Source organism: Bubalus kerabau, chromosome 8 (assembly GCF_029407905.1).
Source record: "Bubalus kerabau isolate K-KA32 ecotype Philippines breed swamp buffalo chromosome 8, PCC_UOA_SB_1v2, whole genome shotgun sequence".
NCBI lineage: Eukaryota > Metazoa > Chordata > Mammalia > Artiodactyla > Bovidae > Bubalus > Bubalus kerabau.
Genome location: NC_073631.1, coordinates 109,308,350 through 109,380,438, shown reverse-complemented (window position 1 = coordinate 109,380,438; position 72,089 = coordinate 109,308,350). Strand labels below are relative to the sequence as shown.

Below are 72,089 nucleotides of genomic sequence, written 5' to 3'. Positions count from 1 at the left end.
CTGTAGCTTGTCTTTCACTCTTTGTAATGCCTTTTTTTTTTTAGTTGATATTCCTAATTTAGATGAGTCTACATTCTCTTTGGGGAGGGTATACATTTAATTCTTTATAATTATGTTCTTGTACTCCAAGATCATAAAGATATACTTACAAGTTATTTACCAGACAGCTAACACTTTAAAGTTGTGTGTAAGCATTTGATTTTTTAATAATAATTATTTTTGCTTAGGCTGTGAAAATGAATTTAAATCCATCATTATTTCTGTGGATAACAGCTTGTCCCAGAAGAACATTGCCTTATTCCCCTGCATACCTCCAGTGATGGCTCTATCATATATAAAATGCCTACTTAAACACCAGTTCAGTTCAGTTCAGTAGCTCAGTCATGTCCAACTCTTTGTGACCCCATGAACTGCAGCACGCCAGGCCTCGCTGTCCATCACCAACTCCTAGAGTCCACCCAAACCCATGTCAATCAAGTCGGTGATGCCATCCAACCATCTCATTCTCTGTCATCCCCTTCTCCTCCTGCCTCCAATATTTCCCAGCATCAGGGTCTTTTCCAATGAGTGAGGGAGTCATATCAGGTGGCCAAAGTATTGGAGTTTCAGCTTCAGCATCAATCCTTCCAATGAATATTCGGGACTGATCTCCTTTACAATGGACTGGTTGGATCTCCTTGCAGTCCAAGGGACTCTCAAGAGTCTTCTCCAACACCACCATTCAAAGCATCAATTCTTTGGCACTCAGCTTTCTTCACAGTCCAACTCTCACATCCATACACGACCACTGGAAAAACCATAGCTTTGACTAGACGGACCTTTGTTGGCAAAGTAATGTCTCTGCTTTTTAATATGCTGTCTAGTTTGCTTATAACTTTCCTTCCAAGGAGTAAGCGTGTTTTAATTTCATGGCTGCAATCACCATCTGCAGTGATTTTGGAGCCCAGAAAATAAGGTCTGTCACTGTTTCCACTGTTTCCCCATCGATTTGCCAGGAAGTGATGGGACCAGATGCCATGATCTTTGTTTTATGAATGTTGAGGTTTAAGACAACTTTTTCACTCTCCTCTTTCACTTTCATCAAGAGGCTCTTTAGTTCCTCTGCACTTTCTGCTATAAGGGTGGTGTCATCTGCATATCTGAGGTTATTGATATTTCTCCTGGCAATCTTGATTCCAGCTTGGGCTTCTTCCTGCCCAGTGTTTCTCATGCTGTATTCTGCATATAAGTTAAATAAGCAGGGTGACAATATACAGCCTTGACGTACTCCTTTTCCCATTTGGAACCAGTCTGTTGTTCCATGTCCAGTTCTGTTGCTTCCTGACCTGCATATAGGTTTCTCAAGAGGCAGGTCAGGTGGTCTTGTATACCCATCTCTTTCAGAATTTTCCATAGTTTATTGTGATCCACACAGTCAAAGGCTTTGCAATAGTCAATAAAGCAGAAACAGATGTTTTTCTGGAACTGTCTTGCTTTTTCTATGATCCAGCTTAAACTTCTCCCCTTTTAAATCCATGATTTTCATTTGTCTGTTTATTTATGCCTTTTTCATTATCCTAAATTAAGAAATGATTTGATAGTTCAAGGAGAAATCACATTACTTTGTCCCTGTTCAACATTCCTTTCCCTTTTCTCTGTGTTGACCACTTAAGTTTCAGATGACTTTCATCAAATTTCATGAAAATATCTTTCGTGATTTTGTACAGCCCTGAGCAAACGGTTGGTAGTGCAGAATTAGGAACACTCTTACAATTGGTTTTACTGATTCATGATCATGGTATACATTTTCACTTATTTCAGTTTTTTAGAATGTTTTCCTTTAAAATTTAATCCTTTTCTGAATTACAGTCTCATTTACCAAAAGATTTGTTTTTCTGTATTTTATATGTTACATTAGAATTTTTAAATCATCTCTCTTTAAAAAATATTTTAACTGTTGATAACATATGGAATAAACTTTTTATATTTAAGTTCAATAAGCTTATTAAATCTGTTATTATTAATAATGAATTGCATCTTTAGATTCCTTTGGTTCTTCTTCTAAACTTGTCATCTGTGTTTTAAAACTTTTCTTCCCCTCCTTTTCTCATTCTCAGCCTTTTTTTCTTGTTCTACTGGCTGGAATTTGGCAAAATCTTCACTAGAAATACTAGTGCCATTCATTTACTTATTTATCAATTATAGTTGACTCGGAGAACTACAGGTACTAAATATGTGGTAGATGCTATGAGGGTTACAAGGTATGAGATTATATCCTGCTATTAAAGGAGTTATCCACATGCCAAGTGAAAGTGAAAGTGATCATCGGTCGTGTCTGACTCTTTGCCACCCATGGACTGTAGTGTGCCAGGTTCCTCTGCCCATGGAATTCTCGAGACAAGAATACCAGAGTGGGTTGCCTTGCCCTCCTCCAGGGGATCTTCCCTACCCAGAGATCAGACGAATGTCTCTTACATCTCCTGCATTGGCAGGCAGGTTGTTGACCACTAGTGCCACCAGGGAAGCACATCACTCTTCCAACTGTTATTGGCCCAGGTTCATCTTGGCTGACCCACATGAAGCCAAAACACGAGATGCCCAGGTTTGCTGCAGAAAGTGAAAGCGAAAGTCCCTCAGTCATGTCCAACTCTTTGCGACCCCATGGACTATACAGTCCGTGGAATTCTCCAGGCCAGAATACTGGAGTGGGTCGTTCCCTTCTCTAGGGGATCTTCCCAAACTAGGGATCAAACCCAGGTCTCCCACATTGCAGGTGAATTCTTTACCAGTTGAGCCACCAGGGAAGCCCAAGAAGACTTGAGTGAGTAGCCTATGCCTTCTCCAGCAGATCTTCCCTACCCAGGACTTGAACTGGGGTCTCCTGCATTGCAAGCGGATTCTTTACCAGCTGAGCCACAAGGGAAGCCCGTTTGCGTCAGGGAAGGGGTTTATTTGCAAAGCAATCAGGCAAAGAGATGAAAGATCTTCTGCCCATTTTAAAAATTGTGTTGTTTGTGTTTTTCATATTGAGTTGCCTGACTGTTTATATATTTTGAATATTAATGGTTTACTGATTATTTTGTTTGCATATATTTTCTTCCATTCAGCAGTTCTTTTTCTTTTTCTTTTATCAGTGGTTCTCTTTGTTTGTTTTTGCTGTAAGAAGATTTTAAGGTTAATTCAATTGCATTTGTTTATTTTTGCTTTTGTTTCCTTCCCCAATGAGACAGATCTGAATATGCGTTGCTACAATAGATGTCAAGAGTGTTCTGATGGTGCTTTCTTCTAGGAGTTTTGTTGTTCCTGGCCTGCATGTCAGTCTTTAATCCATTTTGAGTTTATATAACTGTGTGGGTGTGAAAACATTCTAATTTCATTCTTTTATGGAGCTGTCCAGTTTTACCAGTACTACTTATTGAAGACAATCTTTTCTAAACTGTAATTCTTGCATTATTTGTCATAGTTTAACTGACCGTGTTTTCATGGGTTTATTTTTGTTGCTGCTGCTGTTGCTGCTAAGTTGCTTCAGTCATGTCCGACTCTGTGTGATCCCATAGACGGCAGCCTACTAGGCTCCCCCGTCCCTGGGATTCTCCAGGCAAGAACACTGGAGTAGGTTGCCATTTTCTTCTCCAATGCATGAAAGTGAGAAGTGAAAGTGAAATCGCCCAGTCGTGTCCGACTCTTAGCGACCCCATGGACTGCTTCTAGACTCAATTGTATGTCCATTTTTGTGGCAATACCATTCTGTTTTGATTATTATAGCTCTGTATTAATAATATTAACTGAAGTCAGAGAGTATGACACCTTTTGCTTTGTGGGCATTTTTTTATTCTCTTGAATGCTCTTTACTATCTGGGGTCTTCTGTGTCTTTCGCATAAATTTTAGAACTATTTGTTCTAGTTCTGTGAAAATTGTTGTAGGCATTTCGATAGGGACTGCATTAAATCTGTAGTACAGACCTTTTAGCAATATTAATTTTAGAAATGGCCCGTGAGAGGAACAAGAAATAAAATCACAGACTTGACCAGTGGAGATGCAAGAACTGAAATTCTTTGCAAGTCATGTGCTTTGCAGAACTCCTTAAATATAGTTAACTCACTGGTTTATTTTCATAAGCAAAATGTATCTCTTCTTAAGTCTTCCAGTATGGTTGAATTAGTTTCTTTTACTTTAAAGCAAAACAATACTAACAGGCACACAGAAAATGAGGCTGCTCTTATGATGTCAGGTATGGTTGCTGGTGAACACTAGTTTCTGGAGAAGGTGTTTTTCTATAATATATTGCAGTTGAAACATCAATTTTACAAATGATTGTAAAAATCATTTACAATCAAATGTAAAGACCTAATCAAAGTGGGATAATGCAAAGTGTTGGAAGAAATATTTTAATAAATAAATTCCATATGAGTATTAAAAAGTAAATTCATAATACATGTCTTAAAAAATTTAGAGAAAAGTAAAAAAAAAATAAATTCAACAAAATATGTGCTGGACATAGTCAATAAAAAATATACAAAGCAATGGTAAAAGAATTTAAAAAGACCTTAATAAAATAGCATGGAGGGATTTTGGGGGAGGGGGAAATATTCTGTGTCTTGATTCTCATGCTGGATGCATGGGTTAAAAACTTGTCACAAAAAAATTGAAATCATTCCAAGCATCTTTTCTAACCACAATGCAGTAAGATTAGACCTCAATTACAGGAGAAAAAACTATTAAAAATTCCAACATATGGAGGTTGAACAACACGCTGCTGAATAATCAACAAATCACAGAAGAAATCAAAAAAGAAATGAAAATTTGCATAGAAACAAATGAAAATGAAAACACAACAACCCAAAACCTGTGGGACACTGTAAAATCAGTCCTAAGGGGAAAGTTCATAGCAATACAGGCATACCTCAAGAAATAAGAAAAAAGTCAAATAAATAACCTAACTCTACACCTAAAGCAACTAGAAAAGGAAGAAATGAAGAACCCCAGGGTTAGTAGAAGGAAAGAAATCTTAAAAGTTAGGGCAGAAATAAATGCAAAAGAAACAAAAGAGACCATAGCAAAAATCAACAAAGCCAAAAGCTGGTTCTTTGAAAGGATAAATAAAATTGACAAACCATTAGCCAGACTCATCAAGAAACAAAGGGAGAAAAATCAAATCAATAAAATTAGAAATGAAAATGGAGAGATCACAACAGACAACACAGAAATACAAAGGATCAAAAGAGACTACTATCAGCAATTATATGCCAATAAAATGGACAACGTGGAAGAAATGGACAAATTCTTAGAAAAGTACAACTTTCCAAAACTGGACCAGGAAGAAATAGAAAATCTTAACAGACCCATCACAAGCATGGAAATTGAAACTGTAATCAGAAATCTTCCAGCAAACAAAAGCCCAGGTCCAGATGGCTTCACAGCTGAATTCTACCAAAAATTTAGAGAAGAGCTAACACCTATCCTACTCAAACTCTTCCAGAAAATTGCAGAGGAAGGTAAACTTCCAAACTCATTCTATGAGGCCACCATCACCCTAATACCAAAACCTGATAAAGATGCCAGAAAAAAAGCAAACTACAGGCCAATATCACTGATGAACATAGATGCAGAAGTCCTTAACAAAATTCTAGCAATCAGAATCCAACAACACATTAAAAAGATCATACACCATGACCAAATGGGCTTTATCCCAGGGATGCAAGGATTCTTCAATATCCACAAATCAATCAATGTAATACACCACATTAACAAGTTGAAAAATAAAAACCATATGATTATCTCAATAGATGCAGAGAAAGCCTTTGACAAATTTCAACATCCATTTATGATCAAAACTCTCCAGAAAGCAGGAATAGAAGGAACATACCTCAACATAATAAAAGCTATATATGACAAACCCACAGCAAACATTATCCTCAATGGTGAAAAATTGAACGCATTTCCCCTAGTCAGGAACAAGACAAGGGTGCCCACTTTCACCATTACTATTCAACATAGTTTTGGAAGTTTTGGCACAGCAATCAGAGCAGAAAAGAAATAAAAGGAATCCAAATTGGAAAAGAAGAAGTAAAACTCTCACTGTTTGCAGATGACATGATCCTCTACATAGAAAACCCTAAAGACTCCACCAGAAAATTACTAGAACTAATCAATGAATATAGTAAAGTTGCAGGATACAAAATCAACGCACAGAAGTCCCTTGCATTCCTATACACTAATAATGAGAAAATAGAAAGAGAAAATAAGGAAACAATTCCATTCACCATTGCAATGAAAAGAATAAAATACTTAGGAATATATCTACCTAAAGAAACTAAAGACCTATATATAGAAAACTATAAGACACTGGTGAAAGAAATCAAAGAGGACACTAATAGATGGAGAAATATACCATGTTCATGGATTGGAAGAATCAATATAGTGAAAATGAGTATACTACCCAAAACAATTTATAGATTCAATGCAATCCCTATCAAGTTACCAATGGTATTCTTCACAGAGCTAGAACAAATAATTTCACAATTTGTATGGAAATACAAAAAAACTCGAATAGCCAAAGCAATCTTGAGAAAGAAGAATGGAACTGGAGGAATCAACCTGCCTGACTTCAGGCTCTACTACAAAGCCACAGTCATCAAGACAGTATGGTACTGGCACAAAGACAGAAATATAGATCAATGGAACAAAATAGAAAGCCCAGAGATAAATCCACGCACATATGGACACCTTATCTTTGACAAAGGAGGCAAGAATATACAATGGATTAAAGACAATCTCTTTAACAAGTGGTGCTGGGAAAACTGGTCCACCACTTGTAAAAGAATGAAACTAGAACACTTTCTAACACCATACACAAAAATAAACTCAAAATGGATTAAAGATCTAAACGTAAGATCAGAAAGTATAAAACTCCTCGAGGAGAACATAGGCAAAACACTCTCCGACATACATCACAGCAGGATCCTCTATGACCCACCTCCCAGAATATTCGAAATAAAAGCAAAAATAAACAAATGGGACCTAATTAAACTTAAAAGCTTCTGCACAACAAAGGAAACTATAAGCAAGGTGAAAAGACAGCCTTCAGAATGGGAGAAAATAATAGCAAATGAAGCAACTGACAAACAACTAATCTCAAAAATATACAAGCAACTCCTACAGCTCAACTCCAGAAAAATAAATGACCCAATCAAAAAATGGGCCAAAGAACTAAATAGACATTTCTCCAAAGAAGACATACAGATGGCTAACAAACACATGAAAAGATGCTCAACATCACTCGTTATCAGAGAAATGCAAATCAAAACCACAATTAGGTACCATTTCACGCCAGTCAGAATGGCTGTGATCCAAAAGTCTACAAGCAATAAATGCTGGAGACGGTGTGGAGAAAAGGGAACCCTCTTCCACTGTTGGTGGGGATGCAAACTAGTACAGCCACTATGGAGAACAGTGTGGAGATTCCTTAAAAACTGGAAATAGAACCACCTTATGATCCAGCAATCCCACTGCTGGGCATACACACTGAGGAAACCAGAATTGAGACACGTGTACCCCAATGTTCATTGCAGCACTGTTTATAATAGCCAGGACATGGAAGCAACCTAGATGTCCATCAGCAGATGAATGGATAAGAAAGCAGTGGTACATATACACAATGGAGTATTACTCAGCCATTAAAAAGAATACATTTGAATCAGTTCTAATGAGGTGGATGAAACTGGAGCCTATTATACAGAGTGAAGTAAGCCAGAAAGAAAAACACCAATACAGTATACTAATGCATATATATGGAATTTAGAAAGATGGTAACAATAACCCTGTATACGAGACAGCAAAAGAGACATTGATGTATAACAGTCTTTTGGACTCTGTGGGAGAGGGAGAAGGTGGGATGATTTGGGAGAATGGCATTGAAACATGTATAATATCATGTATGAAACGAGTCACCAGTCCAGGTTCAATGAACGATACTGGATGCTTGGGGCTGGTGCACTGGGATGACCCAGAGGGATGGTACGGGGAGGGAGGAGGGAGGAGGGTTCGGGATGGGAACACATGTATACCTGTGGTGGGTTCATGTTGATATATGGCAAAACCAATGCAATATTGTAAAGTTAAAAAATAAAATTAAATTAAAGTAAAAAAAAAAAAAAACTTGTCACAATGTACTGAAATACGTACCTAAACTGGTGCATTTTGTTTTGGTATGTTATGCCTTAAAGTTGCTTTTAAAAGTTGCACGATTGCAGGAATCTGGTTGAAGGGAGATGCTGATTTTTCTGCTCAGTTGCTCTGTCAGGGACAGATGAGAAGCAGCCATGAACCCTGAGGAGTCTCTGGGTCTGATCAATGAGTGTACTGAGCCAGATGATCAGGGTCCCCACGGAAGACAGGTGACCTGCTGATTATCCCTATGTCTGAAGCCACAGCTTTGCCAGATGAAAAGCACAGAACTGCATGTTTTAATAAAGATGGTTAGAAACCCATCAAGGTCACATCCTGTGTCCCCGTTGCCAGATACTCTGCAAACTGGGGAATCTGAGACCACTTACAACTTCCTTCCTCTTCCTTGGGTTTGTGTTCCCACCAGCTATTTTCCACCTCCCCTTCTGCTCATCCTGTGTTGCCATTTACAGGTTTTTCCTTCTGCTTTATGCTCTTTCAAGGTGGGCTTCTGTTAATTCCTACCCTCCTACGACACCACTGATTTCCTGAGCTGGGTCCATGGTGAATTTGTGTTCTAAGAAGAGCTGACATGCAGCACTGTGGACTGGCTGCTGGCACAGAAATACAGAGCTGAGTCCGCTGGCTCGGTGGAGTTGATTTCCAGGCTGCAGGGTGAGTTTTGGGGGCACTCAGCTGAAAATCGCTGTTTGAACATGGCTGTATCTTCTGTAATTTTTCCATTCCACAAATAAACCAAAAACTCAAATGCTCCTTCTGGCTTCTTGTGATACCAGTATACATGAACATGTCCTTTTATGGGGACACAATCCATCTTTGCTTTCTGGTCTTTTCCTTTGACCAGATGACTGGGACTCTGGGTGACCTCAGTGTCCATGGAGCCTGTAAGGAAAGAAAAAGTTCACAAAGAGCCCTAGAGGGTGCCTGATTTGGCAGCCATAGGAGAAAGTCCTGAAACTTAAATCCAATACATTTGCCTCACCTGCTCCCCAGAGAAAAAGAGCCACCCAGCACAGGAGGCTGAGGCTCATGGCTGCCTCCAGGAGAAAGCAGGGCCGCGGCGTTTCCTCTCAGGCGCCTCCTCCCCCTTCAGCACCTCCTTGTGACGTGGTCACTTCCTGTGGTCCTCACAGTTCCCGGGTACCTGAGACTATAATATTTCATAGGCTGACAGGACAAGGAAGGCTGTGAAATAATCAGTATGCATTTGAAACTGCTCTATCTTTCTGTTTCCTGATTCTGCTCTTCCGTCACTTCTTTAAATATAAAGTCATTTCTCATGAATAATTTCTTTGCTTTTTAAATGTGTCCGTTTGCCCCCTCTCCTCCTCCCTTCCCTCTCAGACAATGAACCATGTAACTTGTGGTGTGTCAATCATAACTTCTGCTGCACTTACAAAGTGGGATAGCAGCTACTTTACGTTAGCAAACCAAATTTTGAACTATACAAAAGAAATATTTGTGATGAACCTGCAATAGATCTAGTCAAGTAATAAAATGAATGATCTTGCCTGAAGCAATCAGTTTGGAAGCTAGATTTTCCCAGAGAATTTTTAAGTCCTTGTTGTTTTTCTAGATTCTATCATTCTTTTCTACCAGGTCTAGGTAACCATAATCCCGAAGTTCAAATTTTTACTCACTTTCTATTATCACTTTTAGATTTATGTAAGAATCTGTAAATTATTTATTCATCAGTCTTTTATGTCTTTGAAAATTATCTAAGGGGTTCATTCTGTTTATCCTTTGTTCCGGTAATGTTCTTTTTTATTCAGTAGTGTGTCTGTGCCAATAATTCATGTTTTGCACATAATTTTAGATAATTTAATTTCATTAATAAGTAGAATTCCATTTATTAGTTTGTCAGAATTTATTGTCCATTCTCGAATTTATTCACAGTAGTTTTTTTCTCTAGATTTTGGTACTAGTACAAACGGGACTACATTCTCATACCTTTCTTTATAAACCAAGTTGTAAGATTTCTCTATACCTGGGAATATAAAAATTGAGCCTTAGGGTCACCACATTAACTTTACATACTAAGACAAAATGCTTTCCAAGTTAATTAAGTCAAATGATCTCAAGAACATTTTATTGTGTGTTTTCTAGTGTTACACATCTAGAACTCAACTGGCACAATTCTTTTTCCAGTCCATTAGGGTAAAATGGAACCTGACTGTAGTCTTAGTTTGCACTTTTATGATTGTTAAGGAGGTTGAATATATTTTTTTCTGTTTACAGGCCACTAGTGTTTTCTGTCGGAGAAAGCAATGGCACCCCACTCCAGTACTCTTGCCTGGAAAATCCCATGGATGGAGGAGCCTGGAAGGCTACAGTCCATGGGGTCGCTAAGAGTCAGACGCGACTGAGCGACTTCACTTTCACTTTTCACTTTCATGCATTGGAGAAGGAAATGGCACCCCACTGCAGTGTTCTTCCCTGGAGAATCCCAGGGATGGGGCAGCCTGGTGGGCTGCTGTCTATGGGGTCACACAGAGTTGGACAAGACTGAAGCGACTTAGCAGCAGCAGTAGCAGTGTTTTCTGTACACTGCTATGCACGTATTTCTTTTTGGTTTGGTAGCTATTACTTATTTGTAACAGTTCCTTACATATTCTGGTTACAAATTTTGTCAGTTATATTTGTTACTAATACCTTTTGGTTTTGTGGCTTTTGTTTCACTCTTTGTAATTTTTAAAAAATATGTTTATGTATTTCTTTGGCTTCTCAGGGTCTTAGCTGTGGCACACAGGCTCACTGTTGCAGCCTGTGGGGTCTAGTTCACTGGCCAGGGATGGAACCTGGGCCCCCTGCACTGAGAACACGGAGTTTTTGCCAATGGACCCCAGGAAAGTGCCTGGAGTGTTTTTTCTTGATATTTCTAATTTAGTTGGGTCTACATTCTTTTTATGGAGTGTACACATTTAATTCTTTATAAGTAACGCTTTCATACTCCAAGGTCATAAAGATAAATTCACAAGTTATTTATCAAACGGCTGACATTTTGAATGTTGCACTAAAGCATTTAATTGTTTTATAATGTATGGAATTTTAATGTTAAAGATCTTTTATAACAACTTGTCCCAGAAGAGCATTTTGTGTGTGCCTTATTCCTCTGCATACACGCAGTGGTGGCTCTATCATATGTAATATGCCTACATAAGCATGCTGCCCTTTCAAGTCTATGATTTTCCGTTTGTAAATTCGTACGCCTTTTTCATTGTCCTAAATTAGGAAATGGTTTGCTGATACAAAGAGGAACCACCTCATTTTCTACTTGTTCAATATTATCTTCCCTATTCTCTCTATTCCACCTAAATTTCAGTTTACTTTCATCAAATTTCATGAAAATACCTATTGTGATTTTGTTTTGTGCTGCATTGAATTCATAGATAATAGTGTAGAAACACTACTGCTTTAATTTTTTCATGATCATGGTATAAATCTTCACTTATTTCAGATTTTTAAAATGTTTTCCTTTAAGATTTAATATTTTTCTGTATTAAAGTCTCATTTACCTAATCAATTTGTTTTTATGTATTTTATGTTATTTTAAAATTTGTAAATGGTCTCTCCCTAAAAATATTTTTAACTGTTTGTTGCTGGAATATAGAAATAAACTGACTTTCTATATTCATGTTAAATTCAGTACTTATTAAATTTGTTGCTGTTGATACTGCAATACTTCTCTAGATTCCTTTGGTTCTTCTAAATTTGCCATCTGTCTTTAATCAATTTTTTTCCTCCTTTTCTCATTCTTTTCTCTTGTTCTGCTGGTTTGAAATTCAACACAATCTTGACTAGAAATTGTGGTCACATTCATTTACTTATTCATCAGCTATGTTTGACTTAGACAACTACAGATACTGGATATGTGGTAGATGCTAAGGGGGTTACAAAGCGTAACATTAAATCTTACTATTAAAGGAGTTACTGGCATGCCAGGATAACTGCAAATCATTATCCCCAGTGCTGCTGGACCAGATTCATCTTGGCTGACCCACAGGAAGACAAAACACTAGATGCCTATGTTTGGAGCAAGAAGAGGCTTGTTTGCAAGGCACCCAAGCAAGGAGATGAGAGATCTTATGCCCAATTTGTAATTGGGTTGTTTTGTGGTTTTTAAATTGAATTGCCTGAACTGTTTAGATATTTTGGATATTAATGCTTTACTGGTGTTATTTTTTGCAAATATTTTCTTCCATTCATCAGGTTGGATTTTTGTTTCAACAACTTTTTTTGTCTCTTCTTTTTTTCTGTGAGAAGATTTTAATCTTGATTAGGTCCTGTTTGTTTATTTTTGCTTTTGTTTCTTTTCTTTGTAGAGACAGATCAAAAGATACATTGCTACAACAGATGTCAAAGAATGTTCTGCCTGTGTTTTCTTCTGGGAGTTTTATGGTTTCCGGCTTTACACGTTGGTCTTTAATCCATTTTGAGTTTATATTTGTGTGTGGGGTGAGGAAATGTCCTAACTTCATTCTGTTATGTAGTTGTTCAGTTTCACTAGTACTGCTTATTGAGGAGGAAGTTGTTTCCAAATTGTATATTCCTGCATTCTTTGCCATAGTTGAACTGACCATACAAGCCTGGGTCTTGCATTCTTTGCTGTAGTTGAACTGACCATACACGCCTGGGTTTATTTCTGGGCTCTCCGTTCTGTGTCCCTTTTTGCACCCGTTCCATTCTGTTTTGATTATTACAGCTTTGAGCATTCACTGACATCACAGATTGTAGTAACTCTAGCTTTGTTCTTTTTTCTCTTGATTGTTTTCACTATCTGGGGTCTCATGTGGTGTCATACCAATTTTACAACTATTTGTTTTAGTTCTGGTCATAGGCACTTTGACAGAGACTGCAGTAAATCTGTAGTACAGACCTTTTAACAACATTAATTGCGGAACTGGCCGATGGGAAAAATAAGAAATGTATTCACAGATTGACCAGCAGAGAGGCAGCATCCACATTTATCTTTGCAAATCATGTGCTTTGTCAAATATTCTCCTTAATTATTCTTAACTCACTAGCTTATTTTCATAAGCAAAATATATTTTTTCTTAACTTTAACAATATGTTTGATTTAGTCTCTTTTACTTTAAAGCAGAGCATCCTAACAGTTGGGCACACAGAAAATGAGGCTATTTTTGTGATCTCAGTTTTGGTTGTCAGTAAACACTAACTTCTGGAAAAGGTCCTTTTCTATAAACCTCTATACTGAGATTGAGACATCAACTGAGAAATGTAAAGACTAAATCAAAGTATTAAAATATAAAGTCTTTGCAAAAAATATTTTAATAAATAAATTCCTTATGAGTATTAAAAAGTGCATTCATAATATATCTCTTAAAATAATTTCAGGAAAAACTAAGAAAAATTCAACAAAATATGTGAAGAACATGATTGATAAAGAAAAATATACAAAGCAATAGTGAGAGAAGTTAAAAGGACCTCAGTAAAATGCCACGGGGGATGTTTTGGGAAAGGGGAAATATTTTGTGTCTTGATTGTCATGCTGGTTACATGGGTGTAAAACCTTGTCAAAATACATCAATATGTGCCTAAAATGGGTGTATTTTGTTGTGGGTATGTTATGCCTCAAAGATGCTTTTAAAAAGTTGCACGATTGCAGGAATCTGGACGAAGGGAGTTGCTGAGTTTCTTGCTCAATTTCTCTGGCAGGGACAGCTGAGAGAAGCGGTGATGAACCCTGAGGAGTCTCTGGGTCTGGATCAATGAATGTGCAGAGCCAGGTGATTAGGGTGCCCGGGGAATACAGATGACCTGCCGATTGTCCTTATTCCTGAAGGTACAGCTTTGCCAGATGAAAAGCTCAGAACTGCATATTTTAATAAAGATTGTTAGGAACCCATCAAGGTCACATCCTGTGTCTCTTTGCCAGATACCCTGCCAACTGGGGATTCTGAGACCCCTTACAGCTTTCTTTCCCGTCCTTGGGTTTGTGTTCCCACCAGCTGTTTTCCACCTCCCCTTCTGCTCATCCTGTGTGGCCATTTACAGATTTTTCCTTCTTCTTTATGCTCTTTCAAGGTGGGCTTCTGTTAGTTCCTACCCTCCTACGACACCACTGATTTCCTGAGCTGGGTCCATGGTGAGTTTGTGCTCTAAGAAGAGCTGACGTGCAGCACTGTGGACTGGCTGCTGGCACAGAAATACAGAGCCAAGTCCACTGCCTTGGTGGAGCTGATTTCCAGGCTGCAGGGTGAGTTTTGGGGGCACTCAGCTGAAAATCGCTGTTTTAACATGGCTGTATCTTCCACAATGTCTTGCTTCTGAAAGTAAACCAAAAATTCTAATGCTTCTTCCAGGTTCTTGCGATACCAGTAAACGTAAGAGTGTCCTTTTATGGGGACACAATCCATCTTTGCTTTCTGGTCTTTTCCTTTGACCAGATGACTGGGACTCTGGGTGACCTCAGTGTCCATGGAGCCTGTAAGGAAAGAGAGAGAAAGTGCAGTGAAAGCCCAGGAGAAAGCCTCATTTTGCAGCCACAGGAGAAAGTCCTGAAACTGGAATCCAATAAATTCACCTCACCTGCTCCCCAGAAGAAAAAAAAAGCCGCACAGCACAGAAGGCTGAAGCACATGGCTGGCTCAGGGAGAAAGCAGGGCAGGGACTTTTTCTCTAAGGCTCCTCATCCCGCTTCAGCACCTGCTTGTGACGTGATTACTTTCCGTGTTCAGCATATGGAAAATGAGACTAACGTTGCACAGCCTGGGAGGGCAGAGCAAGCTGGTTAAACAACTAGTGTGGATTTCAAACTGCTTTAATTTTCTTTCTCCTGATTCTGCTTTTTCATTATTTCTTTAAAAATAAAAGTGATTTGCATATTAACAATTTATTTCCTTTTTTACCTTGTAGATTTGCCTCCTCCCTTCCCTCTCAGGCAATGAACAGCTTGCTGTTATCAATCATAGTTTCCACTGCACTTAAAAAATCATATATCTGCCTCTTTAAATTAAAAAGTTAAATGTTGCACTTATGCAGAATAATATTTATGATGAATATGCAATGCAGTTAGGGAAAAAATAAAGCGAATCCTCTTGTTTGAATCAATCAGCTTAGGAGTTAGATTAGCACTAAGAATTTTTAAGCCCCTGTGTTATTTTTATAGACTTTATTGTTGTTTTTCTACCATGTCCATGTAACTACACTCCTGAAGTTCATATTTTTATTCACTTGCTTTTCATTACAGTTTTTCTCATTTATGTAAAAATCTGCAAATTTTGTATTAATCAGTGTTGTATGGCTTTTAAATGTTTTTGAGGGAGTTCTTTTTCTTGGCCATGCTCTTTTTTCATTCAACATATGCCTATGATATTAAATCATGTTGTCTCATGTAGTTTCAGATAAATCAGCTTCACTAATATGTAGAATTCCATTTACTAGTTTGTCAGAATCTATTATCCATTTAACCTCATGCACCCTAGTTGTTGTCTTTTTTTTACCCAGATTTTAATGCTACAACAAATAGGAGTGTATTCTTACACAGTTCTTTACATACATAGGGGTAAAGTTTCTCTATACCTGGGATTGTAAAAATTGAGCCTTAGGGTCACCATGTCTATTATATATAGCAAAACAAAATGGTTTCCAAATTAGTTAAGCAAATAAATGGTCCCACAACAGTCTATGAACTACATTCAAATGTTCCTCGTCTAGCATCTAGTACACTGGCATGTACTGTTCTTTTAATTTATCAGTCTGTTAGGTTAAAGTGGTATCTCACTACAGCTTTAGGTTGCATTTTTATGACTGCTAAGGAGATTGATATTCTGAATTAATACATTTATAGGCCACTGGTTTTTCTGAACATTGCTCTTTTCTCATACTTTTGGTAGTTTAACTAGCATTTATATGTAACCATTCTTCATATATCTCAGTTACTAAACTTTGTCATTTACATGTATGCTAATATCTTTTCAATTTGTGACTTGTGTTTTAACTCTTTGTAAATTTTTTGTTGATATTTCTTATTTAGTAAAGTCTATCATTCTTTTTTTTTGGGGAAGGTGTGAATTCTTTAATTCTTTATAATCAATGTTTCCATAGCTCAAGTTCATAAAAATATATTCCTATAATATTTACCATATAGATAATAATTTAAATGTTGCATTTAAGGATTTAATCCTTTTAGAATTTTTTTTTTTTTGCTTATGTTGTGAGAAAGAGTTTAGATTAATTTTTCTTCTTGTGGAGAATTACTTGTCCCAGAAGAGCTAGTATATTGCATTACTCCCCTACATACCTGCAGTGGTGGCTTTACCACATATTAAGTGCCTATATATGCACAGCTAAAATGCATAGCTATTTTAAATTTATGATTTTCCATTTGTCCACTTAGTTCTACAAAATTATAAAATAATTTGATGATTAGATTTCAAACTCACATCACTTTGTAGTTCTTTAATATTATCTTGAGTATTCTCTCCTCTTTTTTCCACTTAAATTTTGACTACTTTTGTCAAATTTCATGAAATTCCTCTTGTGACTTTGTTTAGTGCTGTAGTGAATACATAGATGATAGTGCTGAAATTGGAATACTTTTAGTACGGGTTTAACTTATTCATGGACTTCCCTGGTGGCTCAGACGGTAAAGCGTCTGTCTACAATGCAGAAGATGTGGGTTCGATTCCTGGGTCGGGAAGATTCCCTGGAGAAGGAAATGGCAACCCACTCCAGTACTCTTGCCTGGAAAATCCCATGGACGAAGAAGCTGGTGCAGGCTACAGTCCATGGGGTCCCAAACAGTCAGGCATGACTAAGAGACCTCACTCACTTTAACTTATTCATGATCATGGCATGTAACTTCAGTTATTTCAGATTTTAAAATGCCTTCCTCTAAAATTTAATCAATTTCTGAATTGTTTATCTTTGTATAGATTTAGGTGTATTATCTTTTATATTTTCTGTTACTAAACAATCTCTCTTTAAAAATCTATTGCTAGTATGTGGGAATAAACTGACTTTATGTTAATTTTCATTAACTTATTAAATGTTATTATAAATAATACAATGCTTCTTTAGATTCCTTCCCACCTTCTAAACTTGTCCTCTGTCTATAATCACTCTTTCCCCCTTCTTTTTTCATTTTCATGCTTTTTTCTTGTTTTGCCACGCTGGAAATTCAACACAATGTGAAGCAGAACTAGTGAAGACATTCATTGACTTACTTATCAATGACGTGTGACCAGAACAACTACTGGTACTGTAGACTGTGATACATGCTCTGGGGATTAGGAAGTGCAGAATTAGATCCTGCTATTTTCAAGCCCTATTGTCATCCCAGGATAGCTGCAAATCATTCTCCCAACTGTTACCACGTTCATTTTGCCCTAAGTACAAGGAGTCAAACTGCTGAGACTCTGATGTTTTCAGCAAGTAAGGGCTTCTTCTCAAGCCAGCCAAGCAATGGTATCCCCGGCCCCCCTACCCCATAGGGCTGACTCTGCAACCCATGAATTGTAGCCCTCCAGGTTCTTCTATCCATGGGATTCTCCCAGCAAGAATGCTAGAGTGGGTTGTGGTTTCCTTCTCCAGGGGATCTTCCCGACCCAGGGATCAAATCCATGTCTCCTGCATTGGCCTGTGGGTTCTTTACCACTGAGCCACCAGGGAAAACAAGACCTCAAATCCACCTCCACAAAGGCAAGGGGCACAGGGTATTTACAGGGTCACGAATGAAGCATGACCTGATGGTCTGAGATACGGGCTTCCCTGGTGGCTCAGTGGTAAAGAAATCCGCCCTGCCAATGCAAGGGATGTGGGTTCAATCCCTGGGTTGGGATGATCCCCTGGAGAAGGAAATGGCAACCCACTTCAGTATTCTTGCCTGGAGAATCCCATGAACAGAGGAGCCTGGCGGGCTACATCCATGGGGTCGCAAAGTGTCGGGCATGAATTAGCTACTGATCACGTGCACATGGGGAGCCTGGGGCGCTTGGGAAGCTTGGGGAAGGGTGACTGAAAAAACGTGCATGTGTTGTCCTTCTCTGCTGGGGTAACTGAGCTATAGCCTCTGCCCTTTCACCACAGAAGTGCTCAGCAAGATCTGAGAATGGAGTCTTGGATCCTCTGAGGTCAAAAGGTCCCCAGGCAGACACCTGTGCTTCCCTAGGAGGAGGGTTGCTGGTGTTACTGCACTACCGGCAGTTTCCTGGAAAATAACTCAGACAAACATCTTATTCAGGATACATACCACTTGGAGGCCAAGCAAGTCTCAAAACGACCTTGATTAGTGAAGGCAGGTGCAATGGATCTGATTAATCCCTACTCATGCTTTCACAACCACTACCTCAAAGATCTCACCTGAGTTTCCAGAAGTATCAGACAACTTCTCAAATGAAGGAAGGTTGGTGCTGCTCTCTATGCGCTGTTTTACAGAAAGACCCAGATCACCCGATAGTGCTCAAGTGAAAGTCTCTCAGTTGTGTCCGACTCTGCGCCCGTCCATGGGATTCTTCAAGCCAGAATACTGGAGTGGGTAGCCTTTCCCTTTTCTAGGGGGTCTTCCCAACCAAGGGACCAAACCCAGTCTCCCGTATTGCAGACAGATTCTTTACCAGCTGAGCCATAAGGGAAGCCCAAGAATACTGGAGTGGGTAGCCTATCCCTTCTCCAGGGGATCTTCCCAACCCAGGAGTTGAACCGGAGTTTCCTGCATTGCAGGAGGATTCTTTGCCAAAGGGAAGCCCTGATAACTCTGACTGACTGACTGACTCGATGGTCAGAGGGGCACACTTCTCACAGGCCCTCTGGTCTCAGGATGTCTTCACCTCCTGTGTGGCGAGTGGGGAGTTTGTCTATGCTGCACAGTGGCAGCCAGACACCCCAAGAATCATCAGGACCAGGAAACATGCAGCCATGTGTGTGGTGACCTGCTGGAGTACTGCAGAGATTTGCTACTGGTACTTCGTTACACAGTCACTGATCCAGTACTCATTGGTGTTATTGATCAGTTAATTAAATTTAGTCTCTTAGGCCACATTCAAGGTGAGTGGGCTCCTCAGATCTCTGTCCTCAGTCCTTTGATCTTTTCTTTGTATATTCTGTCATCAAGGGATCAAGAAGGCACTTTCATTCTTCCAATTATGGAAATTGTCTCAAATTTTTACCTTCCCCCAGGTCCATTTTTTGAGCCCCTGACTCCTACATACCACTGCTTTCTGCATATTTCTGGTGAGATTTCTGTCTCAGAGGCATCCCCAATGTCAAGAAAATCATGATCTTCTTCCCACATGGTCCTCCTGATTCATCTGATTTGTAGTCAAAACCTTCCTCTCCATCTATTGCCTCTCTTGATTTATCAAATACCCAGGTCTTTGATTTATTTCCTAATTATGTTTTAAAACTCATTTCCCTGTATTTCTAGCACTGCCACCATCATCGTCCTAGCTTCAATATCCCTTCGGTTCTTTCTTTCATTGTTTCTCCTTTTTGATATCACATGCGTGTTGTTGTTGTTTAGTCACTAAGTCGTGTCCAGACTCTTTTGTGACCCCATGGATTGCAGCACACCAGGCTTCCCTGTCTATCACTATCTCGCTGAGTTTGCTTAAACTTGGGTCCACTGAGTCGCTGGTGCCATCCACCCATCTCATCTTCTGTTGCTCCCTTCTCCTCTTGCTCTCAGTCTTTCCCAGCCTAAGGGTCTTTCCAAAGAGTCAGGTCTTCACCCCAGGTGGTCAAAATATTGGAGTTTCAGCTTCAGCATCAGTCCTTCCGGTGAATATTCAGGACTGATTTCCTTTAGGGTGGACTGGCTGGATCTCCTTGCAGTCCAAGGGACTCTCAAGAGTCTTCTCCAGCACCACAATTTGAAAGACTCTATTTCTAGGCTTTTCATATTTTGCTAATCAAATGGATATCAGATTACATATAATTGCATCTTTCTCCATGTTTCTTGATCACCAGGAAATCAATGTGTATTGATTACAGATGTTTCTTCTCCAAAGTGCATGTTAATATCTTTTGCTTATTTTTACTGGGCTATACAAGATTTACAGTAAATGTGTTATTTTTCTTTTTCCTAGAAAAGGATTTTTCTAGAGGTTTAAACTCAGTGCTTCACTTACTAGCTTGTGGCTTCTGACAGAACTTTCTAGTTTTGCACACAAGCCTTGTTGTTTGAAATCTTTCTTATTTATCCTTTCTGTCTTCTCCTCCCTCTGATCCCTTTGTGAAGATTCTGCGCATGCTCTGTACTTGGGTGTAGAGGGTTGCCCCATCCAGTCCTACCCTGTTCTTTCATCAACCTCAATACTGTATATAGCACATCCCTGAATTCTTTCATGAGTGAACATCTCTACTTGGCTGCCTAATGATTCCATTTGTCTTGAGAGTCTAGGATGGTGACAAGACAGTGCTGAATTTTCTTGGAGGAAAACACTTCAGTGTTTATTAGAAAAGAGTTAGTCACTCAGTCATGTCTGACTCTTTGTGATCCCATGGACTATAGCCTGCCAGGCTCCTCTGTCCATGGAATTTTCCAGGCAAGTTACTGGATTGTGTTGCCATTCCCTTCTCCAGGGGAACTTCTCAACCGAGGGATGGATCAAACTCCCGTCTCCTGCATTGCAGATGGATTCCTTACTGTCTGAGCCACCAGGGAAGCCCATTACTGAAGTATTCATTGCTTTATAGAAGCCTTTTGGATCCACCTATAGGATTATGTGTCAATTTATCTAAGAACTTATGATTAGCATGTGGGAGAATCAGAAAAAAAAATCCAGATTTTATAATTTTCAGCCCAGGGAACTTTCCAGGTTGGTTGGCCATTGATAGGCCTAGCTCCATTTCCATATGGCTAGTTCTCAAACACCATACCTTCTCCCCGCTCTCAGATATTTTCTCTCCCTTTCTCTCTCTACACACACAGCCACAGATGACTCAGTCAGAGAGGCTGTGGCTTTTCTCTCCCCACACCTCCTTCCACAGGGCCCCATGGTTCAGTGGGGTGGGAAAGGCGGTTGCTACCAGGATTCTTGTCTGGGTCTCTGATCTCTGCCCAGCACTGTGTCTCTAGCACCACAGAAGTAGAGGCCACTGTCTGCAGGATCCACACTTGTCACCATCAGAGATGAAAATGTTTGGTCTGGATGACTGATGGGAAACTTGTCCTTGTTATAACCTTGTTCGTATGTGGCATTACTGCCCGCATTAGAAGTTGCCATCAGCACGAGGCCTCGTTTCGGGAACTGATGGTACCAGAACACAGTTGTAGCTTGAAAGTCCACTGCATGGCACTCGATGGTCACAGAGGCTCCACTCTTACTGACAGCCCTGCGGGGCTGCTGAGAGACGAGAGCACCAAGCCCAGAGCCTGCTGAGACAGGAGTCAAGGAAATGAGAGCCCAGCAGGACAGGAAGACATGACCATAGGCAGAAAACACAGCCTTGCTCACTCGCTCACCTTTCTCCTGGCTCTAAGGGAATCCTATTTGTTTTGTGAAATCATCCTGTCCTAATTCTGAGGCTTCTCATCCCCCATCTCTCCTGACTGGTGGTTCCTCACCCTACCCTTTACACCTTCAAATAGCATGGAATGTCCCCACTCATTTTGTCCAGTGTAAAAAAAATCCACAGTCTTAAGGAATTCCCTGCTGGTCCAGTGGTTAGGATTCAGTGTTCTCACTGCCAGGGACTAGGTTCAATGCCTGGTGGGGGAACTAAGATTCCACAAATCAAGCAACCAAAAATACTTCAAAAATTATAAAAGTCCACAATCCCTGACTATCACTTTACTCATGCCAACACACACACACACACACTTGACCCAGCTACTTAGCTAATTAGGCTCGTACTGGGCCCTAGAAGCAGCAGAAGCACCAGCATCTTCAGGAACTGGCCTCACACCACAGCTCTCAGCAGAAAGATATGACCTTGCCCTTTCTTTCTCCACCCCTAGAAGGAGGGCTGAGTGTCTGCATATTCTAAAGATGCTCTCGTCTGTCCCCTGGTGGTCATCATTACCACTGATGCAGGATCCGCCCCTCTTTCAATCAAGTGAAAGTGAAAGTTGCTCAGTCATGTCCAACTCTTTGTGACCTCTCGAACTATGGCCCATCAGGCTCCTCTGTCCATAGGATTCTCCAGGCAAGAATACTGGAGTGGATAGCCATGCCCTTCTCCAGGGGATCTTTCCAACCCAGGGAGTGAACCTGGGTCTCCTGCATTGCAGGCAGATTCTTTACTGTCTGAGGCGCCAGGGAAGCCCTTTTCCATAAAAGAACCATTCAAACATTGCTGGAAGGAACCTCAGAGATGTTGTAACCCAACTCTCAATGTTATAGGACAGAAACTGAGGCCTAGATCATTGAAATGATAGTAGTTTCCTAGTCTTCTGTAAGGAAATGGCTATGTTTGTGTGGTAAATGACATTGTTAATTCTTTACTTCTGTAATGTAGCCTCAAAGTAATCAAGACAACTCATGCTTGTTAATCACTAGAATCATAGATGAACATAAGGACTACCAGGCTAGAAGCTCAATGCTTCTTCACACTGAAAAAAACACGTCCTCATCTTCTTAATGAAGTATTTATTTAATGAGTGTCTTATGCCAGTCCCCTCATAATGGACTGAATACTAAACATATCTATGTATTATATAAACACACATCTCTTTATAATACTCTGAATGTGGTAGAAGTGACGCTTTGATTTTTGAAGCTGGGTCACAAGTAACCTTATAGATCCCTCCAGGGTCTCTCGAATGCTCACTCTAGGGGAAGCCAGCCACGAGATAATCATGTTCACTACCCCGAGGCCACCATTCTGCAAGGAAACCCACGTAGCCACATGGAGGGGCTGAGGGCAGAAAGACAGACATGCTAGGCTGGCGCACAGCTGTCCCGGGCGCCCCAGGGCGGGGCCCAGCCACGCGCGGAAATACGCCATCCTGGATGTGCGGGCGGCTGGAGCCTCAGGCGTCTCCCGCCTCAGGGGCTATCTGACCATGACCGCATCACTTCAGTTCAGTTCAGGGACTATCTGACCATGACCGCATCACTTCAGTTCAGTTCAGGGACTATCTGACCATGACCGCATCACTTCAGTTCAGTTCAGTTCACTCCCTCAGTCGTGTCCGACTCTTTGCGACCCCATGAATCACAGCACGCCAGGCCTCCCTGTCCATCACCATCTCCCGGAGTTCACTCAGACTCACGTCCATCGAGTCACATGAGCGGCCCCAAATGGGAACTGCCCAGCCAGGCCCACTCAGCCCACAGAACCATGAGAGATAATATATTTTAAAGTCACTACATTTTGAGGTGGCTGTTGTTACTGTTGCTTTTCTAACCTTTTAAAACGAGATATAAAATCCACATGTAATAGACTACACAAACCTTGAGTGTACAGCATAGCGAAATTTCACAAATGAGTACATCTGTATACCTAAGACCCAAATCAAGATATAGGACATTTTCATAACCCAGAAGCCCCCCTCATGCTTCTCTACAAGTAAATTAAAAATGCCCTCAGAATGTAGCTGCTGTCTTAACTTTGTACAGTCTGTGCTCTGGCTTCTTTTTCAAGAAGAGATCCATACATTTATGAGATCCATCCATGATTTCACAAATAACATTTGCTTTTCTGCTAGATTTCATTCCATTCCTAAGGGTAGCTATTTGTTCACCGTGTTGCTGATGGTCATTTGGGTGTTTCCAGCTTGAGGTCACCATGAATACAGCTGCCATGACAATAGGTTTTTCTCACATATCCCTTTCTATTTCCTCAGAATTCTGCACTATTTAAGTTATTATACAATTAAACTGGTTTTCTGACTTGTCTAATTTACTGATTATTTTTTTAAATATTTTTTAAATAGTATGTTTTTAAATTCAGAAACTATGTGTATGGTGTACAAGAAACATTATAGTTATTTGATTGTACTTTTCTAGAAATTGTTCTTCCAAGGTAATTGATGCAATGGCTTCTTACCACTAAGAAAACATTGAGTGATACTTTTTTGACTTTCATACAGTCACTTTCTTACAACTTGGCCATGGGAACGGGGGCCATTATGAAATTTCACAAAGAGTTCTTTTTCGTACTAGGACCACCCTGAAATAATAAAGAGTTCGATAGTTTTACAGTGGATGTTTTAAAATCAAGTGATATTTTAAAATCTGCTTTTTTTTTGTCATAAATTCTTCCACTGGAAGGAGGAAACCTGTTTCTTTTCCATAGTTGATTTAGTCGCTAAATCATATCTGGCTCTTTGCAACCCCATGCACTGTAGCCTGCCAGGCTCTTCTGTCCATGGGATTGTCTAGGCAAGAATACTGGAGTGGGTTGCTATTTCCTTCTTTAGGGGATCTTCCTGACCCAGGGATCGAACCCACATCTTTTGCATTTCCTGCATTGGCAGGCAGATTCTTTACTGCTGTGCCACCTGGGAAGCCCCCTAATGTAGATAGGTGTGATTTTTAAGAATCAACCCAGTTCATTGCTGAAAATCATGATTGTGCCATTCCAAGACGTGTGTTCCTGCAGCAGCTGCTTTGGGTGCCTGGTTCAGGAGGAAGAAGCCGACTGCCAAGGGTACTGAACACAGAAAGCCCCGCCACCTGGTGGGAAGCAGGACTCATTTGTGTGCAGAGAGGACGTGGCTTTGAGTCACTGTGTCTCTACTAGCAGCACAGAGATACAGAACCGTCTGGTTCTTCTGTGCTGATGTCACGGTAAGAGGAAAGAAAGGCTTCTTTTCACGAGAGGCGCTGTAGCCTTTAGCTATGTCTTCTTCCTGAACATTGTTTACAACTCGGGAGAAGAAGATCCGCCTCAGTCCTAGACCTGGGTCCTGTCGGTACCAGTACATTGAGTCGTAATCAAAATCCTGTTCACATTCCAGGGTCACAGCTCCGCCTTCCTTTTTGAGCAGGTATTTAGGGGTCTGACTGACCCCACCAGCCACGGTGCCTATGAAAGAAAGGGAGCAACTCGGGAAACAAGGCCCAAGAGGGCAGCCAATGCTGCTGCCGTGAGGGAAGGCTTAGCTCTGGAGCTGAGCATCTTTAGCATGGGAATCTGCTTTCTGAACCCGGGACTCACCTGCTCCAAAGAGACAAAGGGCCACGCAGAAGATCACCTGGTTGCCCATAGTGGGAAGGGGGTCTCCTTGTAGCCCCCAGCACAGACCGGTGAGGAAAGAAACTTAGCTATGGGGCTCCCCCTGGTTGAATGTGTAGAATCTATCAGAAAGCCAGAAAGGAGAGTTGGACAGGATCCTGTAGATATTCAAGAGGGGCTCCCTAATCTGGCAGATGAGGCGACTGTGGACAGAGATCTGAATCACTTGCACCTCCCTTGTGCCTCCCTCCCCCAAACTCTGCATTTTGTCTGGCCCTAGTGGGCACCACCCCACATTTCCAGGCCAGAGCCTCACTGTGATTGGCCCACCTTCCTCTTTGCAGTAAGGAAGGTTTGATCACAATTGGAGTACAGCGGATGCTCTGGTTACACAAGAATTTAGAGTGTATTTTTTTAACTTTTTATTTTGCAATGGAGTATAGCTGATTAACCATGTTTTGATGTGTTTCAAAGGGACTCAGCCATATATATACTTGTATCCATTCTCCCCCAAATTCCCCTCCCATCCAGGCTGCCACATAGTCCTGAGCAGAGTTGCCTATGTTGTACTGTAGGTCCTTGTTGGTTCATCTGCTTTTTGATTTTCTGCAATTGTTTCATCAAGGAAAATGATAACAAAATGGTGTTCTGTAGGTGTCCAACATTTTTTGTGTGACAAGAATAAAAAAAAATAAAGTTCACTGAGATAAAAATCTGAGGTGATGTGTTCCTAATGAATAATATTTCAGGATCAGACCCATGTCTTAAATTCCAGACCAGTTTATCCAACTTTATTCCCACCATCTCTGGGATGTACCATAGACTTTTGAAGAATTTCTAATCCTGGCATCCATACCTACCTGCGCAAGCACTGGGCAGGGAATGTTCCAGAAAGAATAAGAGGCAACATAGGTTGGTATAAAGAGCACAACCCTTTTGGCCAAACACACCTGTGTTTTCTCTCTCGGTTTCTCCACAGCCCACCTCCCATTTTTTTGAGCTTGGAAAGAAAAAGTGAACTCCTGAAACCGTGTTTTCCTATGTTGAAAATGAAGAAAATAGTGCCTTTGCTTGTCTTGGTGATTAAATAAAATCCTATATTTAAAGCATGCGGTAGAGAACTCGAAATAGAGTATGAAAGAGAAGCATCAGGCAATGCATATTTCCCATGACAAATGATGTTGTTCTACATTATGTTCCCGTTTTGGGGTAACAGAGTCTTCGTCCCTGAGCGTCATTTGGCGTGTTCCAGCCCTCTCCTATCTCCATCTTCATCCCTTGGAAGGCTTTGTAGCCAATTTCACTAATCAGACATGTCGGCTTCCCCAGCCCATGGCTGTTTCTGGGACGGGCCTGGAGAATGTTTGTGCAGTGGAAGGACATGACTGCGTTGATATGGATTAGGAACTGGCCCAGAAACACACTGGAGAGTCTCCCAGCTCCACCAACTGTATCTTCAAGACACCGGGTCCCTCTTTGGGTAAGTCAGCAGAAAAGCGCTCCAGTGGCATTCCTGACTCATGTATGATTTTTTGCTTCCTCAAGGTCAATCATGAATTTCAGGTCTTCCACCAGGAGCTGCTGATAGGAAACTTAACTGTGTCCTTTCACTGGGCTGCATCTCAGTGTTACCACCTGTTCTTCGCCCCTGACATGGTGTCTTGGGTTCCTGGTGATGCCAACATTCATGGGACCTCAGAGCTGAAGGGACTGCATGAGATGGAGTTTTAATAGAAGGGGATGTGAGTGCCCTCCAATGAAGCAAGGCAAGGGGAGCTCAGAAATATTCGATGTCTTTTGCATTCACTTAAAAGTTCACAGGAATTTTGCTTTGTACTCCAAAATGCAATTATTTGCATTGGTATGAATGTCAATACCTTTTAGAACATCTCTGGGCAACATGGAGGTCCAGGGCATATTCGAGACACAGCTGTTGACCCACAGATAAAGTCCAGTGATTCTGATCCGTTAGCTCAAAACTCACTGCCGCCAGGAACCAGATGACCCCTCAGCTGAGTAGGCTGGTGCCCATGGCAGGGTTGGGCATGAGGGGGAGCCTGCAGGCAGGACCAGGGAGTATATTTACTGCATCAGCTCCGGGAGCTAGAGCTCAAAGCTGGCTTCTATGAGGCCGGTCTTCCTGTGAGGTCACCATTTCCAGTGCATCCTATTGTCTCCAGAAATAATCTTGTACCTCACTTAAATGGAACTGAGGTTCAAGATTAGTCTTTTTTCCCCCTGAATTATGCACACAACCTGGTTTAGAATATTTCAGTATGGACATAGTGTTAAGAGGTGAGTAGCTTCATTATCAGTCCTTAGCTTCTGAAACAGTTTGTGCCACTTCTGCACACGTTTTACTTTTAATTCCCCCATTTTCTTTCATTGGTATGTATCATCTATCCATTTTCCATTACCGAGTACAGGGACTGACCACATGTGATATTTAGGTATGTTTGTTGAGAGGCAGGGAAGTGGAGACCAGAGTTTCTGCCAAAAAATAATAGAGACAGAAAAGGATTTGACTCAGTTTCTTTCCTCCACCTCATCTAAGCAGGGCTTCAAGCATCTTGAGGGAACCTTAGTTAATGGTTCATAACCCATTTTATTCTCTGTTATTATCCTACTTGATTTTTTTTTATGTAAGAAATACGAAGAGCAGTCACTAGAAAAACTATAAACTCTCCCTCTCAAACCATTTGTCTCATTGCTATTTATTTGTATTATTCTCTTTAATCACGAATGGAATACCTGCGTGTGAGGGATCTTCCTTCCTTTCATTCTTTTGTCCTTTCCTACCCTGTGACATAGTCAATAAAGCAGAAATAGATGCTTTTCTGGAACTCTCTTGCTTTTTCCATGATCCAGTGGATGTTGGCAATTTGATCTCTGGTTCCTCTGCCTTTTCTAAAACCAGCTTGAACATCAGGAAGTTCACGGTTCACATATTGCTGAAGCCTGGCTTGGAGAATTTTGAGCATTACTTTACTAGCGTGTGAGATGAGTGCAATTGTGCTGTAGTTTGAGCATTCTTTGACACTGCATTTCTTTGGGATTGGAATGAAAACTGACTTTTTCCAGTCCTGTGGCCACTGCTGAGTTTTCCAAATGGGCTGGCATATTGAGTGCAGCACTTTCACAGCATCATCTTTCAGGATTTGGAATAGCTCAACTGGAATTCCATCACCTCCACTAGCTTTGTTTGTAGTGATGCTTTCTAAGGCCCACTTGACTTCACATTCCAGGATGTCTGGCTCTAGGTCAGTGATCACACCATCGTGACTATCTTGGTTGTGAAGATCTTCTTTGTACAGTTCTTCTGTGTATTCTTGCCATCTCTTCTTAATATCTTCTGCTTCTGTTAGGTCCATAACATTTCTGTCCTTTATCGAGCCCATCTTTGCAGGAAATTTTCCTTTGGTATCTCTGATTTTCTTGAAGAGATCCCTAGTCTTTCCCATTCTGTTGTTTTCCTCTATTTCTTTGCATTGATCGCTGAAGAAGGCTTTCTTATCTCGTCTTGCTATTCTTTGGAACTCTGCATTCAGATGTTTATATCTTTCCTTTTCTCTTTTGCTTTTCACTTCTCTTCTTTTCACAGCTATTTGTTAGACGTCCCCAGACAGCCATTTTGCTTTTTTGCATTTGTTTTCCATGGGAATGGTCTTGATCCCTGTCTCCTGTACAATGTCATGAACCTCATTCCATAGTTCATCAGGCACTCTATCTATCAGATCTAGAGAGTTGCAGAAAAGCATCTATTTCTGTTTTGTTGACTATGCCAAAGCCTTTGAGTGTGTGGATCACAATAAACTGTGGAAAATTCTGAAAGACATGGGAATACCAGACCACCTGATCTGCCTCTTGAGAAATTTGTATGCAGGTCAGGAAGCAACAGTTAGAACTGGACATGGAACAACAGACTGGTTCCAAATAGGAAAAGGAGTTCGTCAAGGCTGTATATTGTCACCTTGTTTATTTAACTTATATGCAGAGTACATCATGAGAAACGCTGGACTGGAAGAAACAAGCTGGAATGAAGATTGCCGGGAGAAATATCAATAACCTCAGATATGCAGATGACACCACCCTTATGGCAAAAGTGAAGAGGAACTAAAGAGCCTCTTGATGAAAGTGAAAGTGGAGAGTGAAAAAGTTGGCTTAAACCTCAACATTCAGAAAACGAAGATCATGGCATCTGGTCCCATCACTTCATGGGAAATAGATGGGGGAACAGTGGAAACAGTGTCAGACTTTATTTTTCTGGGCTCAAAAATCACTGCAGATTGTGACTTCAGCCATGAAATTAAAAGATGCTTACTCCTTGGAAGGAAAGTTATGACCAACCTAGATAGCATATTGAAAAGCAGAGACATTACTTTGCCAACAAAGGTTCGTCTAGTCAAAGCTATGATTTTTCCTGTGGTCATGTATGGTTGTGAGAGTTGGACTGTGAAGAAAGCTGAGCACCGAAGAATTGATGCTTTTGAATTGTGGTGTTGGAGAAGACTCTTGAGAGTCCCTTGGACTGCAAGGAGATCCAACCAGTCTATTCGGAAGGACATCAGCCCTGGGATTTCTTTGGAGGGAATGATGCTAAGGCTGAAACTCCAGTACTTTGGCCAACTCATGTGAGGAGTTGACTCACTGGAAAAAACTCTGTTGCTGGGAGGGATTGGGGGCAGGAGGAGAAGGGGACGACAGAGGATGAGATGGCTGGATGGCATCACTGACTCGATGGACGTGAGTCTGGCTGAACTCCGGGAGTTGATGATGGACAGGGAGGCCTGGTGTGCTGTGATTCATGGGGTCCCAAAGAGTTGGACACAACTGAGCGACTGAACTGAACTGAACCCTGTGTTGGTACATAATTATATGAAAGAAGATGCAAAGAAGGAATTAGACACCACCCCTCCCTTTTAGAACGCACAGGCTCCCTGGAGGAGATGTAACTTGTACATCTAGGATGCCTCAGGCCTCGAATAATAAATAAGATCATAGTAGCTTTTAGTGTCCATATAACCATGGCTCAAGACCTACTTTTATAATAGTAGGGTCCTAAGGCCTTCTTCAAAGGGTCTCTCTTATTGTGGGAGGAATTCATAGGCTTATCCAATTACATGCTTCAATCAGAACTTGGCTGACCACACCACTTAGAATTTTCTCAGTCATTTCTCCTGAAAACAGTCCAAATTATTCACTAATGCTATTGACAAAAATGCCCATCACTGAACACACACGTCTAGCCTGAAGGGACTCTTTCAGGATGCTGTCAGATCCAGGAATCCTCAGGCTGCTAGGGCAGTAGGGAAATGAGTTATCTCTTCACTTTTTTGGCTATTACAGATAATGCTGCCTGAACACACACATGAGTTTTTTGTGTGGACACATGCTTTCAGTTGAAATTGCTAGGTTATATGGTAATTCCACTTTAACTTTCAAAGAACTGCCCATACATTTTACACAGTGGCTGTACCATTTTCCATTCCCACCAGCAATGCATGAGGCTCCCAATTCCTCCCCAGCTGCCCCCAAATTTGTTGTTGTCTGTCATTTTCAACCCAACCAAGTGGATGTGAGATGGCATCTTACTGTGATTTTAATTTCATTTCTATAATGATTAATGATGCTGACTATCTGCTACATTTATTGGCCACTTAAGTATCTTCTTTGGAGATGTGTAGTTAGATCTTTTGCTCACTTTAAAGTTGGATTATTTGTCTTTTTATTGTTGAGTTGTAAGATTTTTTAAATATATATATATAAGAATTATACATATCATAGGTATATGATTAATAAATCATATTTCACCAATAAATTAATTATTAATATTATCAATAGTAATAATGTTATTAAATTATTAATAAATTAATTTTATTAATAAATTGATAAATCAGGTTTCTCATTTTGGAGGTTATCTTTACCTCTCTTGAGAGTGCTCTTTGAAGCACAAACTTTTTTTTTTTTTTCAGTTCAAAGAATTCCAGCCTACCTAGCTTTTCTTGGCTGCCTGTGCTTTTGGTGTGATAGTTAAATCATTGTCTATTCCATCATCATGAAGATTTACACCTTTGTTTTCTTGTAAAAATAATCTCAGATCTTATACTTAGCTCTTTGATACATTTGAGTGAATTTTTATATATGGTATGAGGAAGGGATGCAACTGTATTCTTTTGTACATGGATATCCAGTTTTCCTAGCACCGTTCATTAGAAAGAATATTGTTTCCTAGCTTAATGGCCTTTGCACTCTTATCTGGAGAAGGCAATGGCAACCCACTCCAGTACTCTTGCCTAGAATATCCCATGGATGGAGGTGCCTGGTAGGCTACATTCCCTGGGGTCGCAAAGAGTCGGACGTGACTGAGCATCTTTACTTTCACTTTTCACTTTCATGAACTGGAGAAGGAAATGGCAACCCACTCCAGTATTCTTGCCTGGAAAATCCCAAGGACAGAAGAGCCTGGTGGACTACAGTCCATGGTATTGCAAAGAGTTGGACACATCTGAACAAGCATACATGCACTGTTCTAAGCAGCCCTTTTGGCTTGAATTACATTTACTTACCTTTTATTTATTTTTAACAGCTTCCTCCCAACCCAGAGTTTGAACCCAGGTCTCCCACACTGCAGGCAGATTCTTTACCAGCTGAGCCACAAGAGTAGTCCAAGAATACTGGGGTGGGTAGCCTATCCCTTCTCCAGAGGATCTTCCCGACCCAGGAATCGAACTGGGGTCTCCTGAATTGAAGGGGATTATTTACCATCTGAGCTATCAGGGAAGCCCTAGATTTACTTACTTTCTAATTGTTTTTAACTGCTTCATTGAGCTACAATTTATGTACCAAAACTGCACATATTTAATATACACAGTTCAATGAGTTAACATCAGTTCAGTTCAGTTCAGTCGCTTAGTTGTGTCCAACTCTTTGCGAACCCGTGGACCGCAGCACACCAGGCCTCCCTGTCCATGACCAACTCCCAGAGTTTACCCAAACTCATGTCCATTGAGTCAGTGATGCCATCCAACCATCTCATCCTCATGAAATTTCAATTTAGCAACTCCCCATGTCACCCTTCTCCAAACCATTAGCAACCAGTAAATGGAAGTATTTTATTTCTTTTAAGATCTAAGCAGTATTCTATTATGTGTGTGTATATATATATATATGTATATATATATATATGTATATATATATATGTAAAGCACATACATTTATATTATGTATATGATTGATCCCTTCATCTGTTGATTGACGCTTAGATTGAGACATCTGTTGAGAAAGGTAAATACTACATTGAATAGCACTAATGAGAAATCTTGGCAGAAAATATTTTAATAAATAAATTTCTTATGAGTATCTAAATGTACTTCCATAAAATGATTCTTATATTAGGAAAATCTTTGGGAAACATAAACAAAATATATGCAGGGGATTTTATTGTTCAGTCGCTCAATTGTGTCTACTCTTTGTGACCCCATGGACTGCAGCATGCCAGGCCTCCCTGTCCATCACCAAATCCTGGAGTTTACTCAAACTCATGCCCACTGAGTCTGTGATGCCCTCCAACCATCTCATCCTCTGTCATCCCCTTCTCCTGCTGCCTTTAATATTTCTCAACATTAGGGTCTTTACCAATGAGTTGGCTTTTCACATCAAATGACCAGACTCTTGGAGCTTCAGCTTCAGTATTAGTCCTTCCAATGAATATTCAGAGTTGATTTCATTTAGGATTGATTGGTTTGATTTCCTTGCTGTCCAAAGGACTCTCAAGAATTTTCTCCAGCACCACATTTCAAAAGCATCAATTCTTTGGCTCTCAGACTTCGTTGTGGCTCAACTCACATGTGTACATGAATACTGAAAAACCATAGTTGGACAATATGGACCTTTATCAGCAAAGTAATGTCTCTGCTTTTTAATATGCTGTCTAGGTTTGTCATAGCTTTGCTTCCAAGGAGCAAGCATCTTTTAATTTCATGCCTGCAGTCACCATCTGCAGTGATTTGGGAGCCCAAGAAAATAAAATCTTTCATTGTTTCCAATTTCTCCTCATCCATTTGCCATGAAATGATGGGATAGGATGCTATGATCTTATGATTAAAAAATAAGAAGCCAAACTTAAAAAACTTAAAAAGACCTCAGTAAAAGAGCAAGGAGGGACTTTCAGGGGAGGGAGAAGTATTCTGTGCCTTGATTGTCATGCCAGCTATCTATGCTGATAAGTCGCTTCAGTTGTGTCCGACTCTGATCGACCCCATAGACGGCAGCTCCCAAGGCTCCCCCGTCCCTGGGATTCTCCAGGCAAGAGCACTGGAGTGGGTTGCCATTTCCTTCTCCAATGCATGTAAGTGAAAAGTGAAAGTGAGGTCGCTCAGTGGTGTCCCACTCCTAGCGACCCCATGGACTGCAGCCTACTAGGCTCCTCCATCCATGGTATTTTCCAGGCAAGAGTACTGGAGTGGGGTGTCATTGCCTTCTCCGGCCAGCTATCTATACAGGTGCAAAATCTCGTCAAAAAGTTTTGATACATATACTCAAATTGCGTGCATTTTATTGCAGAGTTGTTGCTTTTAAAGCTTGTGTAATTGTAGTATTCAGGACCTAAGGAGTTGCTCAGTTTCTTGCTCAGCTCCTCTGGCAGGGACAGTGGAGAGAAGCAGCCATGAACCCCTAAGGAGTCCCTGGGTTTGGATCAATTAATGTGCTGAGCCACGTGATCAGGGTGCCTCTGTTGCTTATCCTTATTTCTGAAGGCACAGTGTTGCCAGGTGAAAAGCTCAAAACTACACTTCTTAATAAAGATTATTAGGAACCCATCAAGGTCACATCCTATGTCTCCTTTGCCAGATACCCTGCGAACTGGGGAATCTGAGACCACTTACAGCTTCCTGCCCCATCCTTGGGTTTGTGTTCCCAACAGCTGTTTTCCACCTCCCCTTCTGCTCATCCTGTGTGGCTATTTACAGATTTTTCCTTCTGCTTTATGCTCTTTCAAGGTGGGTTTTTGTTAGTTCCTACCCTCCTACGACACCACTGATTTCCTGAGCTGGGTCCACGGTTAGTTTGTGTTCTAAGAAGAGCTGACGTGCAGCACTGTGGACTGGCTGCTGGTACAGAAATACAGAGCTGAGTCCGCTGCCTCGGTGGAGTTGATTTCCAGGCTGCAGGGTGAGTTTTGAGGGCACTGAGCTGAAAATCGCTCTTTGAACACTTCTGTGCCTTCCACAATGTCTTGCTTCTGAAAGTAAACCAGAACTCGAATGCTTCTTCCAGCTTCCTGTGATACCAGTAAACATTAATATGTCCTCTTATGGGGACACAATCCATCTTTGCTTTCTGGTCTTTTCCTTTGACCAGATGACCTGGACTCTGGATGACCTCAGTGTCCATGGAGCCTGTAAGCAAAGAGACAGAAAGTTCACAAAAAGCCCTTGAAGGAGCCTGATTTTGCAGCCGCAGGAGAAAATCCTGAATCTAGAATCCAAGAAATTCACCTCACCTGCTCCCCAGATAAAAAGAGCCACACAGCACAGGAGCCCAGAGCACATGGTTGGCTCAGGCAGAAAGAGAGGCTTTTCCTCTCAGGCTCCGCCTCCCCCTGCAGCACCTCCTTGTGATGTGCTCTCTTCCTGTGGTCATCACAGTCCCCAGGTACTTGAGAGTCTAACTGGGAGGGCAGGGAAGCTGGTGAAACAACTAGCGTGGATTCCAGACTTTCAATTGTCTTTTTTCCTGATTAGGCTCTTTCATCATTTCTTAAAAAAAAAAAAAAATCAGTTACATATCAATTACTTCTTTGCTTTTTATCTTGTCTATCTGCCTCCTCCCCTCCTCGCTTCCCTCTCAGGTAATGAAATACATGACTTGCTGTACGTCAGTCACAGCGTCCACTGCACTTGCAAATTAACAGAGTAGCTATTTTATATTAAAAAGCCAAATTTTGAACAACACAAAAGAAGTATTTGTGATGGATATATAAAGCATCTAGCTGCTGTGTCGCTTCAGTCGTGTCCGACTCTGTTGCTACCCCATAGACGGCAGCCCACCAGGCCTCCCGTCCCTGGGATTCTCCAGGCAAGAACACTGGAGTGGGTTGCCATTTCCTTCTCCAATGCGTGAAAGTGAAAAGTGAAAGTGAAGTCGCTCAGTCGTGTCCGACTCTAGCGGGCCCCATCGACTGCAGCCTCCCAGGCTCCTCCATCCATGGGATTTTCTAGGCAAAAGTACTAGAGTGGGGTGCCATTGCCTTCTCCATAAAGCATCTAGAGAAATAATAAAATGAGTCATCTAGCCTGAAACTGTTAGCTTAGCAGACAGATTTTCTCTGAATTTTTAAGTCACAGTGTTATTTTTCCAGATTTTATCATTCTTTCTCTACCAGGTCTGGGTGAACATAATCCCAAAGTCCAGTGTTTACTCACTTTCATTCCACTTTCAGTTTTAGACTTGTGTAAGAATCTGTAAGTTACATACGAATCAGTATTTTATGTCTTTGAAATTTATCTAAGGGGTTTATTGTGTTTATACTTTTTTCCGTGTCATTTTTTTACTCAGCATTATGTCTGTGATAATAATTTATTATTATTTCATATAATAATTTAAATGATAATACTTTATTATTGTTTTTGCAGATAATTTCATATAATTCACTTTTGCTAATATGTGCGTCCCTGCTCATTCCCTCAGTCGTGTCTGACTCTTTGTGACCCCATGGACTGTAGCCCACCAGGTTCCTCTGTCCCTGGGATTTTTCAGGCAAGAATCCTGGAGTGGGTTGCCATGTCCTCCTCCAGGGGATCTTCCCGACCCAGGATTCCAGCCTGCATATCCTGTGTCTCCTGCAAAGCAGGCGGATTCTTTACCTGCTAACCCATCACTAATATATAAGGTTCTATTTATTATTAGTAGTCTGTCAGAATTTATTATCCTTTCTGAGTTAATGTCCACTAGTTTTCCCCTCTAGATTTTGGTGCTAGTACAAACAGGACTGCATTCTTATACCTTTCTTTACATACCAAGGTATAATATTTCCTGTGCCTGCGTATATAAAAATTGAGCCTTAGGGTCACCACGTGAACTTTACAGACTTAGACAAAATGCTTTCCAAATTAAGCCAAATAAATAATCCCAGCAACTGTTGTGTATTTTCTAGGGTTGCACATCTAAAATTCAATTGGTACTACTCTTTCTAAGTTTTAAAATTGCTGGCTGTGCCAGGTGGCATGTGGTTTACTAGTACCCTGAACAGGGCTAGAACCAGCGCCCTCTGCAGGGAAGTCCAGCATCTTAACCACTAGACGTCCATGGAAGTCCTGGCACTGAATGTTCTTTAACCTTTGCTAGTCTATTAGGATAAAATAGCATATCACTCTAGTTTTAGTTTGCATTTTTATGACTTTTCAGTTTAGTTCTGTTCAGTCGCTCAGTCGTGTCCAACACTTTGTGATCCCATGGACTGTAGCACACCAGGCATCTCTGTCCGTCACCAACTCCCAAAGCTTGCCATCGACTTGGTGATTCCATCCAACCATCTCATACTCTGTCACCCACTTCTCCTGCCTTCAATCTTTCCCAGCATCAGGGTCCTTTCCAATGAGTCAGGGCTTCATATCAGGTGGTCAAAGTATCAGAGCTTTAGCTTCAGCATCAGTCCTTCCAATGAATATTCAGAACTGATTTCCTTTAGGATTGACTGGTTTCATCTCCTTGCAGTCCAAGGGGCTCTCCAGCACCACAAGAGTCTTCTCTAACACCATAGTTCAGAAGCATCAATTCTTTGGCGCTCAGCTTCATTTATGATCCAACCCTCACATCCACACATGACTACTGGAAAAACCATAGTTTTGACTAGACAGACCTTATCAGCAAAGTAATGTCTCTGCTTTTGAATATGCTGTCTAGGTTTGTAATAGCTTTGCTTCCAAGGAGCAAGCATCTTTTAATTTCATGCCTGCAGTCACCATCTGCAGTGATTTGGGAGCCCAGGAAAATAAAACCTTTCATTGTTTCCAATTTCTCCTCATCTATTTGCCAGGAAATGATGGATTGGATGCTATGATCTTATGATTAAAAAATAAGAAGCCAAGCTTAAAGAACTTAAAAAGACCTCAGTAAAATAGCAAGGAGGGACTTTTAGGGGAGGGAGAAGTATTCTGTGTCTTGATTGTCATGCCATCTATCGATAGAGGTGCAAAATCTCGTCAAAAAGTATTGAAACATATACTCAAATTGGGTGCATTTTATTGCAGAGTTGTTGCTTTTAAAGCTTGTGTAATCATAGTATTCAGGGCCTAGGGAGTTGCTGAGATTCTTGCTCAGCTCCTCTGGCAGGGACAGCGGAGAGAAGCAGCCATGAACCTCTAAGGAGTCCCTGGGTCTGGATCAATGAATGTGCTGAGCAAGGCGATCAGGGTGCCCCTGCTGATTATTTCTGAAGGCACAGTTTTGCCAAGTGAAAAGCTCAAAATTACACGTCTTAATAAAGATTGTTAGGAACCCAGCAAGGTCACATCCTGTGTCTCCTTTGCCAGATACCCTGCAAACTGGGGAATCTGAGTCCCCTTACAGCTTTCTTTCCCATTCTTGGGTTTGTGTTCCCACCAGCTGTTTTCAGTCTTTCCTTCTGCTCATCCTGTGTGGCCATTTACAGATTTTTCCATCTGGTTTATGCTCTTTCAAGGTGGGTTTCTGTTAGTTCCTACCCTCCTACGACACCACTGATTTCCTGAGCTGGGTCCACGGTGAGTTTGTGTTCTAAGAAGAGCTGACGTGCAGCACTGTGGACTGGCTGCTGGCACAGAAGTACAGAGCTGAGTCCGCTGCCTCGGTGGAGTTGATTTCCAGGTTGCAGGGTGAGTTTTGGGGGCACTCAGCTGAAAATCGCTGTTTGAACATGGCTGTATCTTCTGTAATTTTTCCATTCCACAAATAAACCAAAAACTCAAATGCTTCCAGCTTCTTGCGATACCAGTAAACAGAAGCATGTCCTCTTATGGGGACACAATCCATCTTTGCTTTCTGGTCTTTTTCTTTGACCAGATGACTGGGACTTTGGGTGACCTCAGTGTCCATAGAGCCTGTAAGGAAAGAGAAAGTTCACAAAAAGCCTTAGAGGGAGCCTGATTTGGCAGCCATAGGAGAAAGTCCAATACATTTGCCTCACCTGCTCCCCAGAGAAAAAGAGCCACCCAGCACAGGAAGCTGAGGCTCATGGCTGGCTCCAGGAGAAAGCAGGGCAGCGGCGTTTCCTCTCAGGCGCCTCCTCCCCTTTCAGCACCTCCTTGTGACGTGGTCACTTCCTGTGGTCCTCACAGTTCCCGGGTACCTGAGACCATAATATTTCATAGGCTGACAGGACAAGGAAGGCTGTGAAATAATCAGTATGCATTCCAACCTGCTTTGACTTTCTGTTTCCTGATTCTGCTCTTCCATCACTTCTTTAAATATAAAGTCATTTCTCATGAATAATTTATTTGCTTTTTAAATTTGTGCGTTTGCCCCCTCTCCTCCTCCCTTCCCTCTCAGACCATGAACCATACAACTTGCGGTATGTCAATCATAACTTCTGCTGCTCTTACAAAGTGGGATAGCAGCTACTTTATGTTAGCAAACCAAATTTTGAACTGTACAAAAGAAATATTTGTGATGAACCTGCAATATATCTAGTCAAATAATAAAATGAATGATATTGCCTGAAGCAATCAGTTTGGAAGGTAAATTTTCCCAGAGAATTTTTAAGTCCTTGTTTTTCTAGATTCTATCATTCTTTTCTACCAGGTCTAGGTAACCATAATCCCGAAGTTCAAATTTTTACTCACTTTCTATTATCACTTTTAGATTTATATAAGATTCTGTAAATTATTTATTCATCAGTGTTTTATGTCTTTGAAAATTATCTAAGGGGTTCATTCTGTTTATCCTTTGTTCCGGTAATGTTCTTTTTTATTCAGTAGTGTGTCTGTGCCAATAATTCATGTTTTGCACATAATTTTAGATAATTCAATTTCATTAATAAGTAGAATTCCATTTATTAGTTTTTCAGAATTTATTATCCATTCTTGAATTTATTCACAGTAGTTTTTTCCTCTAGATTTTGGTACTAGTACAAACGGGACTACATTCTCATACCTTTCTTTATAAACCAAGTTGTAAGATTTCTCTATACCTGGGCATATAAAAATTGAACACTAGGGTCACCACGTTAACTTTGCATATTGAGACAAAATGCTTTCCAAGTTAATTAAGTCAAATGATCGCAAGAACATTTTATTGTGTGTTTTCTAGTGTTACACATCTAGGACTCAATTGGCACAATTCTTTTGCCAGTCTATTAGGATAAAGTGGTATCTGGCTATAGTCTTAGTTTGCACTTTTATGATTGTTAAGGAGGTTGAATATATTTTTTTCTGTTTACAGGCCACTAGTGTTTTCTGTCGGAGAAGGCAATGGCACCCCACTCCAGTACTCTTGCCTGGAAAATCCCATGGATGGAGGAGCCTGGTGGGCTGCAGTCCATGGGGTCGCTAAGAGTCAGATGCGACTGAGCGACTTCACTTTCACTTTTCACTTTCATGCATTGGAGAAGGAAATGGCAACCCACTCCAGTGTTCTTGCCTGGAGAATCCCAGGGACGGCGGAGGTCTATGTGCCGTCTCTGGGGTCGCACAGAGTCGGGCAGGACTGATGCGACAGCAGCAGCAGCAGCAGCAGTGTTTTCTGTACACTGCTAAGCCCGCATTTCTTTTTGGTTTGGTAGCCATTACTTATTTGCAACAGGTCCTTACATATTCTGGTTACCAAATTTTGTCAGTTACATTTGTTACTAATACCTTTTGATTTTGTGGCTTGTGTTTCACTCTTTGTAATTTTTTAACAATATGTTTATGCATCTCTTTGGCTGCTCAGGGTCTTGGCTGTGGCACACAGGCTCACTGTTGCAGCCTGTGGGGTCTAGTCCCCTGGCCAGGGATGGAACCTGGGCCCCCTGCACTGAGAACACCGAGTCTTAGCCAACAGACCCCAGGAGACTGCCTGGAGTGTTTTTTATTGATACTTCTAATTTAGTTGGGTCTACATTCTTGTTATGGAGTGTACACATTTAATTCTTTATAAGCAACGCTTTCATACTCCAAGTTCATAAGGATAAATTCACAAGTTATTTATCACACAGCTGACATTTTGAAGGTTGCACTAAAGCATTTAATTGTTTTATAATGTATGGAATTTTAATGTTAAAGATCTTTTATAACAACTTGTCCCAGAAGAGCATTTTGTGTGTGCCTTATTGCTCTGCATACACGCAGTGGTGGCTCTATCATATGTAATATGCCTACATAAGCATGCTGCCCTTTCAAGTCTATGATTTTCCGTTTGTAAATTCGTACGCCTTTTTCATTGTCCCAAATTAGGAAATGGTTTGCTGATTCAAAGAGGAACCACCTCATTTTCTACTTGTTCAATATTATCTTCCCTATTCTCTTTATTTCACATAAATTTCAGTTTACTTTCATCAAATTTCATGAAAATACCTATTGTGATTTTGTTTTCTGCTGCATTGAATTCATAGATAATACTGCAGAAACACTACTGGTTTAATTGTTTCATGATCATGGTATAAATCTTCACTTATTTCAGATTTTTAAAATGTTTTCCTTTAAGATTTAATATTTTTCTGTATTAAAGTCTCATTTACCTAATCAATTTGTTTTTATGTATTTTATGTTATTTTAGAATTTGTAAATGGTCCCTCCCTAAAAATATTTTTAACTGTTTGTTGCCAGAATAAAAATAAACTGACTTTTTATATTCATGTTAAATTCAGTACTTATTAAATTTGTTGTTGTTGATAATGCAATACTTCTCTAGATTCCTTTGGTTCTTCTAAATTTGCCATCTGTCTTTAATCACTTTTTTCCTCCTTTTCTTATTCACACTCTTTTGTCTTGTTCTGCTGGTTTGAAATTCAGCACAGTCTTGACTAGAAATTGTGGTCACATTCATTTACTTATTCATCAGCTATATTTGACGTAGACAACTACAGATACTGGATATGTGGTAGATGCTATGGGGGTTACAAAGTGTAACATTAGATCTTACCATTAAAGGAGTTACTGGCATGCCAGGATATCTGCAAATCATTATCCCCAATGCTGCTGGACCAGGTTCATCTTGGCTGACCCACAGGAAGACAAAGAGGAACTAGATGCCCATGTTTGGAGCAAGAAGAGGTTTGTTTGCACGGCAACCAATCAAGGAGATGAGAGATCTTATACCCAATTTGTAATTGGGTTGTTTTGTGGTTTTTAAATTGAATTGCCTGAACTGTTTAGATATTTTGGATATTAATGCTTTACTGGTGTTATTTTTTGCAAATATTTTCTTCCATTCATCAGGTTGGATTTTTGTTTCAACAACTTTTTTTGTCTCTTCTTTTTTTCTGTGAGAAGATTTTAATCTTGATTAGGTCCCGTTTGTTTATTTTTACTTTTGTTTCTTTTCTTTGTAGAGACAGATCAAAAGAAACAGTGCTACAATCGATGTCAAAGAATGCTCTGCCTGGATTTTCTTCTGGGAGTTTTATGGTTTCCTGCCTTACAGGTTGGTCTTTAATCCATTTTGAGTTTATATTTGTGTGTGGGGTGAGGAAATGTCCTAACTTCATTCTGTTATGTAGTTGTCCAGTTTCACTAGTACTGCTTATTGAGGAGGAAGTTGTTTCCAAACTGTATATTCCTGCATTCTTTGCCGTAGTTGAACTGACCATACAAGCTTGGGTTTATGTCTGGGCTCTCCGTTCTGTGTCCCTTTTTGCACCTGTTCCATTCTGTTTTGATTATTGCAGCTTTGAGCATTCACTGACATCAGAGATTGTAGTATCTCTAGCTTTGTTCTTTTTTCTCTTGATTGCTTTCACTATCTGGGGTCTTACGTGGTGTCATACCAATTTTACAACTATTTGTTTTAGTTCTGGTCATAGGCACTTTGACAGAGACTGCAGTAAATCTGTAGTACAGACCTTTTAACAACATTAATTGCGGAACTGGCCGATGGGAAAAATAAGAAATGTATTCACAGATTGACCAGCAGAGAGGCAGCATCCACATTTTTCTTTGCAAATCATGTGCTTTGTCAAATATTCTCCTTAATTATTCTTAACTCACTAGCTTATTTTCATAAGCAAAATATATTTCTTCTTAACTGTAACAATATGTTTGATTTAGTCTCTTTTACTTTAAAGCAGAGCAGTCCTAACAGTTGGGCACACAGAAAATGAGGCTACTTTTGTGATCTCAGTTTTGGTTGTCAGTAAACACTAACTTCTGGAAAAGGTCCTTTTCTATAAACCTGTATACTGAGGTTGAGACATCAACCGAGAAATGTAAAGACTAAATCAAAGTATTAAAATATAAAGTCTTTGCAAAAAATATTTTAATAAATAAATTCCTTATGAGTATTAAAAAGTGCATTCATAATATATCTCTTAAAATAATTTCAGGAAAAACTAAGAAAAATTCAACAAAATACATGCAGAACATGATTGATAAAGAAAAATATACAAAGCAATAGTGAGAGAAGTTTAAAAGGACATCAGTAAGATGCCCTGGGGGATGTTTTGGGAAGGGGGAAACGTTTTGTGTCTTGCTTCTCATGCTGGTTACATGGGTGTAAAAACTTGTCAAAATACATCAGTATGTGCCTAACATGGGTGTTTTTTGTTGTGGGTATGTTATGCCTCAAAGATGCTTTTAAAAGTTGCACGATTGCAGGAATGTGGACAAAGGGAGTTGCTGAGTTTCTTGCCCAGTTTCTCTGGCAGGGACAGCTGAGAGAAGTGGTGATGAACCCTGAGGAGTCTCTGGGTCTGGATTAATGAACGTGCAGAGCCAGGTGATTAGGGTGCCCGGGGAAGACAGATGACTTGCCGATTATCCTTATTGCTGAAGGTACAGCATTGCCAGATGAAAAGCTCAGAGTGCATATTTTAATAAAGATTGTTAGGAACCCATCAAGGTCACATCCTGTGTCTCCTTTGCCAGATACCCTGCCAACTGGGGAACCTGAGACCCCTTACAGCTTCCTGCCCCACCCTTGGGTTTGTGTTCCCACCAGCTGTTTTCCACCTCCCCTTCTGCTCATCCTGTGTAGCCATTTACAGATTTTTCCTTCTGCTTTATGCTCTTTTAAGGTGGGTTTCTGTTAGTTCCTACCCTCCTACAACACCACTGATTTCCTGAGCTGGGTCCACGGTGAGTTTGTGCTCTAAGAAGAGCTGACATGCAGCACTCTGGACTGGCTGCTGGCGCAGAAATACAGAGCTGAGTCCGCTGCCTCTGTGGAGTTGATTTCCAGGCTGCAGGGTGAGTTTGGGGGGCACTCAGCTGAAAATTGCTGTTGAAACATGGCTGTATCTTCCACAATGTCTTGCTTCTGAAAGTAAACCAAAAATTCTAATGCTTCTTCCAGGTTCTTGCGATACCAGTAAACATAAGAGTGTCCTTTTATGGGGACACAATCCATCTTTGCTTTCCGGTCATTTCCTTTGACCAGATGACTGGGACTCTGGGTGACCTCAATGTCCGTGGAACCTGTAAGGAAAGAGAGAGAAAGTGCAGTGAAAGCCCAGGAGAAATCCTCATTTTGCAGCCACAGGAGAAAGTCCTGTAACTGAAATCCAATAAATTCACCTCACCTGCTCCCCAGAAGAAAAAAAAGCTGCACAGCACAGAAGGCTGAGGCACATGGCTGGCTCAGGGAGAAAGCAGGGCAGGAACTTTTTCTCTAAGGCTCCTCATCCCCCTTCAGCACCTGCTTGTGACATGATTACTTTTCGTGGTCATCATATGGAAAACGAGACTAACGTTGCACAGCCTGGGAGGGCAGAGCAAGCTGGTTAAACAACTTGTGTGGATTTCGAACTGCTTTAATTTTCTTTCTCCTGATTCTACTCTTTCATTATTTCTTTAAAAATAAAAGTTATTTGCATATTAACATTTTATTTCCTTTTTTACCTTGTAGATTTGCCTCCTCCCTTCCCTCTCAGATGATGAACAGCTTGCTGTTATCAATCATAGTTTCCACTGCACTTAAAAAAATCATATATCTGCCTCTTTAAATTAAAAAATTAAATGTTGAACTTATGCAAAATAATATTTATGATGAATATGCAATGCATTTAGGGAAAAAATAAAGTGAATCCTCTTGTTTGAATCAATCAGCTTAGGAGTTAGATTAGCACTAAGAGTTTTTAAGCCCCTGTGTTATTTTTATAGACTTTATTGTTGTTTTTCTACCATGTCCATGTAACTACACTCCTGAAGTTCATATTTTTATTCACTTGCTTTTCATTACAGTTTTTCTCATTTATGTAAGAATCTGCAAATTTTGTATTAATCAGTGTTGTATGGCTTTTAAATGTTTTTGAGGGAGTTCTTTTTCTTGGCCATGCTCTTTTTTCATTCAACATATGCCTATGATATTAAATCATGTTGTCTCATGTAGTTTCAGATAAATCAGCTTCACTAATATGTAGAATTCCATTTACTAGTTTGTCAGAATCTATTATCCATTTAACCTCATGCACCCTAGTTGTTGTTTTTTTTACCCAGATTTTAATGCTACAATAAATAGGAGTGTACTCTTACACAGTTCTTTACATACATAGGGGTAAAGTTTCTCTATACCTGGGACTGTAAAAATTGAGCCTTAGGGTCACCATGTCTTTATTATACATAGCAAGACAAAATGGTTTCCAAATTAGTTAAGCAAATAAATAGTCCCACAACAGTCTATGAACTACATTCAAATGTTCCTCGTCTAGCATCTAGTACACTGGCATGTACTGTTCTTTTAATTTGTCAGTCTGCTAGGTTAAAGTGATATCTCACTATAGCTTTAGCTTGCATTTTTATGATTGCTAAGGAGATTGATATTCTGAATTAATACATTTATAGGCCACTGGTTTTTCTGTACATTGCTGTTTTCTCATACTTTTGGTAGACTAACTAGCATTTATTTGTAACAGTTCTTCATATATCTCAGATACTAAACTTTGTCATTTACATGTATGCTAATATCTTTTCAATTTGTGACTTGTGTTTTAACTCTTTGTAACTTTTTTGTTGATATTTCTTATTTAGTAAAGTCTATCATTCTTTTTTTGGGGGGAAGGTGTGAATTCTTTAATTCTTTATAATCAATGTTTCCATAGCTCAAGTTCATAAAAATATATTCCTATAATATTTACCATATAGATAATAATTTAAATGTTGCATTTAAGGATTTAATCCTTTTAGAATTTTTTTTTTTTGCTTATGTTGTGAGAAAGAGTTTAGATTAATTTTTCTTCTTGTGGAGAATTACTTGTCCCAGAAGAGCTAGTATATTGCATTGCTCCCCTACATACCTGCAGTGGTGGCTTTACCACATATTAAGTGCCTGTATATGCATAGCTAAAATGCATAGCTATTTTAAATTTATGATTTTCCATTTGTCCACTTAGTTCTACAAAATTATAAAATAATTTGATGATTAGATTTCAAACTCACATCACTTTGTAGTTCTTTAATATTATCTTGAGTATTCTCTCCTCTTTTTTCCACTTAAATTTTGACTACTTTTGTCAAATTTCATGAAATTCCTCTTGTGACTTTGTTTAGTGCTGTAGTGAATACATAGATGATAGTGCTGAAATTGGAATACTTTTAGTACTGGTTTAACTTATTCATGGACTTCCCTGGAGGCTCAGACGGTAAAGCGTCTGTCTACAATGCAGGAGATGTGGGTTCGATCCCTGGGTCGGGAAGATTCCCTGGAGAAGGAAGTGGCAACCCACTCCAGTACTCTTGCCTGGAAAATCCCATGGATGGATAAGCTTGGTGCAGGCTACTGTCCATGGGGTCCCAAACAGTCGGGCACGACTAAGAGACCTCACTCACTTTAACTTATTCATGATCATGGCATGTAACTTCAGTTATTTCAGATTTTAAAATGCCTTCCTCTAAAATTTAATCAATTTCTGAATTGTTTATCTTTGTATAGATTTAGGTGTATTATCTTTTATATTTTCTGTTACTAAACAATCTCTCTTTAAAAATCTATTGCTAGTATGTGGGAATAAACTGACTTTATGTTAATTTCATTAACTTATTAAATGTTATTATAAATAATACAATGCTTCTTTAGATTCCTTCGTACCTTCTAAACTTGTCCTCTGTCTATAATCACTCTTTCCCCCTTCTTTTTTCATTTTCATGCTTTTTTCTTGTTTTGCCAGGCTGGAAATTCAACACAATATGGAGCAGAACTAGTGATGACATTCACTGACTTACTTATCAATGACGTGTGACCAGAACAACTACTGGTACTGTAGACTGTGATACATGCTCTGGGGATTAGGAAGTGCAGAATTAGATCCTCCTATTTTCAAGCCCTATTGTCATCCCAGGATAGCTGCAAATCATTCTCCCAACTGTTACCACGTTCATTTTGCCCTAAGTACAAGGAGTCAAACTGCTGAGACTCAGATGTTTTCAGCAAGTAAGGGCTTCTTCTCAAGCCAGCCAAGCAATGGTATCCCTGGCCCCCCTACCCCATAGGGCTGACTCTGCGACCCATGAATTGTAGCCCTCCAGGCTCTTCTATCCATGGGATTCTCCCGACAAGAATACTAGAGTGGGTTGTCGTTTCCTTTTCCAGGGGATCTTCCCGACCCAGGGATCAAATCCATGTCTCCGGCATTGGCCTGTGGGTTCTTTACCACTGAGCCACCAGGGAAAACAAGACCTCAAATCTGCCTCCGCAAAGGCAAGGGGCACAGGGTATTTACAGGGTCACAAATGAAGCATGACCTGATGGTCTGAGATATGGGCTTCCCTGGTGGCTCAGTGGTAAAGAAATCCACCCTGCCAATGCAAGGGATGTGGGTTCAATCCCTGGGTTGGGATGATCCCCTGGAGAAGGAAATGGCAACCCACTTCAGTATTCTTGCCTGGAGAATCCCATGAACAGAGGAGCCTGGCGGGCTACATCCATGGGGTCGCAAAGTGTCGGGCACGAGTTAGCTACTGAGCACGTGCACATGGGGAGCCTGGGGCGCTTGGGAAGCTTGGGGGAGGGTGACTGAAAAAACGTGCATGCGTTGTCCTTCTCTGCTGGGGTAACTGAGCTATAGCCTCTGCCCTTTCACCACAGAAGTGCTCAGCAAGATCTGAGAATGGAGTCTTGGATCCTTTGAGGTCAAAAGGTCCCCAGGCAGACACCTGTGCTTCTCTAGGAGGAGGGTTGCTGGTGTTACTGCACTACCGGCAGTTTCCTGGAAAATAACTCAGACAAACATCTTATTCAGGATACATACCACTTGGAGGCCAAGCAAGTCTCAAAACGACCTTGATTAGTGAAGGCAGGTGCAATGGATCTGATTAATCCCTACTCATGCTTTCACAACCACTACCTCAAAGATCTCACCTGAGTTTCCAGAAGTATCAGACAACTTCTCAAATGAAGGAAGGTTGGTGCTGCTCTCTATGCGCTGTTTTACAGAAAGACCCAGATCACCCCCTAGTGCTCAAGTGAAAGTCTCTCAGTTGTGTCCGACTCTGCGCCCGTCCATGGGATTCTTCAAGCCAGAATACTGGAGTGGGTAGCCTTTCCCTTCTCCAGGGGATCTTCCCATCCTAGGGACCGAACCCAGGTCTCCCGTATTGCAGGCAGATTCTTTACCTGCTGAGCCATAAGGGAAGCCCAAGAATACTGGAGTGGGTAGCCTATCCCTTCTCCAGTGGATCTTCCCGACCCAGGAGTTGAACCGGAGTTTCCTGCATTGCGGGAGGATTCTTTGCCAAAGGGAAGCCCTGATAACTCTGACTGACTGACTGACTCGATGGTCAGAGGGGCACACTTCTCACAGGCCCTCTGGTCTCAGGATGTCTTCACCTCCTGTGTGGCGAGTGGGGAGTTTCTCTATGCTGCAGAGTGGCAGCCAGAACCCCAAGAATCATCAGGATAGGAAACATGCGGCCATGCATGTGGTGACCTGCTGGAGTACTGCAGAGATTTGCTACTGGTACTTAGTTACACAGTCACTGATCCAGTACTCATTGGTGTTATTGATCAGTTGATTAAATTTAATCTCTTAGGCCACATTCAAGGTGAGTGGGCTCCTCAGATCTCTGTCCTCAGTCCTTTGATCTTTACTTTGTGTATTCTGTCATCAAGGGATCAAGAAGGCACTTTCATTCTTCCAATTATGGAAATTGTCCCAAATTTTTACCTTCACCCAGGTCCATTTTTTGAGCCCCTGACTCCTACATACCACTGCTTTCTGCATATTTCTGGTGAGATTTCTGTCTCAGAGGCATCCCCCATGTCAAGAAAATCATGATCTTCTTCCCACATGGTCCTCCTGATTCATCTGATTTGTAGTCAAAACCTTCCTCTCCATCTATTGCCTCTCTTGATTTATCAATTACCCAGGTCTTGATTTCATTTCCTAATTATGTTTTAAAACTAATTTCCCTGTATTTCTAGCACTGCCACCATCATTGTCCTAGCTTCAATATCCCTTCGGTTCTTTCTTTCATTGTCTCTCCTTTTTGATATCACATGCGTGTTGTTGTTGTTTAGTCACCAAGTCGTGTCCAGACTCTTTTGTGACCCCATGGATTGCAGCACACCAGGCTTCCCTGTCTATCACTATCTCGCTGAGTTTGCTTAAAGTTGGGTCCACTGAGTCGCTGGTGCCATCCACCCATCTCATCTTCTGTTGCTCCCTTCTCCTCTTGTTTTCAGTCTTTCCCAGCATAAGGGTCTTTCCAATGAGTCAGGTCTTCACCCCAGGTGGTCAAAATATTGGAGCTTCAGCTTCAGCATCAGTCCTTCCGGTGAATATTCAGGACTGATTTCCTTTAGGGTGGACTGGCTGGATCTCCTGCAGTCCAAGGGACTCTCAAGAGTCTTCTCCAGCACCACAATTTGAAAGACTCTATTTCTAGGCTTTTTATATTTTGCTAATCAAATGGATATCAGTTTACATATAATTGCATCTTTCTCCATGTTTCTTGATCACCAGGAAATCAATGTGTATTGATTACAGATGTTTCTTCTCCAAAGTGCATGTTAATATCTTTTGCTTATTTTTACTGGGCTATACAAGATTTACAGTCAATGTGTGATTTTTCTTTTCCTAGAAAAGGATTTTTCTAGAGGTTTAAACTCAGTGCTTCACTTACTAGCTTGTGGCTTCTGACAGAACTTTCTAGTTTTGTAGACAAGCCTTGTTGTTTGAAGTCTTTCTTATTTATCCTTTTTGTCTTCTCCTCCCTCTGATCCCTTTGTGAAGGTTCTGCGCATGCTCTGTACTTGGGTGTAGAGGGTTGCCCCATCCAGTCCTACCCTGTTCTTTCATCAACCTCAATACTGTATATAGCACATCCCTGAATTCTTTCATGAGTGAACATCTCTACTTGGCTGCTTAATGATTCCATTTGTCTTGAGAGTCTAGGATGGTAACAAGACAGTGCTGAATTTTCTTGGAGGAAAACACTTCAGTGTTTATTAGAAAAGAGTTAGTCACTCAGTCATGTCTGACTCTTTGTGATCCTATGGACTATAGCCTGCCAGGCTGCTCTGTCCATGGAATTTTCCAGGCAAGTTACTGGATTGTGTTGCCATTCCCTTCTCCAGGGGAACTTCTCAACCGAGGGATGGATCAAACTCCCGTCTCCTGCATTGCAGATGGATTCCTTACTGTCTGAGCCACCAGGGAAGCCCATTACTGAAGTATTCATTGCTTTATAGAAGCCTTTTGGATCTACCTATAGGATTATGTGTCAATTTATCTAAGAACTTATGATTAGCATGTGGGAGAATCAGAAAAAAAAAAATCCAGATTTTATAATTTTCAGCCCAGGGAACTTTCCAGGTTGGTTGGCCATTGATAGGCCTAGCTCCATTTCCATATGGCTAGTTCTCAAACACCATACCTTCTCCCCGCTCTCAGATATTTTCTCTCCCTTTCTCTCTCTACACACACAGCCACAGATGACTCAGTCAGAGAGGCTGTGGCTTTTCTCTCCCCACACCTCCTTCCACAGGGCCCCATGGTTCAGTGGGGTGGGGAAGGGGGTTGCTACCAGGATTCTTGTCTGGGTCTCTGATCTCTGCCCAGCGCTGTGTCTCTAGCACCACAGAAGTAGAGGCCGCTGTCTGCAGGATCCACACTTGTCACCATCAGAGATGAAAATGTTCGGTCTGGATGACTGATGGGAAACTTGTCCTTGTTATAACCTTGTTCGTATGTGGCATTAGTGCCCTCATTAGAAGTTGCCATCAGCTCGAGGCCTCGTTTCGGGAACTGACGGTACCAGAACACGGCTGTAGCTTGAAGGTCCACTGCACGGCACTCGATGGTCACAGAGGCTCCACTCTTACTGACAGCCCTGCGGGGCTGCTGAGAGACGAGAGCACCAAGCCCAGAGCCTGCTGAGACACAGGTCAAGGAGGTGAGAGCCCAGCAGGACAGGAAGACATGACCATAGGCAGAAAACCACAGCCTTGCTCACTTGCTCGCCTTTCTCGTGGGTCCAAGGGAATCCTGTTTGTTTTGTGAAATCATCCTGTCCTAATTCTTAGGCTTCTCATCCCCCATCTCTCCTGACTGGTGGCTCCTCACCCTACCCTTTACACCTTCAAATAGCATGGAATGTCCCCTCTCATTTTTTCCAGTGTAAAAAAATCCACAGTCTAAGGAATTCCCTGCTGGTCCAGTGGTTAGGATTCAGTGTTCTCACTGCCAGGGACCAGGTTCAATGCCTGGTGGGGGAACTAAGATCCCACAAACCAAGCAGTCAAAAAAGCTTCAAAAATTATGAAAGTCCACAATCCCTATCACTTCACTCATGCCAACACACACATACACACACACACACACACACAGACACTTGACCCAACTACTTAGCTAATAAGGCTCGTACTGTGTCCTAGAAGCAGCAGAAGCACCAGCATCTTCAGGAACTGGCCTCACACCACACTTCTCAGAAGAAAGAAATGACTTTGCCATTTCTTCTCCACCCCTAGAAGGAGGGCTGAGAGTCTGCATATTCTAAGGATGCTCTCGTCTGCCCCCTGGTGGTCATCATTGCCACTGATGCAGGATCCACCCTTCTTTCAAACAAGCGGAAGTGAAGGTTGCTCAGTCATGTCCAACTCTGTGACCTCTTGAACTATAGCCCATCAGGCTCCTCTGTCCATAGGATTCTCCAGGCAAGAATACTGGAGTGGATAGCCATGCCCTTCTCCAGGGGATCTTCCCAACCCAGGGAGTGAACCTGGGTCTCCTGCATTGCAGGCAGATTCTTTACTATCTGAGGCGCCAGGGAAGCCCTTTTCCATAAAAGAACCATTCAAACATTGCTGGAAGGAACCTCAGAGATGTTCTAACCGAACTCTCAATGTTATAGGACAGAAACTGAGGCCTAGATCATTGAAATGATAGTAGTTTCCTAGTCTTACGTAAGGAAATGGCTATGTTTGTGTGGTAAATGACATTGTTAATTCTTTACTTCTGTAACGTATCCTCAAAGTAATCAAGACAACTCATGCTTGTTAATCACTAGAACCATAGATGAACATAAGGACTACCAGGCTAGAAGCTCAATGCTTCTTCACACTGAAAAAAACACGTCCTCATCTTCTCAATGAAGTATTTATTTCATGAGTATCTATGCCAGTCCCCTCATATAATGGACTGAATACTAAACATATCTATGTATTATATGTACATGCATCTCTTTATTATAGTCTGAATGTGGTAGAAGTGATGCTATGATTTGTGAAGCTGGGTCACAAGTAACCTTATAGATCCCTCCAGGGTCTCTCGAATGCTCACTCTAGGGGAAGCCAGCCACGAGATAATCATGTTCACTTCCCCGAGGCCACCATTCTGCAAGGAAACCCACGTAGCCACATGGAGGGGCTGAGGGCAGAAAGACAGACATGCTAGGCTGGCGCCCAGCTGTCCCGGGCGCCCCAGGGCGGGGCCCAGCCACGCGCGGAAAGACGCCATCTTGGATGTGCGGGGGCTGGAGCCTCAGGCGTCTCCCGCCTCAGGGACTATCTGACCATGACCGCATCACTTCAGTTCAGTTCAGGGACTATCTGACCATGACCGCATCACTTCAGTTCAGTGCAGTTCAGCCGCTCAGTCGTGTCCGAGTCTTTGTGACCCCATGAATCACAGCACGCCAGGCCTCCCTGTCCATCACCATCTCCCGGAGTTCACTCAGACTCACGTCCATCCAGTCGCATGAGCGGCCCCAAATGGGAACTGCCCAGCCAGGCCCACTCAACCCACAGAACCATGAGAGATAATATATGTTAAAGTCACTACATTTTGAGGTGGCTGTTGTTACTGTTGTTTTTCTAAGCTTTTAAAATGAGATATAAAATCCACATATAATAGACTACACAAACCTTGAGGATACAGCATAGTGAAATTTCACAAATGAGTACATCTATATACCTACGACCCAGATCAAGATATAGGACATTTTCATAACCCAGAAGCCCCCCTCATGCTTCTCTACAAGCAAATTAAAAATACCCTCAGAATGTAGCTGCTGTCTTAACTTTGTACAGTCTGTGCTCTGGCTTCTTTTTCAAGAAGAGATCCATACATTTATGAGATCCATCCATGATTTCACAAATAACATTTGCTTTTCTGCTAGATTTCATTCCATTCCTAAGGGTAGCTATTTGTTCACTGTGTTGCTGATGGTCATTTGGGTGTTTCCAGCCTGAGGTCACCATGAATAGAGCTGCCATGACAATAGGTTTTTCTCACATATCCCTTTCTCTTTCCTCAGAATTCTGGACTATTTAAGTTTTTATACAATTACACTGGTTTTGTGACTTGTCTAATTTACTCATTATTTTTTCTAGTATATTTTTAAATTCAAAAACTATGTGTATGGTGTCCAAGAAACATTATACTTATTTGATTGTATTTTTCTAGAAATTGTTCTTCCAAGGTAATTGATGTAATGGCTTCTTACCACTAAGAAAACATTGAGTGATACTTTAACTTTTTTGACTTTCATACAGTCACTTTCTTACAACTTGGCCATGGGAATGGGAGCCATTATGAAATTTCACAAAGAGTTCTTTTTAGTATTAGGACCACCCTGAAATAATAAAGAGTTCGATAGTTTTACAGTGGATGTTTTCAAATCAAGTGATGTTTTAAAATCTGCTTTTTGTGTCATAAATTCTTCCACTGGAAGGAAAAACCTGTTTCCTTTCAATAGTTGATTTAGTCGCTAAGTCATATCTGGCTCTTTGGAACCCCATGCGCTGCAGCCTGCCAGGCTCTTCTGTCCATGGGATTGTCTAGGCAAGAATACTGGAGTGGGTTGCTATGTCCTTCTTTAGGGGATCTTCCTGACCCAGGGATCGAACCCACATCTTTTGCATTTCCTGCATTGGCAGGCAGACTCTTTACTGCTGTGCCATCTGGGAAGCCCCTAATGTAGATAGGTGCGATTTTTAAGAATCAACCCAGTGGATTGCTGAATCAGGATTGTGCCATTCCACGACGTGTGTTCCTGCTGCAGCTGCTTTGGGTGCCTGGTTCAGGAGGAAGAAGCCGACAACCAGGGTACTGAACACAGAAAAGCCCCGCCACCTGGTGGGAAGCAGGACTCATTTGTGTGCAGAGAGGACGTGGCTTTGAGTCACTGTGTCTCTACTAGCAGCACAGAGATACAGAGCCGTCTGGTTCTTCTGTGCTGATGTCACGGTAAGAGGAAAGAAAGGCTTCTTTTCACGAGAGGCACTGTAGCCTTTAGCTATGTCTTCTTTCTGAACAGTGTTTACAAATTGCGAGAAGAAGATCTGCCTCAGTCCTAGACCCGGGTCCTGTCGGTACCAGTACATTGAGTCGTAATCAAAATCCTGTTCACATTCCAGGGTCACAGCTCCACCTTCCTTTTTGAGCAGGTATTTAGGGGTCTGACTGACCCCAGCAGCCATGGTGCCTATGGAATAAAGGGAGCAACTCGGGAAACAAGGCCCAAGAGGGCAGCCAATGCTGCTGCTGTGAGGGAAGGCTTAGCTCTGGAGCTGAGCGTCTTTAGGATGGGAATCTGCTCTCTGAACCCAGGACTCACCTGCTCCAAAGAGACAAAGGGCCACGCAGCAGATCACCTGGTTGCCCATAGTGGGAAGGGGGTCTCCTCGTAGCCCCCAGCACAGACCGGTGAGGAAAGAAACTTAGCTATGGGGCTCCCCCTGGTTGAATGTGTAGAATCTATCAGAAGGCCAGAAAGGAGAGTTGGACAGGTCCTGTAGATATTCAAGAGGGGCTCCCTAATCTGGCAGATGAGGCGACTGAGGACAGAGATCTGAATCACTTGCACCTCCCTTGTGCCTCCCTCCCCTAAACTCTGCATTTTGTCTGGCCCTAGTGGGCACCACCCCACATTTCCAGGCCAGAGCCTCACTGTGATTGGCCCACCTTCCTCCTTGCAGTAAGGAAGGTTTGTTCACAATGGGACTACAGCAGATGTTCTGGTTACACAAGAATGTAGAGTGTATTTTTTTAACTTTTTATTTTGCAATGGAGTATAGCTGATTAACCATGTTTTGATGTTTTTCAAAGGGACTCAGCCATATATATACTTGTATCCATTCTCCCCCAAATTCCCCTCCCATCCATACTGCCACATAGCCCTGAGCAGAGGTGCCTATGTTGTACAGTAGGTTCTTGTTGGTTCATCTGCTTTTTTATTTTCTGCAATTGTTTCATCAAAGAAAATGATAACAAAACGGTGTTCTGTAGGTGTCCAACATTTTTTGTGTGACGAGAATAAAAAAAAAATAAAGTTCACTGAGATGAAAATCTGAGGTGATGTGTTTCTAATGAATAATATTTCAGGATCAGACCCATCTCTTAAATTCCAGACCAGTTTATCCAACTTTATTCCCACCATCTCTGGGATGTACCATAGACATTTGAAGAATTTCTAATCCTGGCATCCATATCTACCTGCGCAAGCACCAGGCAGGGAACGTTCCAGAAAGAATAAGAGGCAACATAGGTTGGTATAAAGAGCACAACCCTTTTGGCCAAACACACCTGTGTTTTCCCTCTCGGTTTCTCCACAGCCCACCTCCCATTTTTTTGAGCTTGAGAAAGAAAATATGAACTCCTGAAACCATATTTTCCTATGTTGAAAATGAAGAAAATAGTGCCTTTGCTTGTCTTGGTGATTAAATAAAATCCTATATTTAAAGCATGTGGTAGAGAACTCGAAATACAGTATGAAAGAGAAGCATCAGGCAATGCATATTTCCCATCACAAATGATGTTGTTCTAAATTATGTTCCCGTTTTGGGGTAACAGAGTCTTCATCCCTGAGCCTCAGTTGGCGTGTTCCAGCCCTCTCCTATCTCCATCTTCATCCGTTGGAAGGCTTTGTAGCCAGTTTCACTAATCAGACATGTCGGCTTCCCCATCCCACGGCTGTTTCTGGGATGGGGCTGGAGAATGTTTGTGAAGTGAAAGGACGTGACTGCATTGATATGGATTAGGAACTGGCCCAGAAACACACTGGAGAGTCTCCCAGCTCCACCAACTGTATCTTCAAGACACTGGGTCCCTCTTTGGGTAATTCAGCAGAAAAGCGCTCCAGTGGCATTCCTGACTCATGTATGATTTTTCGCTTCCTCAAGGTCAATCATGAATTTCAGATCTTCCTCCAGGAGCTGCTGATAGGAAACTTAACTGTATCTTTTCACTGGGCTGCATCTCAGTGTTACCTCCTGTTCTTCACCCCTGACATGGTGTCTTGGGTTCCTGGTGTTGCCAACATTCATGGGACCTCAGAGCTGAAGGGACTGCATGAGACAGAGTTTTAATAGAAGGGGACGTGAGTGCCTTCCAGTGAAGCAAGGCAAGGGGAGCTCAGAAATGTTTGAAGTCTCCTTCATTCATTTAAAAGTTCACAGGAATTTTGCTTTGTACTCCAAAATGCAATTATTTGCATTGGTATGAATGTCAATACCTTTTAGAACATCTCTGGGCAACATGGAGGTCCAGGGCATATTCGAGACACAGGTGTTGACCCACAGATAAAGTCCAGTGATGCTGATCTGTTAGCTCAAAACTCACTGCCGCCAGGAGCCAGATGACCCCTCAGCTGAGTAGGCTGGTGCCCATGGGAGGGTTGGGCATGAAGGGGAGCCTGCAGGCAGGACCAGGGAGTATATTTACTGCATCAGCTCGGGGAGCTAGAGCTCAAAGCTGGCTTTTATTAGGCGGGTTTTCCTGTGAGGTCACCATTTCCAGTGCATCCCATTGTCTCCAGAATTAATCTTGTACGTCACTTAAATGGAACTGAGGTTCAAGATTAGTCTTTTTTCCCTCTGAATTATGCACACAACCTGGTTTAGAATGTTTCACTATGGTCATAGTGTTGAGAGGTGAGTAGCTTCGTTATCAGTCCTTAGCTTCTGAAACAGTTTGTGCCACTTCTGCACACTTTTTACTTTTAATTCCTCCATTTTCTTTCATTGGCTTGTATCATCTTTCCATTTTCCATTACTGAGTACAGGGAGTGACTATATGTGATATTTAGGTACGTTTGTTGAGAGGCAGGGAAGTGGAGACAAGAATTTCTGCCGAAAAACAATAGAGACAGAAAAGGATTTGACTCAGTTTCTTTCCTCCACCTCAGCTAAGCAGGGCTTCAAGCATCTTGAGAGAACCTTAGTTAATGGTTCATAATCCATTTTATTCTCCGTTATTATTCTACTTGATTTTTTTGATGTAAGTAATACAAAGAACAGTCACTAGAAAAACCATAAACTCTCCCTCTCAAACCTTTTGTCTCATTCTATTTATTTGTATTATTCTCTTTAATCACGAATGATACCTGTGTGTGAGGGATCTTCTTTCCTTCTATTCTTTTGTCCTTTCCTACCCTGTGACAGTAGATAATTATATGAAAGAAGATGCAAAGAAGGAATTAGACACCATCCCTCCCTTTTAGAACGCACAGACTCCCTGGAGGCGATGTACCTTGTACATCTAGGATGCTTCAGACCTCGAATAATAAATAAGATCATAGTAACTTTTAGTGTCCAAATAACTATGGCTCAAGACCTTCTTTTATAATAGTAGGGTTCTCAGGCCTTCTTCAAAGGGTCTCTCTTATTGTCATAGGCTTACCCAATTATATGCTTCAATCAGAACTTAGCTGCCTTCACCACTTAGAATCCGCTCAGTCATTTCTCCTGAAAACACTCCTAATTGTTCACTAATGCTATTGACAAAAATGCCCATCACTGAACACACACGTCTAGCCTGAAGGGACTCTTTCAGGATGCTGTCAGATCCAGGAATCCTCAGGCTGCTAGGGCAGTAGGGAAATGAGTTATCTCTTCACTTTTTTGGCTATTACAGATAATGCTGCCTGAACACACACGTGAAAGTTTTTGTGTGGACACATGCTTTCAGTTGAAATTGCTAGGTTATATGGTAATTCCACTTTAACTTTCGAAGAACTACTCATACATTTTACACAGTGGCTGTACCATTTTCCATTCCCACCAGCAATGCACGTGGTGCCCAATTCCTCCCCAGCTGCCCCCAAATTTGTTGTTGTCTGTCATTTTCATCATGCCAAGTGGATGTGAGATGGCATCTTACTGTGATTTTCATTTCATTTCTTTAATGATTAATGATGCTGACTATCTGCTACATTTATTGGACACTTACATATCTTCTTTGAAGATGTGTATTTAGATCTTTTGCTCACTTTAAAGTTGGATTATTTGTCTTTTTATTGTTGAGTTGTAAGCTTTTTTAAATATATATATAAGCTTTAAAATATGTATCATAGATATATGATTAATAAATCATATTTTATCAATAAATTAATTATTAAAATATCATCAACATTAATAATGTTATTATTAAAATTATTAATAAATTAATTTTATTAATAAAATAAGAAATCAGTTTTCTCATTTTGGAGGTTATCTTTACCTCTCTTGAGAGTGCTCTTTGAAGCACAAACTTTTTTTTTTTTTTCAGTTCAAAGAATTCCAGCCTACCTAGCTTTTCTTAGCTGCCTGTGGTTTTGGTGTGATAGTTAAATCATTGCCATTTTCATCATCATGAAGATTTACACCTTTGTTTTCTTCTAAGAATAATCTCAGATCTTATACTTAGCTCTTTGATACATTTGAGTGAATTTTTGTCTATGGTATGAGGAAGGGACACAACTGTATTCTTTTGTACATGGATATCCAGTTTTCCTAGCACCGTTCATTAGAAAGAATATTGTTTCCTAGCTTAATGGCCTTTGCACTCTTTTCTGGAGAAGGCAATGTCAACCCACTCCAGTACTCTTGCCTGGAATATCCCATGGACAGAGGTGCCTGGTAGGCTACAGTCCCTGGGGTCGTGAAGAGTCGGACATGAATGAGCAACTTTACTTTCACTTTTCAGTTTCATGAACTGGAGAAGGAAATGGCAACCCACTCCAGTATTCTTGCCTGGAAAATCCCACAGACAGAAGAGCCTGGTGGACTACAGTCCATGGTGTTGCAAAGAGTGGGACACGTCTGAGCAAGCATACACACACTGTTCTAAGCAGCCCTTTTGGCTTGAATTACATTTACTTGCCCTTTATTTATTTTTAACAGCTTCCTCCCAACCCAGAGTTTGAACCCAGGTCTTCCACATTGCAGGTAGATTCTTTACCAGCTGAGCCAGAAGGGTAGTCCAAGAATACTGGAGTGGGTAGCCTATCCCTTCTCCAGTGGATCTTCCCGACCCAGGAATCGAACCGGGGTCTCCTGCATTGAAGGCGATTATTTACCAACTGAGCTATCAGGGAAGCCCTAGATTTACTTACTGTCTAATTATTTTTAACAGCTTCATTGAGCTATCATTTATGTACCAAAACTGCACATATTTAATGTACACAGTTTAATGAGTTAGCATCAGTTCAGTTCAGTCGCTGAGTCGTGTCCAACTCTTTGCGAACCCATGGACTGCAGCACACCAGGCCTCCCTGTCCATCACCAACTCCTGGAGTTTACTCAAACTCGTGCCCACTGAGTCGGTGATGCCATCCAGCCATCTCATCCTCTGTCATCCCCTTCTCCTGCTGCCTTCAATCTTTCTCAGCATTAGGGTCTTTCCCAATGAGTCGGCTTTTCACATCAAATGACCAAACTCTTGGAGCTTCAGCTTTAGTATTAGTCCTTCCAATGAATATTCAGAGTTGATTTCATTTAGGATTGATTGGTTTGATTTCCTTGCTGTCCAAAGGACTCTCAAGAGTTTTCTCCAGCACCACATTTCAAAAGCATCAATTCTTTGGCTCTCAGACTTCTTTGTGGTTCAACTCACATCTGTACATGAATATTGAAAAACCATAGTTGGACAATATGGACCTTTGTCAGCAAAGTGATGTCTGCTTTTTAATACACTGTCTAGGTTTGTCATACCTTTTCTTCCAAGAAGCAAGTGTCTTTTAATTTCATGCCTGCAGTCACCATCTGCAGTGATTTGGGAGCCCAAGAAAATAAAGTCTTTCACTGTTTCCAATTTTTCCTCATCTATTAGCCATGAAGTGATGGGATTGGATGCTATGATCTTATGATTAAAAACTAAGAAGCCAAGCTTAAAGAACTTAAAAAGACCTCAATAAAACAGCAAGGAGGGACTTTTAGGGGAGGGAGAAGTATTCTGTGTCTTGATTGTCATGCCAGCTACCTATGCTGATAAATCGCTTCAGTCGTGTCTGACTCTGTGTGACCACATAGACAGCAGCTCATCAGGCTCCCCCATCCCTGGGATTCTCCAGGCAAGAACACTGGAGTGGGTTGCCATTTCCTTCTCCAATGCATGAAAGTGAAAAGTGAAAGTGAAGTCACTCAGTCATGTCGGACTCCTAGCAACCCCATGGACTGCAGCCCACCAGGCTCCTCCGTCAATGGGACTTTCCAGGCAAGAGTACTGGAGTAGGGTGCCATTGCCTTCTCCAGCCAGCTATCTATACAGGTGTAAAATCTCCTCAAAAAGTATTGAAACATACACTCAAATTGGGTGCATTTTATTGCAGAGTTGTTGCTTTTAAAGCTTGTGTAATTGTAGTATTCAGGACCTAGGGAGTTGCTGAGTTTCTTGCTCAGCTCCTCTGGCAGGGACAGCAGAGAGAAGCAGCCATGAACCCCTAAGGAGTCCCTGGGTCTGGATCAATTACTGTGCTGAGCAAAGTGATCAGGGTGCCTCTCTTGATTATCCTTATTTCTGAAAACGCAGTTTTGCCAGGTGAAAAGCTCAAAATTACACTTCTTAATAAAGATTGTTAGGAACCCATCAAGGTCACATCCTGTGTCTCTCCTTTGCCAGATACCCTGCAAACTGGGGAATCTGAGACCCCTTACAGCTTCGTGCCCCGTCCTTGGGTTTGTGTTCCCACCAGCTGTTTTCCACCTCCCCTTCTGCTCATCCTGTGTGGCCATTTACAGATTTTTCCTTCTGCTTTATGCTCTTTCAAGGTGGGTTTCTGTTAGTTCCTACCCTCCAATGACACCACTGATTTCCTGAGCTGGGTCCACGGTTAGTTTGAGCTCTAAGAAGAGCTGACGTGCAGCACTGTGGACTGGCTGCTGGCACAGAAATACAGAGCCGAGTCCGCTGCCTCGGTGGAGTTGATTTCCAGGCTGCAGGGTGAGTTTTGGGGACAATCAGCTGAAAATCGCTCTTTGAACACTTCTGTGCCTTTCACAATGTCTTGCTCCTGAAAGTAAACCAAGAACTCGAATGCTTCTTCCAGCTTCCTGCGATACCAGTAAACATTAATATGTCCTCTTATGGGGACACAATCCATCTTTGCTTTCTGGCCTTTTCCTTTGACCAGATGACTTGGACTCTGAGTGACTTCAGTGTCCGTGGAGCCTGTAAGGAAAGAGACAGAAAGTTCACAAAAAGCCCTTGAAGGAGCCTGATTTTGCAGCCAAAGGAGAAAGTCCTGAATCTAGAATCCAAGAAATTCACCTCACCTGCTCCCCAGATAAAAAGAGCCACACAGCACAGGAGACCAAGGCACATGGCTGGCTCAAGGAGAAAGAGAGCAGAGGCTTTTCCTCTCAGGCTCCGCCTCCCCCTGCAGCACCTCCTTGTGACGTGCTCTCTTCCTGTGGTCTCACAGTCCCCACATACTTGAGAGTCTAACTGGGAGGTAGGGAAGCTGGTGAAACAACTAGTGTGGATTCCAGAATTTCAATTGTGTTTTTTCCTGATTAGGCTCTTTCATCATTTCTTTAAAAAAAAAAAAATAGGTTACACATCAATAACTTCTTTGCTTTTTCTCTTGTCTATTTGCCTCCTCCCCTCCTCCCTTCCCTCTCAGGTAAAGAAATACACAACTTGCTGTACGTCAGTCACAGCGTCCACTGCACTTGCAAATTAACAGAGTAGCTATTTTATATTAACAAGCCAAATTTTGAACAATACAGAAGAAGTATTTGTGATGGATATATCAAGCATCTAGAGAAATAATAAAATGAGTCATCTAGCCTGAAACTGTTAGCTTAGCAGACAGATTTTCTCCGAGAATTTTTAAGTCCCTGTGTTATTTTTCCAGATTTTATCATTCTTTCTCTACCAGGTCTGGGTAAACATAATCCCAAAGTTCCTGTGTTTACTCACATTCGTTCCATTTTCAGTTTTAGACTTGTGTAAGAATCTGTAAGTTACATATGAATCAGTATTTTATGTCTTTGAAATTTATCTAAGGGGTTTATTCTGTTTATACTTTTTTCCGTGTCATTTTTTTACTCAGCATTATGTCTGTGATAATAATTTATTATTATTTCACATAATAATTTAAATGATAATACTTTATTATTATTGTTTTTGCAGATAATTTCATATAATTCACTTTTGCTAATATGTGCGTCCCTGCTCATTCCCTCAGTCGTGTCTGACTCTTTGTGACCCCATGGTCTGTAGCCCACCAGGTTCCTCTGTCCCTGGGATTTTTCAGGCAAGAATCCTGGAGTGGGTTGCCATGTCCTCCTCCAGGGGGTCTTCTCGACCCGGGGATCCAACCTGCATCTCCTGTGTCTCTTGCAAAGCAGAAGGATTCTTTACCTGATGAACCATCACTAATATATAAGGTTCTATTTATTATTAGTAGTCTGTCAGAATTTATTATCCATTCTGAGTTAATCTCCACTAGTTTTCCCCTCTAGATTTTGGTGCTAGTACAAACAGGACTGCATTCTTATACCTTTCTTTACATACCAAGGTATAATATTTCCCTGTGCCTGCGTATATAAAAATTGAGCCTTAGGGTCACCATGTGAACTTTACAGACTAAGACAAAATGCTTTCCAAATTAAGCCAAATAAATAATCCCAGCAACTGTTGTGTGTTTTCTAGGGTTGCACATCTAAAATTCAATTGGTACTATTCTTTCTAAGTTTTAAAATTGCTGGCTGTGCCAGGTGGCATGTGGTTTACTAGTACCCTGAACAGGGCTAGAACCAGCGCCCTCTGCAGGGAAGCCCAGCATCTTAACCACTGGACCTCCATGGAAGTCCTGGCACTGAATGTTCTTTAACCTTTGCTAGTCTATTAGGATAAAATAGCATATCACTCTAGTTTTAATTTGCATTTTTATGATTTTTCAGTTTAGTTCTGTTCAGTCGCTCAGTCGTGTCCAACACATTGTGATCCCATGGACTGTAGCACACCAGGCATCTGTGTCCGTCACCAGCTCCCAAAGCTTGCCATCGACTTGGTGATTCCATCCAACCATCTCATACTCTGTCACCCACTTCTCCTGCCTTCAATCTTTCCCAGCATCAGGGTCCTTTCCAATGAGTCAGGGCTTCATATCAGGTGGTCAAAGTATCAGAGCTTTAGCTTCAGCATCAGTCCTTCCAATGAATATTCAGAACTGATTTCCTCTAGGATTGACTGGTTTCATCTCCTTGCAGTCCAAGGGGCTCTCCAGCATCACAAGAGTCTTCTCTAACACCATAGTTCAGAAGCATCAATTCTTTGGCGCTCAGCTTCATTTATGATCCATCCCTCACATCCACACATGACTAATGGAAAAACCATAGTTTTGACTAGACAGACCTTTATCAGCAAAGTAATGTCTCTGCTTTTGAATATGCTGTCTAGGTTTGTCATAGCTTTGCTTCCAAGGAGCAAGCATCTTTTAATTTCATGCCTGCAGTCACCATCTGCAGTGATTTGGGAGCCCAAGAAAATAAAACCTTTCATTGTTTCCAATTTCTCCTCATCTATTTGCCAGGAAATGATGGATTGGATGCTATGATCTTATGATTAAAAAATAAGAAGCCAAGCTTAAAGAACTTAAAAAGACCTCAGTAAAATAGCAAGGAGGGACTTTTAGGGGAGGGAGAAGTATTTTGTGTCTTGATTGTCATGCCATCTATCGATACAGGTGCAAAATCTCGTCAAAAAGTATTGAAACGTATACTCAAATTGGGTGCATTTTATTGCAGAGTTGTTGCTTTTAAAGCTTGTGTAATTGTAGTATTCAGGACCTAGGGAGTTGCTGAGTTTCTTGCTCAGCTCCTCTGGCAGGGACAGCTGAGAGAAGCAGCCATGAACCCCTAAGGAGTCCCTGGGTCTGGATCAATGAATGTGCTGAGCAAGGCGATCAGGGTGCCCCTGCTGATTATTTCTGAAGGCACAGTTTTGCCAAGTGAAAAGCTCAAAATTACATGTCTTAATAAAGATTGTTAGGAACCCAGCAAGGTCACATCCTGTGTCTCTTTTGCCAGATACCCTGCAAACTGGGGAATCTGAATCCCCTTACAGCTTTCTTTCCCATTCTTGGGTTTGTGTTCCCACCAGCTGTTTTCCGTCTTCCCTTCTGCTCATCCTGTGTGGCCATTTTCAGATTTTTCCTTCTGCTTTATGCTCTTTCAAGGTGGGTTTCTGTTAGTTCCTACCCTCCTACGACACCACTGATTTCCTGAGCTGGGTCCATGGTGAGTTTGTGCTCTAAGAAGAGCTGACGTGCAGCACTGTGGACTGGCTGCTGGCACAGAAATACAGAGCCGAGTCCACTGCCTCGGTGGAGTTGATTTCCAGGCTGCAGGGTGAGTTTTGGGGCCACGGAGTCAAAAATCGCTGTTCAAATACTTCTGTATCTTCCACAATTGATATCTTGATTCTTTAAGTAAATCAAAAATTCAAATGCTCCTTCTGGCTTCTTGCGATACCAGTAAACATTAATATGTCCTTTTATGGGGACACAATCCATCTTTGCTTTCTGGCCTTTTCCTTTGACCAGATGACCTGGACTCTGGATGACCTCAGTGTCCACGGAGCCTGTGAGGAATGAGACAGTAAGTGCAATGAAAGCCCAGGAGAAAGGCTGATTTTGCAGCCGCAGGAAAAAGTCCTGAGATTGGAATCCAACAGCTTCACAACAGGGACTTACCTGCTCCCCAGAAGAAAAAAAAAGCTGCACAGCACAGGAGGCTGAAGCACATGTCTGGCTCAGGGAGAAAGCAGGGTGGTGACTTTTTCCCTAAGGTGCTCATCCTCCTTCAGCAACTCCTTGTGACGTGGTGGGTTCACGTGGTCATTATAGCCCCTGTGTACATGAGTCTCTAACATTTCATAGACTGAGAGGGCAGAAAAAGCTGGGGAAACAACTAGTTTGAATTTGAAACTGCTTTATATTTCTTTTTTCCTGATTCTTCTCTCTCATCAGTCTTTAAAGAATGTAAGTCATTTCACATTAGTGATTTATTTTCTTTTTTAACTTGTCAATTTGCCTTTTCCCCTCCTCCCTGCCCTCTTAGGCCATGAACGATACTCTTTGCTATATGTCAATCACAGCTTCTGTTGCATTTACAAAATCATATAGCAGCTACTTTATGTTAAAAAAAAACAAATGTTGAGCTCTACAAATATGTGATGAACATGCAACACATCTAGAGAAAAAACAAAATGAATGATCTTGCCTGGAACAATCAGTTTAGGAAACAGACTTTCACTGAGAATTTTCAAGTCTCTGTGTTATTTTTCTAGATTCTTAGCTTTCTTTCTCTACCTATCTTGGTAATCGTAACATTATCTTCCCTATTCTCTCTCTTTGCCTAAATTTCAGTGACTTTCATCAAATTTCATGAGAATATCTTTTCTGATTTTGATTAGTGCTGCATTGAATGCATAGATGATAGTACAAAAACAGGAATACTCTTTCTATTGGTTTAGCTTTTTCATGATCGTGGTGTATAGCTTCACTTGTTTCAGGTTTTTTAAATGTTTTCCCTAAAATGTAATACTTTTCTGAATTAAATAATCATTTACCTAATAGATTTTAACATATTTTATATGTTGTTATAATTTGTAAATGATCTCTCTCCTTAAAAAATATATTTTTGACTGTTTCTTGCTAATATATGGCAATAAATTGACTTTTTAAGTTTATGTTAAATTCAGTCAATTTATTAAATTTGTTGTTATTAATAATGCAATGCTTCTTTAGATTCCTTTGGTTCTTCTCAATTTTCCATCTGTCTTTAATCATTTCTTTGTTCCTTTCCTCATTCTCACCCTGTTTTCTAGTTCTATTGGCTAGATATTCAGCATAATCATGACCAGAAATAAGTGGTGGACTTCATTTACTTACTTGTCAATTCTGTTTGACCCAGAGAGCTACAGGTAGTAGATATGAGGTGGATGCTATGGAGGGTTAAAAAGTGTAAGATTAGGTCCTGCTATTAGAGGAGTTATTGGCATGCCAGGATATTTGCAAATCATTCTCCCAACTGTTACTGGACCAGGTTCTTCTTGACTGACCCACAGGAAAGCCAAAATAAGAGATGCCCAGGTTTGTGGGAGAGAAGAGGTTTGTCTTCAAAGCAGCCAGCCAAGCAAGAAGATGAGAGATCTTCTGCCATTTTTTTTTGGTGTTGTTTTTGTTTTACATATTGAATTGATTGAACTTAGTATGAAAATTTTGGATATTAATGCTTTGCTGGTTATATCATTTGCAAATATTTTCTCCCATTCAGCAGGCTGTCTTTGTTTTGTCAACATTTTGTTTGTTTGTTTTCAGCTGTAAGAAAGTTTTATGCTTAATAAGTTTCCACTTGATCATTCTTGCTTTTGTTTTCTTTTCGTCACATCCTGTGTCTCCTTTGCCAGATACCCTGCAAACTGGAGAATCTGAGACCGCTGTACAGCTTCCTGCCCCTTTCTTGGGTTTGTGTTCCCACCAGTTATTTTCTACCTCCCCTTCGGCTCATCCTGTGTTGCCATTTACAGGTTTTTCCTTCTTCTTTATGCTCTTTCAAGGTGGGTTTCTGTTAGTTCCTACCCTCCTATGACACCAGTGATTTCCTGAGCTGGGTCCACGGTGAGTTTGTGTTCTAAGAAGAGCTGACGTGCAGCACTGTGGACTGGCTGCTGGCACAGAAATACGAGTCCGCTGCCTCGGTGGAGTTGATTTCCAGGCTGCAGGGTGAGTTTTGGTGGCACTCAGCTGAAAATCTCTGTTTGAACATGGCTGTATCTTCTATAATTTCTTCATCCTGTAAGTGAACCCAAAACTCTAATGCTTCGTCCAGCTTCTTACGATACCAGTAAACATAAGTGTGTCCTTCTTTGGGGACACAATCCATCTTTGCTCTCTGGTCTTTTCCTTTGACCAGATGACTGGGACTCTGGGTGACCTCAGTGTCCATGGAGCCTGTGAGAAAAGAGAAAAAAGTGAAGAAAAAGCCCTGGAAGGAGCCTGATTTTGCAGCCTCAGGAGAAAGTCCTGAATCTAGAATCCAGTTAATTCACCTCACCTGCTCCCCAGAATAAAAGAGCCACATAGCACAGGAGGCCAAGGCACATGGCTGGCTCAGGGAGAAAGCAGCGCAGTGGCTTTTCCTCTCAGGGCCTCATCCCCCTTCAGCACCTCCTTGTCACGTGGTTGCTTCCTGTGGTCATCACAGTCCCCGTGTACTTGAGATGCTGGCTTTTCATAGACTGGGAGTGCAGGGAAAGCTGGTGAAACAACTGGTGTGGGTTTCAGATGGCTTCAATTGTCTTTTTCCTGATTCTGCTCTTTCATCATTTCTTCAAAAATGAAAATCAGTTGCACGTCAATAACTTACTTGCTTTTCATCTTGTCGGTTTGCCTCCTCCCCTCCTCCCTTCCCTCTCAGGCAATGAAACACACAACTTGCTGTACGTCAGTCTTAGCTTCCACTGCGCTTACAAATGAATACAGCAGCCACCTTATATGAACAAGCCAAATTTTGAACTATACAAAAGAAATATTTGTGATGAATATATAAAGCATCTAGAGAAATAATAAAATGAGTCATCTAGCCTGAAACTGTTAGCTTAGGAGACAGATTTTCTCTGAGAATTTTTACGTCCCTGTGTTATTTTTCCAGATTTTATCACTCTTTCTCTACTGGGTCTAGGAAAACATAATCCTAAAGTTTAAGTTTTTACTCACTTTCCTTCCATTATCAGTTTGAGGAGCCTGGTAGGCTGCAGTCAGTCCATGGGGTCGCTAAGAGTCGAATACGACTGAATGACTTCACTTTCACTTTTCACTTTCCTGCATTGGAGAAGGAAATGGCAACCCACTCCAGTGTTCTTGCCTGGAGAATCCCAGAGACGAGGGAGCCTGGTGGGCTGCCGTCTATGGGGTCGCACAGAGTTGGACACGACTGAAGCGACTTAGCAGCAGCAGCAAGAATCTGTAAATTATATTTTCATCAGTGTTTTATGTCTTTGAAATTTATCTAAGGGATTTATTCTGTTTATACTTTTACTGTGTCATATTTTTATTCAGTTTTATGTCTGTGATAATAATTTATGTTTTTGCAGATAATTTTATATAATTCACTTCTGCTAATATGTGCATGCCTGCTCATTCCCTCAGTCATGTCTGACTCTTTGTGACCCCACAGACTGTAGCCCACCAGGTTCCTCTGTCCCTGGGATTTTTCAGGCAAGAATACTGGAGTGGGCTGCCATTTCCTTCTCCAGGGGATCTTCCCAACCCAGGGATTGAACCCTGGTCTCCAGCATTGCAGGCAGATGCTTTACCATCTGAGCCATGAGGGTAGCCCCATGGAAGCTCCAAATTAAGCCAGATAAATAATCCCAACAACTGTTGTGTGTTTTCTAGGGTTGCACATCTAAAATTCAATTGGTACTATTCTTTCTAATGTTTTAAATTTCTGGCTGTGCCTAGTGGCATGCGGTTTATTAGTACCCTGAACAGGAGTAGAAGCAGCCCACTCCCCTCCCCCGAAGGGGAGCCCAGAATCTTAACCACTAGACGCCATGGAAGTCCTGTCACTTATGTTCTTTTAACTTTGCCAGTCTATTAGGATAAAATGATATATCACTTCAGTTTTAGTTAGCATTTTTATGATTTTTCAGTTTAAATCAGTTCAGTCACTCAGTCATGTCTGACTCTTTGTGACCCCATGGACTGCAGCATACCAGACTTCCCTGTCCATCACCAACTCCCAGAGCTTGCTCAAACTCATGTCCATTGAGTTGGTGATGCCATCCAACTATGCCATCCTCTGTCATCCCCTTCTCCTACTGCCTTCAATCTTTCCCAGAATCAGGGTCTTTTCCAATGAGTCAGGGTGTCATATCAGGTAGCCAAAGTGTTGGAGCTTCAGCTTCAACATCAGTCCTTCCAATAAATATTCAGGACTGATTTCCTTTACGATTGACCGGTTTGATTTCCTTGCAATCCAAGGGACTCTCAAGAGTCTTCCCCAACACCACAGTTCAAAGGCATCAATTCTTTGGTGCTCAGCCTTCTTTATGGTCCAACTCTCACAACCATACATGACTACTGGAAAAACCATAGCTTTGACTAGACAGAGCTTTGTTGGCAAAGTAAACGTCTCTGCTTTTTAATATGCTGTCTAGGTTGGTCACTGCTTTTCTTCCAAGGAGTAAGAGTCTTTTAATTTCATGGCTGCAGTCACTATCTGCTCTGATTTTGGAGCCCAGAAAATAAGGTCTGTCACTGTTTCCGTTTCCCCATCTATCTGCCAGGAAGTGATGGGACCAGATGCCATGATCTTAGTTTTTTGAATGTTGAGTTTTAAGCCAATGTTTTCACTCTCCTCTTTCATTTTCATCAAGAGGCTCTTTAGCTCCTCTTCACTTTCTGCTATAAGGGTGGTATCATCCGCATATCTGAGGTTATTGATATTTCTCCCAGAAGTTTTGACTTCAGCTTGTGCTTCATCCAGCCCAGCATTTCACATGATGTACTCTGCATATAAGTTAAATAAACAGGGTGACAATCTACAGCCTTGATGTACTCCTTTCCCAATTCTCAACCAGTGTGTTGTTCCATGTCCAGTTCTAACTGTTGCTTCTTGACATACATACAGGTTTCTTAGGAGGCAGATCAGGTGGTCTGGTAGTCCCATTTCTTTCAGAATTTTGCACAGTTTGTTGTGATCCACAGAGTTGAAGGCTTTAGTGTAGTCAGTGAAGCAGAAGGAGACCTTTTTCTATAATTCTCTTACTTTTTGATTGAATATATTTTTTCTGTTTATAGGCCACTAGTGTTTTTAGTACACTGCCGTTTGACCATATTTCTTTTTGAATGTTCAGCTATTACTTACTTGTAACAATTCCTTACATAGTCCTGATAGCAAACTTTGTCAGTTACACGTGCTGCTAATATCTGTTCAATCAGTCACTTGTCTTTCACTCTTTGTAATGCCTTTTTTTTTAGTTGGTATTCCTAATATAGTTGAGTCTACATTCTCTTTGGGGAGGGTATACATTTAATTCTTTATAATTATGTTCTTGTACCCTAAGATCATAAAGATATACTTACCAGTTATTTACCAGACAGCTAACATTTTACAGTTGTGTGTATGCATTTGATTCTTTAATAATGATTATTTTTGCTTAGGCTGTGGAAATGAATTTAAATCCATCCTTATTTCTGTGGATAACAGCTTGTCCCAGAAGAACATTGCATTATTCCCCTGCAAACCTCCAGTGAAGGCTCTATCATATATAAAATGCCTACTTAAACACCAGTTCAGTTCAGTTCAGTCACTCAGTCATGTCCAACTCTTTGCAACCGCATGAATGGCAGCACACCAGGCCTCCCTGTCCATCACCAACTCCCAGAGTCCACCCAAACCCATATCCATCAAGTCGGTGATGCCATCCAATCATCTCATCCTCTGTCGTCCCCTTCTCCTCCTGCCCTCAATCTTTCCCAGCATCTGGGTCTTTTCCAATGAGTCAGCTCTTCACATCAGGTGGCCAAAGTATTGGAGTTTCAGCTTTAGCCTCAATCCTTTCAATGAACACCCAGGACTGATCTCCTTTAGGATGGACTGGTTGGATCTCCTTGCAGTCCAAGGGACTCTCAAGAGTCTTCTCCAACACCACAGTTCAAAAGCATCAATTCTTCAGAGCTCTGCTTTCTTTATGGTCCAAGTCTCACATCCATACATGACCACTGGAAAAGCCATAGCCTTCACTAGATGGATGTTTGTTGGCAAACTAATGTCTCTTCTTTTTAAAATGCTGTCTAGGTTGCTCATAACTTTCCTTACAAGGAGTAAGCGTCTTTTAATTTCATGGCTGCAATCACCAACTGCAGTGATTTTGTAGCCCAGAAAAATAAAGGCCGACACTGTTTCCACAGTTTTCCCATCTATTTGCCATGAAGTGATGAGACCAGATGCCATGATCTTCGTTTTCAGAATGTTAAGCTTTAAGCCAACTTTTTCACTCTCCTCTTTCACTTTCAACAACAGGCTTTTTAGTTCCTCTTCAGTTTCTGCCATAAGGGTGATGTCATCTGCATATCTGAGGTTATTGATATTTCTCCCGGCAATCTTGATTCCAGCTTGTGCTTCTTCCAGCCCAGCTTTTCTCATGATGTACTCTGCATAGAAGTGAAATAAGCAGGGTGACAATATACAGTCTTGATGTACTCCTTTTCCTATTTGGACCAGTCTGTTGTTCCATGTCCAGTTCTAACTGTTGCTTCCTGATCTGCATACAGGTTTCTCAAGAGGCAGGTCAGGTGGTCTGGGATTACCATCTCTTTCAGAATTTTCCACAGTTTATTGTGATCCATGCAGTCAAAGGCTTTGGCATAGTCAATAAAGCAGAAATAGATGTTTTTCTGGAGCTCTCTTGCTTTTCTTATGATCCAGCTTAACGTTGTTCCCCTTTTAAATCCATGATTTTCGTTTGTCTGTTTATTTATGCCTTTTTCATTATCCTAAATTAAGAAATGATTTGATAGTTCAAGGAGAAATCAGCTTACTTTGTCCCTGTTCAACATTACTTTCTCTTTTCTCTGTGTTGACCACTTAAATTTCAGATGACTTTCATCAAATTTTGTGAAAATATCTTTCGTGATTTTGTACAACCCTGAACAAACAGTTGATAGTGCAAAATTAGGAACACTCTTACCATTGGTTTTACTGATTCATGATCATGTTATACATTTTCACTTATTTCAGATTTTTTTAATGTTTTCCTCTAAAATTTAATCCCTTTCTGAATTACAGTCTCATTTACTTAATAGATTTGTTTTTCTGTATTTTATATGTTACATTAGAATTTTTAAATCATCTCTCTTTAAAAAATATTTTAACTGTTGATAACATATGGAATAAAGTTTTTATATTTATGTTAAATTCAATAAGCTTATTAAATCTGTTATTAATAAGAATGCATTGCATCTTTAGATTCCTTTGGTTCTTCTTCTAAACTTGCCATCTGTGTTTTAAAACTTTT

At 41.1% G+C, this 72,089-nt stretch overlaps 1 long non-coding RNA gene, 1 pseudogene and 7 gene segments (V, D, J or C); 1 reads left to right on the top strand and 8 right to left on the bottom strand.

The window, feature by feature from the left end:
* Positions 1–24,767: 24,767 nt before the first annotated feature.
* LOC129658437 (T cell receptor beta variable 19-like) lies at positions 24,768–25,311 on the bottom strand. The segment is given in 2 exon segments: positions 24,768–25,102; positions 25,235–25,311. Coding segments are annotated over 2 exon segments (384 nt in total).
* Positions 25,312–34,098: 8,787 nt separating this feature from the next.
* LOC129659603 (probable non-functional T cell receptor beta variable 23-1) lies at positions 34,099–34,803 on the bottom strand (annotated as a pseudogene).
* Positions 34,804–38,008: 3,205 nt separating this feature from the next.
* On the bottom strand, positions 38,009–38,573 carry LOC129658436 (T cell receptor beta variable 16-like). The segment is given in 2 exon segments: positions 38,009–38,331; positions 38,418–38,573. Coding segments are annotated over 2 exon segments (372 nt in total).
* Positions 38,574–41,770: 3,197 nt separating this feature from the next.
* Positions 41,771–44,009, top strand: LOC129659607 (uncharacterized). Its single transcript, XR_008718147.1, has 3 exons — positions 41,771–41,851; positions 43,440–43,611; positions 43,718–44,009. It is a non-coding gene; the product is annotated as an uncharacterized LOC129659607 (long non-coding RNA).
* LOC129659602 (T cell receptor beta variable 16-like) lies at positions 42,788–44,009 on the bottom strand. The segment is given in 2 exon segments: positions 42,788–43,839; positions 43,944–44,009. Coding segments are annotated over 2 exon segments (377 nt in total).
* A 6,369-nt stretch (positions 44,010–50,378) lies between these two features.
* Positions 50,379–51,253, bottom strand: LOC129658435 (T cell receptor beta variable 20-1-like). The segment is given in 2 exon segments: positions 50,379–50,728; positions 51,223–51,253. Coding segments are annotated over 2 exon segments (381 nt in total).
* A 2,694-nt stretch (positions 51,254–53,947) lies between these two features.
* LOC129658434 (T cell receptor beta variable 19-like) lies at positions 53,948–54,491 on the bottom strand. The segment is given in 2 exon segments: positions 53,948–54,282; positions 54,415–54,491. Coding segments are annotated over 2 exon segments (384 nt in total).
* A 6,406-nt stretch (positions 54,492–60,897) lies between these two features.
* Positions 60,898–61,376, bottom strand: LOC129658433 (probable non-functional T cell receptor beta variable 23-1). The segment is given in 2 exon segments: positions 60,898–61,223; positions 61,328–61,376. Coding segments are annotated over 2 exon segments (375 nt in total).
* Positions 61,377–66,697: 5,321 nt separating this feature from the next.
* LOC129658432 (T cell receptor beta variable 16-like) lies at positions 66,698–67,169 on the bottom strand. The segment is given in 2 exon segments: positions 66,698–67,017; positions 67,121–67,169. Coding segments are annotated over 2 exon segments (369 nt in total).
* Positions 67,170–72,089: the final 4,920 nt, after the last annotated feature.